This window comes from Physella acuta, unplaced genomic scaffold (genome assembly GCF_028476545.2).
Source record: "Physella acuta isolate Inbredline_101_S28 unplaced genomic scaffold, ASM2847654v3 ptg001396l, whole genome shotgun sequence".
NCBI classification, from domain to species: Eukaryota; Metazoa; Mollusca; class Gastropoda; family Physidae; genus Physella; species Physella acuta.
Window position 1 is genome coordinate 61,385 of NW_026732911.1, and position 72,089 is coordinate 133,473.

The 72,089-nt window shown below is 34.8% G+C and overlaps 3 protein-coding genes across 4 annotated transcripts; 1 reads left to right on the forward strand and 2 right to left on the reverse strand.

The window, feature by feature from the left end:
* The first annotated feature begins 18,409 nt into the window (after nucleotides 1-18,409).
* Nucleotides 18,410-29,182, forward strand: LOC131927391 (uncharacterized). Its single transcript, XM_059283098.1, has 10 exons — nucleotides 18,410-18,610; nucleotides 19,160-19,471; nucleotides 19,764-20,090; nucleotides 21,050-21,208; nucleotides 23,230-23,373; nucleotides 25,313-25,462; nucleotides 25,719-25,746; nucleotides 25,928-25,974; nucleotides 27,417-28,235; nucleotides 28,494-29,182. Exons 1-10 carry the CDS (start codon nucleotides 18,508-18,510, stop codon nucleotides 29,180-29,182), a joined length of 2,778 nt encoding a protein of 925 aa, XP_059139081.1. The 5' UTR covers nucleotides 18,410-18,507.
* A 948-nt stretch (nucleotides 29,183-30,130) lies between these two features.
* LOC131927393 (uncharacterized) lies at nucleotides 30,131-41,725 on the reverse strand. 2 transcript variants are annotated; one of them, XM_059283100.1, is made up of 7 exons: nucleotides 41,680-41,725; nucleotides 36,886-36,995; nucleotides 36,382-36,687; nucleotides 34,898-35,239; nucleotides 33,994-34,131; nucleotides 33,416-33,550; nucleotides 30,131-33,055 (listed from the first exon to the last, which is right to left on the reverse strand). In XM_059283100.1, the coding sequence occupies exons 2-7, from the start codon at nucleotides 36,950-36,952 to the stop codon at nucleotides 32,970-32,972; spliced, it is 1,074 nt and encodes a 357-aa protein (XP_059139083.1). In that variant the 5' UTR covers nucleotides 36,953-36,995; nucleotides 41,680-41,725; the 3' UTR covers nucleotides 30,131-32,969. The 2 variants fall into 2 exon arrangements, with proteins under 2 accessions (XP_059139083.1, XP_059139084.1); XM_059283101.1 differs by lacking the exon at nucleotides 41,680-41,725 and adding an exon at nucleotides 37,186-37,344.
* Nucleotides 41,726-48,338: 6,613 nt separating this feature from the next.
* LOC131927396 (uncharacterized) lies at nucleotides 48,339-53,085 on the reverse strand. Its single transcript, XM_059283106.1, has 6 exons — nucleotides 52,990-53,085; nucleotides 52,491-52,796; nucleotides 51,789-52,130; nucleotides 50,115-50,252; nucleotides 48,822-48,956; nucleotides 48,339-48,456 (listed from the first exon to the last, which is right to left on the reverse strand). The coding sequence occupies exons 1-6, from the start codon at nucleotides 53,054-53,056 to the stop codon at nucleotides 48,371-48,373; spliced, it is 1,074 nt and encodes a 357-aa protein (XP_059139089.1). The 5' UTR covers nucleotides 53,057-53,085; the 3' UTR covers nucleotides 48,339-48,370.
* Nucleotides 53,086-72,089: the final 19,004 nt, after the last annotated feature.

Below are 72,089 nucleotides of genomic sequence, written 5' to 3' on the forward strand. Positions count from 1 at the left end.
CTGTTGCAAGTAGATAAGACCTGTTGTTGTTACCTGGCACCTGGTAAGACTATGAGGTCATTAATTCATTGACCGATCTATGACCTCTAGCCCAGTATCGGATTCGTTATGAAAAATAAAATGCGAAGGTGTGGCCTAGCAATAGAGTGCTAGACTGCTAACCCGAAAGTCTCGAGTTCAAATGTTGGTACAATTCTATAGGACGTCCCTATGTCAACCCAGCTCAAATGGGTACCTAACCCACGTTTGGGATAACAAAAAAACTAGAAATAGTGCTGACAACACTACGCTGAGTTATCTGAGAACACATAAGCACTTCTTCATTTGCCCCCTGTGTCCTGGGCGTGATCAGGAAAAAATGATGATGCAAAATATCTACCAAACTAAGGAGTAAATTACTCACGATCTAAATTCAGTTGTAAAGTATATGGAGTGATATTATAAAGCGATGAGGTCGATACAATTGATAAGATTGCTTTTTGGTCCGGCAGAATCCTGGCAATGAAAACTCGCACAATGTAATGGATCTCGGACTGGGGGAACTTTTCCACGGTGTAGCTGATTCTGTTGGCTTTATCTTGACTGATCTCTTCTCCATTCAGATGCAACTTTAATCCATTGAAGGCATCTGAGTGTGTTATTACACAGATAGGAATGGTCAGATTCCCTCCAATTCGTTCGTTTAACTGCTTCGGTGATATCGGTGATAGGCAAACTATAGGATTGCCTAAACAAATATGAATTAAATACAATCAAGTATCAAGTATATTAATATTTAAATCAAAACTGTATGCAGTTAAAGAACATGCACAACAAAGTTAGTTACTCATTCTGACCAACTATAGTTAGGGTTGATACCATACATTGGCGGAACTAGAAAAAAAGGGCCACCCCGCAAAAAAAAAAAAATTGGCCCCCATATATATATATATATATATATATATATATATATATATATATATATATATATATATATATAAAATTAAGGTCGGCTGTGAGCCCCTAAACTGCCAGGGCCTCCCCACATTTGCGGGGTCTGGCGGCACTGTAGTTCCGCCCCTGATACCATATATATCCCATATTTTGCAGTAATATTGTATATGCTGTGCTGTATGGTCAGCATTACGCACATTCAACGTTAGGGTAACAATTCTACCATGAACCTGTTACATGAAAAACATCTGACTCTTCACATAATTCTTCCTGATTGTCTTGGAGACATTGGAACCAAGGTTAAATTATGCTAACTGTTAATGTTGAATTAAATAACTTCATCAAAGACTACACCATGCTTTTTACCCCTACGCTGTCATATCGCTTAACACAACTCCCACACGTTACAATCTTCGTCAAACTAGCTAACGACATAAAAAAAACCTCTCACAATCCTTCACATCGTTTTTTTATACACACGTTCGACCTTGCGGTAATAATACGCAATCACACGGGGTTAAACTCAACTCACAAACGCACTCCCCTAAATTCTGGACTATTCAAACCTGACCTAAAAATGACCCGTAACACTCTTCAATATTTTGAAGAATTCAGGTACTTATCCGGTAATTAATATCTCATGGAAAACTTTAAAATACAGGTCGGTAAAAATCAAACTAAAAAAAAAGTTTTAAAGACAAGTGTTGCACTAACTTTCATGACCTCCAACACATGTATGCAAGTACTTACATTTTACCACCAGCAGGTACACATTTATCTCAGAGACAACTTCTTCATTTCTGGAGACTTCACAAGAGTAATTCCCCGAGTCTTTGCATTCCGCGGACTGACGTTCCAATGTTAACATTGTCGTATTTGTTGCTTGTACTAGCACTTCCCTTGACTCGTCTCTAATACGAATTACAGCGTCCGTGCTTTCATGGCTAACGTTACAATAAAATGTCACAGGCTCACCTATCTTGATGTACACTGTTTGGTTTATTGACTGGTTTATTGTGAAAGAGTTGATTTTCGCTTCACCTGAATTGTATAGTGTTTGATAAATTATACATATGTGTACATATTTATAGATACATATAATTTTTCTTGAAATAACGGTTTGCTTTTATATGTTTTACACATGAAAAAATGTTTAACATAAAATATAATTATATTAATAATATTCACTTTGTATTGTGAGCTGTAAGCTTAAAGGTAAGCTTTTTGATTTATACAGTTAGGAATCTATTAACCAAAAAAAATGTTCTAATTATAACTTACCTATATGGAACATAACTAATGTTATTAGAGTAATGTAATGCAGATATGCAAAACCAAGCATTTTTGTTCTAATATTGTATGCATATAAAGTTGAAGCAATAGTCACCACATATTAGACTGTTAACGGCTATGTATTTGTTTCACTTTTCAAAGAGAACTTATGTTTGTAAGTCAGTACCATAACTAGCTATATCTGGCCATTTGGTCAGGACCAACAGACTGCCCTCGTATTTATAATGAAATCTACGTGTCATTCCACATGAGCACCCTAAAATAAAGCTTAAAGCTGACGCAGTCATATGACCTTAACCCTGAACATGAGCCCCCTATACTCTACTCAGCAACTTTTTAGTACTAATTTTAGAAAGCTACTTATGTTGAGATCGTGAGATAATAATACTTTTTGTACATCTTGTTCTAACATGTATCTAAATGTACTTTTAATGTTGCCTTTGTTGAAAATAATATAACAATTATACATTTTCTGGTAATATTACATTAAGTGAATACTGCTCCCTTTTCCGTGAAATTGAATGCTATTTTTTTTTAAGAAAGGGCTTTCTGACTAATTGACAACATGCGAGTCTAATAACCGAAATCGTGACAGTAATTAATAATAGCAGCTTAATGTTCTGGTAATTAGAATACTTTGTTTCCGTTGCATTGCTAACAAGGACTCGGTGAAAAAAGTTCTGAAGTGGAATAACAGTAATTTTATACTTTTGAGAAAAACGAGTTGAAAGTTTTTTAAATTATATAGGGCCTATAAATATGTAATATTTTAAAACTGTTTAGTGAAAGCAAACCACTATGTCCCAAAGGTATAGGGGTGGTTCAGTGGATATAATCGAATAGTTTTTATGTCTTGATTCTTTAAAAAAATTAACTTTCTCACGGAGTCCCTAATTTGGTCTCTTCTATTAGGTTTTCATTATGTTTTGCTTTTTACCTTCTCAACACTTTTTTCTGAACCATGAATTAATTTTAAAATGAATGTAACAATAATACTATGGCACATTAATGTTGAAAATTGCTAAGTATTGGTTGAATACTAAGGGGAAAAAGTAAACGTTTAAAATCAAATGCAAAAATAATGGCATTGAATTAAAAATGCATGTTAAAATCATGATTTAGGGTTAAAATTAAATGTTTAAATATAAAACATTACTATGGATATATAAACAACATAAAATGAGGATAAAATATGATTTTAGAAATTTTATATTTGGTAAAAAATTGAATTTTAAAGAAAATTTAATTACATTTGGTAAAAAAAAATCGTATAAAATAATTTTGTGTTAGTCAAAATAAAATGACATTAAAAAATAAGAAGTGATAATCCACAAGATTATGTTAAAATATGATTTTTTAATTAATTTGTAACATTAACGTTTCAATGGGATGGAAAACAATCACTTTCTGTCAAAAAAAATGTAAAGGCAATGACAAATAGTCATAAAATATGATATTGGTTAACATGTAATGAATTGAAAACCAAATGTAGCCACATTACCAAAGCATTTCATAAGTAGGGCCTACAACTTCTCTATTTCCGTTTTCGTAATTGTGGTATCCGCAGTCAAAATAGTGTGCGCTGAAGATTACACTAAATGTGCTTAATATGAGTTGTTTTTACTTTCTTGTATACGGAGTATAGTGGAAGTATTGTAATAGTGTAAAAAAAATCGAAATCGACATTTTCATAAATCTCGACGTTATACACCTCCCAGAGTCGAAAAAAAACTTAATTTTGCAATCTTGTCTGTATGTATGTGTGTGTTTGTGCCTGTGTGTGTCTGTCTGTCTGTGAACACACTAACTTGAGTACCGTTACAGCTAGGATGACGAAATTTCATATATAAGTATGATAGCGAATTTGTAGTTCTGAATCAACTTGTCGGCGATTTCAATAACCGGGAGTGGAACTCATTCTACTTTTGGTTTTGTACTTTTTCAGTTAGATAGAAGAAATTTCATATATATTATGTGGAAGATCTAATTCTCTATTTCCTGACACATTTTAATAATTTCCGGTGACCAGAAGTAGTACTTTACCCTCTTTTCGATTTCTCAAAAAAAGTATATGATTTTATTTTTAACTTGATTCCTCTGTCTTTCTTTATAAAGTACTAATGTTCCCTACTGTTATACACAGATTAATAGCTGTTGATTTGATGCTCAGTTCTTTTTCGAGATTCTATTCTATTTAAAAGTAAGTAAGACTTCACTAAAGTTGCTTAAAGTGTTATCTAAAAAGTTTAGGGGAGATCACTCCCGTTTTATTTTATAGAGAGAACACAATAATAATCATAGATATAGATGTTTGAAAGGGAAACATGTTTGATCTGAAGTGTCTCATTGTACTCAACATACATTCCGGTTGCTTATAATATTTATAATATTTTTTTTAATCCGAAATTAATTTTGCTCTACTTAAAAGTCCAAACCCTCTCAATCCACCAAGCCGATGGGGAAAATGTTGTAGTAAACCAATACCTTTCCGAGGTAAATGCCATATTTTACTAATTGTTTTATAAATAGTTCCGGTTCAATATGTTTTGAAATTATCGTGTCTGCCACCTAAAATATTAGTGTTCTAGTAATATTATTTAACTGCGCATGTGAGTTATTTATAATGTATGCTAACGAATCGGTCTGCATGATTTCTTTCTTTTTTCTCCACTACAGCTAGAAGACGATGTTAATTATTCTCTTTTTTTTTTTTTTAAATAAAGAATTGGTTTAATTACCGAACATAATTTTAAATAAAATGGGAGTGATCTCCCCTAAACTTTCTCGAATATAGTTAGATCTATATAACACTAAAGGGGGGGGGGGGGTGGCAACTCGGGATATAAACATTATTACTTTCTCGTATATACGAAAAATAGGGAAAGTCTTGTAATCGTGAAAAAAAAATCGAGATTTTTACAAATCTCGACGTTTTACACCTCACTGATACGGAAAAACATAATTTTGCAATCTTGTCCGTATGTCTGTGTGTGTCTGTGTGTCTGTCTGTGTGTGTGTAAACACGATAACGTGAGTACCGTTACAGCTAGGTTGAAATTTCATATATAAGTATTTTATCAAAATCGTAGATCCGTATAAACTTTTGAGCGACTTCCGATAACCGGAAGTGGTACTTTTTCTACTTTGAAATTTTCAAAAGAATTCGACAGAAGGCAGAGAATTATATCTTTATCATATATGTAAAATTTTGTTTATTTATCTGAAATAGAATTCAAGTTACAGGCTCTTGAAAAACCAAAAATAAAGTGTAAAACGTCGACATTTGTTAAAATCTCGATTTTGATTTTTTGCACTATTACAATACTTTCTCTATAAATACGAGAAAGTAGAAACCCAATGCATTAAATGTTTAAGTCCAAAAATGGTTTTATTACCACGTTTATCCTAATAACATAATACCTAATTTTTTTAAATATTTAATAAACATTCTATACTTTTTACGGTTGACTTATATTATAAACGTATAAAATATTCTATTCGCGAGACAGTGGCTATAGCGAATTTTAAGTGCTTGCTGCGTCAGAAATTCCCTGGAAAAAAAACAAAGCTCTGTCTTAGATAGATTAATGATAAACCACTCCTTACACGCTCTTACTAAGTGAAATTTTAGGAGAGAGATTATTTTTACAATTATTTTGTACTTGATGAATAATACCACATTGTGTTTGATTAATGATTGTAATGTATCATTAAAAGGGAGAGGTTTTTTTATAGGGTAGATGTTGGGAGAATAAGATTGACGAGGCTTCGTCTAGATTGCCAACCAGGAAGTATGAATGTATGATAGTGTCATGGTAATGTAATGTATGATGAATATTTTTTGTGTATGGCTGCTATTGAGACAGCCTGTTGAGTACTTTTCGTCTAGACCGTTCAGCAGGAATTATGAATGTAAAGTAGTGTCGTGGTAATATCGTACCTATTGACCTGTTCTTTGTATAATCTTGGGAGAGGAGTCTTGTTGTGTCTGTAGAGTTGGGAGTTTCAACGTGTGGCTCGGGAGTCAGAGGCGTATCCAGGTTTTCGTTGTAGGGGGAGCGAAATGAGCAAAAAAAGGCGCCGAATTTTTAACACGTTCTATAAACGTGTACTATATAGTAACTATATATATATATATATATATATATATATATATATATATATATAATTACTAGCTGCATGTCATTACTTCGCTATGATGTAAAATAAATTGTAAGTAGCACTTGAAGAAATAAGAAAAAACACACAATGTATGCCGACAAAACAAAAATGTATCTATCTAAACAATATATATATATATATATATATATATATATATATATATATATATATATATATATATATATATATATATATATATATATATATATATATATATATATATATATATATATATATATACACTACAACCAAAACAATACATGCAACACAATCTGTTTTGTAATTCTTGTAAAAAAAATTTAACATAATAATTCCTGGGACATTAATTAAGACATACGAAATAGGGGAAATAATCACTCTCTTAGTATAAATATGAATATATATCTACAAATTTAATTACAAATGTCAAAACAAATCAATAATTACTTTAGAATGTAATAAAGTTGTTTGACAGTATTCGTGTTTACAAAAATGTTTTGTCTACAATCAGAATTAAATATATCGTCATCGTAAATGCTAAATTATTACAGCATAATGAACGTTTTTTAATTGAGAGTTGGTATAAAAACACGCTTTAAAATAATATATAGAATAACATTCGGAATAATAGCTTACATTAATCTACAATATCGGTCATATAGTTCAGCTCATACATCTTTTAATTAACTACTGCTTTTTGTGTACTTTAAAGATCATTTTTTAACATAGTGATCAGGTATGGGTTAGATCATTGTATTGATCACACACCTTTTTACGGGTAATTGCAAAAACAATATTCACAGAGTTTTACCTGTTTCCAAAGCTATGATTCTGGCGGCATGGTAATTTGGTACATCGTTACGCGTTTTCCCGAATGTATTTAACAGATCAGTTCGGGGTGGGTTGGGGGGGGGAGGGGGGTTCAACTTCATTCATCACTGTCCGGTCACTTTAGGTCAATTATCCAACCCAGTGTATACCTAGGTGTGACATTAATGTCGCTCTACACAATTGTGGCGGTGAGGTGTGTGGGGTGGGGTGGGTGGGATAACCAACTCAGAGTGAACATAGCGTCAGTTTTTAGATGACTGTTCTAAACATACATATTCAGTTACACATATATACTGATTCAGAAATAGATTTAAATAAGTAGCAGTGGTATTATGACAATATTTTTTTTACAGAGGGGTCCATGTGGGGTAGAGGGGGTTGTAACTGTTTCATATAATTTGTAATCGTAATCACTATCGCCCAAACTGTCATAATACTACTACTTCATTGTGATGACGTTGTTGACCTTGTCAAAATTTCCCCACCACTACGCAGTTTGCCCATAAATAAATTTAAATAGAGGTGCCACATCAGTTGTATTTGTGTTTGTATTGTAATTTTTTAAAACTAATTACACTATTAAAACTGTATATATAAAGTAATTATGTGTGAAGATTTATGTATAATATTTTCTAGATCAATTATTCTTAAGCAAATACATTATACAGTTGCCTTAAACTAAACACCCAACTTGCCAAGTGGTACTACCTGTAGAGGTTTTTAAAAATTGCAATGCATCGTAATGGTTATTTTTAGAATGACTAACTTCATACAGCTGTTAATACGTGTTGTAAACGTAGACGCTACAGACTAGTACAATTCTGCTTTATTGCTGCATGAAAAGAAATCTTGTGATTTACATAGATGTGCCGACCAAAAATAATTTTTTAACAAAAATCATTGTTTAAAACTTTGAGTTTAAAAAGTTTCCAAAAAGGCGCCACTTTGCTGAAAATGGCCAGAGGGGGAGCGGCCGCTCCCCCTGCTCCCCACCTGCGTACGCTACTGTCGGGAGTGTTCGCATGCTCTCTAAACTGTAAGAAATGTATGCATTGAGCTTCGGTCGTTTACTGCATTGTGGAGACATATGAATTAAATTACCTGCATCAAGTCAACATTGTTTTGTCGATTGATTAAACGTCCTCATGTTTGTATATGTTGAAACATGTGAGTGTTAGCATGGTAGGTTACATGAAAGGTGAGAACATTACTTCACAAGGTCCAATTGTCAATCTACGTTCAATTAACTTAAAAGTCGTAATGGCACTCCTCTATCACTACGGTCTTACAAACATTGCACGATCCATCACACACTTACGCTCACACATGCAATAATGTAGACAAGCAATGAAACACGGACATACACGCTTACAACATGATAAACAACATTAATTTATTTATATTTATAATTTACACATTGGTTTGGTAGCGTTACATTGTACAGTAATGTACATATTCTATCATGTAGAGTTTCTTCCAACGTGTTGTTTTTTAATATTACTAAATGGGAGATAATTCACGACTTTTTTATCAGGCTAAAACAAAGTAACTGTACCTTAATTTCTTTTAACTATTAAGCATTATGTATGCAGTGTTCTGCCAAGAAGCTATGAATTTTCTAACCAGGCTAAAAATGGAACAAAGCATATCAAAAGTCGTATTTGTATTTATTTGATCTCAAATGTACTGCTATAATCAAATTGTTTTGTTAATATAAATAGCAATTGCAGAATCAATGTGCCGGTTTAGCAATAATAGTACCACTTTTTTTTAAATTTAATGTTTAAAATCAATAAGCTAGGCATTTTGATACGTTCTGAAACTATGGACAAAAATAGAAGACAACTGTGACAGCGAATTCGAGAGTGGATGCGTCTAACACAGTCAGAGGCACTGAAAATGGTAGAGAGATAGACAAAGAGAGGAATGGAGAACGATAATCAAAAGAACACTTTAGACGCACAAACAGTACTAGACAACAAACAAAACACACACACAGACACACAAACACACAAACACACACACACGCGCATATTTATATGTATATATATATATATATATATATATATATATATATATATATATATATATATATATATATATATAAGAAACTATAAGTAGTTTATTTTCAGCGTGTATGTGCCAGATGTCTTTCTTAGGCGTAGAGATACGAGCGGGGTGGAAATTTATGATAGTAATTCAATTTCTTTACGTTAAAGTTCTGCTTAAAAAACAACTGGCTAAAGACAACTTAACACAACTTTCTAAAGACAACAGCTAAAGACAACATTTTCAAGACAAATGCCTAATGACAACATCCTAAAAACAACTGACTAAAGACTAATTCCTAAAGAAACTAATTAAAAAATGACGTCATCCATTGTTCACGACCCTATCCTCCCCATTGTCACACAAAGTCACAACCTCTACCACAAACAAAAAATTATCTTAAAGAAACTGGAATGTTTAATTACAACCCCCGCCTCCAACAGAGGCGTAGCGAGGGGGGGGGGGGGCCGGGGGACATATGTCCCCGGGCGCCGACCTTAGTGGGGGGCGCCAAATTGAAAGTTTGAGGGGGGTGGGTGCAAATGAAAAGTTCGAGGGGGGGGGGGTGGAAATCGAAAGTTTGAAGGGGGGTGCAAATGAGAAGTTCGAGGGGGGGGGGATGAAAATCGAATTTTGAGGGGGGTGCAAATGAAAAGTTCGAAGGGGGGGGGGGACGCAAATCGAAAGTTTGTCCCCGGGCGCCGGGAAGGGTCGCTACGCCTCTGGCCTCCCACCATCACCCACACGAGAAAACGTAAACTTTATCACACAAAGACCTCAGTGAACAGCTTTACGGAACATAAGTCAAGGTCCCACACGCCCATCAAATTAAAACATCTAATTTGCAATACAAAATAAACAAAAACCACGCCCCTTCCCTCTTTGTTAACAATGATGAATAGATATAAGGTTTATTAAAACATCCTCTTTAAGATAAATATCACATTACATTTTTCAGAGCCTAGTATTATTTGAGATAGCGGACATAAGGCCTACGCTAAGGAAATAAGCACTAAGAAAGAGGGCGGTATATTCCCCCACCCTTGCATGAACCTCGCAAGGCTACTGTGATATTGTACAACACAGTTCATATGCAGGATGTATCTGTGTGAGTGGCACGCCTAGCTCACTTAAGCATATTTTGTTTAACATTAATTCAACAGTTGGATCACAAAAGCATATTTTATTTATCATTAATTCAACGTCTGTATCACAAAAGCAGATTTTATTTAACATTAATTCAATGTATGGATCACAAAAGTAGATTTTATTTGATTAATTTAACGTCTGCATGACAAAAACAGATTTTATTTAGTGGCAGATAACTTTTGCTAATTGACAATCGCTCCAGATCTATTTAGCTTTGAAAGTTCACAACGAAAGAGGAATGTTAGGGACTTTCAACATGTCGAACACTACGACAGTTTCGTTGAATGAAAGTAAGTTATCATATTTACATCCTTTAAACCTTTATTTTATTTTATTTGCTCTACAATATCTACCTAAATTTTACGCACATAAATAGCCATACACACTTTGTTGTAATTAGTTTAACAAAGATTTTAACCTAAAGGGTTAGAAAGTATTACCTTATTGTAACAAAACTGTCTATATATTATAATTAAAAGAAGGATGATTTGTAATGTATTTTTTAAATATTCCGTGTTACCTCCCTTTTAACTTTTAACATTCTATTTATTATTCCTTAATATGAAACTTTTTTTTTCATTTTTTTAAGATTAAATAATTAGTATGCTACGCGATTTTAAAGCACTTTAAAAGCCTTTCTCGACACCCCCCTCCCCCACACTTTGCTCTGTAAAAGTGAATAAATCTAATTATATGTTGTAAGTTTGCACTATTAATGCACCTAAGTGCAGCCTACATAACAGCCTTCGTAAAGGAGAGGTAACAGAATGTGATACTGTGATACAGGGGATTGTATGAAATTTATGAATTGTTGTAAATGACAATGTGTTGCCACTCTGAACTATAACGTGTGTGAATTATGTGATTCCAATGTATTACAGTACTAGCATTAAAGATTATATGTGTGAAATGTTTGTGATCGTCGTGTATTAATGTTGGCTGCGTGGTTTTGTCGTGTTATATTTATGTCATTGACGTGTATAGTTGCAAAACTGGACGTGATGTATTTACATGTAATGCTGTTGGCTGTATACTTGTACGTGTGCATAAATCTTAAATAAAACATTCTTTCAGCAACTGTGAATAGCAATATTAAAGAAACTGAAAGACTTATTTTGGGGAAGAATAATGTTATTAATGCGTGTATACTAGCTGCTGTAGCTATTATTCCAGTGATGATAATCATAATGGCCGCTTACTTTCACCATAGTAGTAAGTAATCTTTTTTATATAAATATAAAAATAAGTACATGCGGATATGCGTCTCTCTCTCTTTCTCTCTCTCTCTCTCCATCTCTCTCTCTCTCTCTATATATATATATATAAGTATATATATATATATATATATATATATATATATATATATATATATAATTTAGGATTACATTAAGAGCATTACTTATACAATTACAGTTTTGAAGCCTAGTAGTCTATTATCACATGTAATTGATGATCGTTTAACCTACACACACTGTGTACACTGCCATTGAACTAGTTAATGCTATGTAAATAAAAAAATGTTCTAACCACAAATTTATGCATTAGCTATATATAGCTATATCAATCTTCGTCACGAAATTCCAAAGGGTCAATTTAAAGATTTGTTTTAGAATTTCGAATCTCTTGCTATGTTTTACCATTAATATATCCATTCGTAACTTGTATATTTGATTTTTTGTTTCACTGGAGTATCTAATGCCTAATCTTTCTCTCATATTTAGTCAAACGTTTGAAAGTCCAGTACACGTTACTGTAAGTTATTTTTTTTCATTTAATTTTTTTTTTAAATATGCATTAGTTGCTGATGTATTTTTATAACACTTCGCACCCCAGTAAATTCGGAGGATCGTTTTTGTAAGGGTGAGGACCCAGATAACGTTTTAGTTTTGTGACACGTTTTATTAATTTTTGGAATAAATTTTAGCAATTTTAACTCATCTAACTTATTTTTTAGTTACGACGGAAATTGATAATTGTTGCTAATCATTTCGTGGACTATTCGAACATATAAAATTTTAAAATAATACTAAATTTTAATGTATTCGGCAGTCTTTGAAACAGTTGGAAAAAGACTGAATTACTAAGTTTAGAAATCAATATATAGAAATTTAAAGAGGTTATGGAAGTGTTGGAATGAAGTATAACATCAAACTATAGGGAGGTTCTGACAATTTTTGACGATTTGTGACAATGGGGTTGGCTGGTGAAGTAACTTAGGGAAGAGTTATAAAAATTCAAGACTCTTCGGGGAGGAATGACAGAAACACAATGTTCTTTTGAAAGAATGACAAAATACAAGGTTCTTTGGGAGAATTTACACAGAGTCAAGTTTTTTTTTAGAAGAGTGACACAACGTAATGGTACTTTGAGAAGAATGATACGAAAAATGTAACTTAGAACTAAATAAGAATAATACTGTGAGCGGCTCCATAGGTTGACTATCTACCTACTCACTCAAGGTATTGGTGAAAAAATAGGATTCTCGATTTTTATACTTTAACAATTTTTAAGACCTATAGAAATAAAAAAAACATTATACGCATCATCTTGTATTCAAAAATAAATGAAAGAAAATTATAAATATTTAAAATTGAATGTTAACATGCTTAGTTTCGTGTTCTGACGTTTTCCCGTAATATTTTTAAACAACCAGGGGAAGCTACTCATCCGTATGTCTTAAAAACTAAGAAATATGTTTAAAAGAAATAGACAAATATTTTCTATATTTAAAATACAATTAAATAACTTGTTAGCTAATACATAACTAAGATCGCACAACTATTCTCCTACCATTATAAACGCACCAACCGATATTTTCTGCACTATTTTTTTGGTTATGCTTTTTTAAAATTCTTGTTTTATTAGCCTTTGTTTATACCTTGTTACGAACGTTGACCCTCGTTTATGTAAAAATGTTCAACACTAGCCTCTGTGGAAATTGTTGAACCATAATGCTTTAACCCCAACCCTTCCCCACCTTTTGATAGGAATCCCTCCCAACCCCTCAACAATTTCCACTAACTTTTTTCTTTTTCCTTCCCCTTGTTATATATATATATATATATATATATATATATATATATATATATATATATATATATATATATATATATATATATATATATATATATATATATATATATATATATACCCCTCTCGCTGTTGAGTTCTTTCCCTCTCCCCACCCAGCAGTGTTTCTTCCAGACTTTTTTCTCCGGGGGGGGGGGGGGCGGACACTTGAAATTTTTTATTGGGGAGGGGGACGAAATTTCCCGGGGGCGAGAACTGTTAAAAGTATTTATATTTTCTATATAAATTCCATTTCGTTTAGGGGGGCAGTAGACTCTCTTCGAAGAGATGCTTGGAAGAAACACTGCCACCAGGATTCCAACACTTTCATTTTACCTTTACCCCTTCTTCGGGTTATTCCTTTGAATTTAGTATTACATATGTGACATACATGTAAATACTCATCATGTACATTTGTAAAATCCTTCGTTTTCATTCGATGTTTGAAAGTATGTAAAATATGTTGATATTGATGAATTTGTTTTAAATGGCAAATAAAAGAATTTAAAATAAAATTTAAAATATAAAAATAAAATAAATCAGTTTACCTGAATATAGTCCCCCGTACAGTTATGTTTTTATATTTTTTTTCTATAGCAAAATGGACGCAGAACAGTGGGTTAGGGAAAAGGATACACAACTACAATGTAAGTAGCAACACAATTTACGTTGCTTATAACTTAGACCATCACCATTTTTACTCCATTTCATTCCTTAAGGAACATAGGACCTCTATTAAAGCATGCCCCCTCCATGGTTTCCTGCATCTGTTTATAACATTGCTATAATTACTCGAAAAACTGGTTAAAATGCTTCTGTTCTTTATCAAACCATATCAAATGAGTATTTTAGTATTGTTAAGTAAAATAAACCCGTTGGCCATTATGTTGACCACGATATCCCTTTATATCCCACGTTCAAGGAAACTCGTGGTGTCTACTGAAGTAAATATCATACTATTAGTTCCTTGCAGAACATGGGGGTCTCTAGTGTCAAAGCTTTCCACTCCTGCCTCTCTTTTCATCGGTTCCCAATCCCTTCCTATTATTTCGTTCTCTCCATCACGCTACGTCGCCAAGTGTTCCTGGGTCGACCACTGGTGTCTTGCCTTTGGGGTTCTACTCAACAGCGTGTCTAAGTCAATAGCCAGAGTCTTCCCAAGCATGTGCCTTCTCCATGACCTGCCTTTCTATTATTTCCATACGTATTCCACAGTTTCTCGTTTTCTACCTACTCTTGATATATATATTTTTATATACTCCTTAGTCCTCAATTAAAGTCTGAATTATTTTTCTTGTTGCATCTGATGTTTTTCATGTATAGGATTCATATAGCATGACAGCTTTTACATTGATATTAAAGATTCTTCTTATAGTTTTTTAGAGATGTTTGACGAAGTAATATAATTCCCGTTTGATATAAACAGTAAAGTGTGTTTTTAGAAACGTTATTCGTGTTTAAATATTTCATGTAACATTTTCCCCCAGCGCCCGAAAGTTGCAGAACACCAAGAAACGATGACGACCCATCACATGACCCATCTTCAGTGGAGGATTCAGAACAGATCTATGAAGTCCTATCAGAGTTTACCTTCGATAAAGACATCTCCCCTCTGATTGAAATAGATAAATGCAGTCCACAATTCAGGGGCTTGTTGGCAGTAAACACTACACATGATAAGGACAAAGATACAAAGAAACATTCCAATGAAACCGGAGACAATGAAACCTATAAACCTGTTGTGTTACAAAATCAAAGAATTACAATCAATTCTGAAGAAGAAATGCAAGAGTTCTATGAAAAAATCGACAATATAGGCGACCAGCTTTCCATAATATTTTCTGACCCAACAAAACGGAATTTGAAGAAAATGCCTGTTAAAAAATCGAAATATTTAGTTGCCCCTGAAAAAGATTCGCATTTAAGCATTGGAAACGATTTGCACAATTTTAGAGTTTCAGATATTTTGCAATATAAAGTTGAGGTCAAGGTCATTAATGGCCGACTTGCAGAAGTCAAAGTTCCTTCCCTGAAAACCTTTTCAAACCTCCCAGAGGATATGGAAACCCCGAAACAAAACGAGGAAGTTCCGTACTGCGGCTTCAAAGACATCAACAAACTTATCCCCGAGACACCGCTACCAAGTCCAATAGAGGAATCTAAATACAACACCCCCACCCAAGACAATGATAAACACATCTACGAGGCCGTCTTACACAAGCAGAAAATTGACCCCGCATGTTTAGAAGGTGAAACCCGTGAAGATGAGGGAGTAGATTTCAACAGCGATGGGTGTGAATACTATTCAAGAAATAGAACTTATTCAGACCGATCTATGGAAACAGAGTCTGTTGAATATTTCGAAATGGATGGTGCAGTAGGTGTATTGTCCTAATATAATGATACACACACATACACAAACATAAATATGTGTATTTATATATATGTTTATATACATATGCATATAAGTATATACATATATATGCATATAAATATATATAAATATATAAATACATATATATATATATATATATATATATATATATATATATATATAATATGTGTATATGTATATATATATATATATATTATATATATGCATATATATATATATATATATATATATGATTGTATTATTGCTGTAAACTTTTTCTTAGTCGTTGTATATTTTGAGGTTTTTTGTTTCTTTTTGTAAGAGAGCAACTGGTTGTAACAACAGATTAATCGACGGAAGACAACTTTGAGATTAGCCGAGTAAAATACTTGAACTTGGCCCGACTCAAAGTTGACTTCCGTTTACATCGAGCTCTTGTTTCTAATGGAGGTCACTGGCTTGACAATGGTGTGTTATAACACAATGTGTTGGCTCGCTTCGTGTGACAAAATTCTCTCTCCCTTTCTCATCATCCCGTCCTTCTCATTTAAAAAAAATGTTGTCTCCCATATTCCAGCTTTCCCATTATCTATTATTAAATTATTTTTTGTACGATACTTTTTTTATACTTAACTGCTTAGTGGGATGGCTTATCATTTTGTTATACTGTGGTTATGTTTTAGTCATTATCTTCAATCTTATATGTACTAAGTTTTGTTTATTTGAATTCTTACTGAACATTGTTATATAATAGTGTAATAATGAACATACAATTTTTTCAAACCAATGTCAGAACTAATTATAGAAACTGCTGGTGTAAAAACCATATATTGTTTTGGAAATAGGCGTACCGCCTCGCAAAAAAATAGAGTGTATCTGTTAAACTGAACTCGATGAAAAGTCGATCATGTGGTCAAGTAGGATATATATTTGAGTAGGCTTGAGCTAGAAACCTATCAGATTTGATTGAACTCGGTTGCAAACTATTGACTGGTTTTAAGTCAACTACTACTTTTTCCAATTCTACTATGTTCAATAATATAATATAATATTTAATAAAATGAAATTTATTTAATTGTATTGTTTTCTTAGTTTTTCAGTTTTTTAGGCAAACATTTATTTTAAATTAAAAGTTGAACATTGACATTGATTTCGGTCTTTCTTTGTGGCATTATCATATCGACTGCTAAAAAAAACATTAATCGGAAAAATATTGTTCTATATATTTGTAATAATATAATACAATATTAAATTAAATTAATTTTCTTTAATTGTATTGTTTTCTTTCTTCGTTTTTCTTTTTTTTCTTTTACTTGAGGCAAACATTTATTTCAAAAATTAGAACATTTACTTGGTGCATTAGGCTAAAACAACATTACCATCAGTGCATTAGAGTGTTTGTGTTGTGCTTACTGTGTAAAAAACAACACGGCTGAACAGGACAATAAAGTGGAATTTATAGGGCAACTTGTGATTAAAGAATTAGGCGAAGTAGGCCGGAATGTCATGACCTCATTTAGAAAAACATTTGTATTATAGACATGGTTTGTTTAGCCTTGATCCAATATTTACTGAATATAGAAAAAAAAAGTTAGAAAATTATTGTTTAAAAATGTATTCAAACTATAAAATAACCTAGCGTTTGGCGTAGTCGGGTTGGTAAAGCAAATAGCTCCTAAACCGAAAGTAGGCAAGTTCGATAGCTCGGGCAAACAACTTTTGTTTGTTCTTATACGTGCAGACAATGGAAGCGAATCTAAAGAGATAAGCAGGCTGAAATCTGAGTCAACGGCCTTTATGGCGCATAACAAGTCCACACGTTTTACTTAATTGTGCTGGAGGAAACCCCTTCTAGCAATACAATTAAGAAGTAGAAGAACATAAAAAACGCAAAAAAAATGGTGTGTCTTTCTGCAATAGGAAATCCCGTCTAACAATATAATTAAGAAGTAGAAGAACATAATAAACGAAAAAAAAACAAGTGCTTTTTTTCTGCATTATGTTAGTATTTTTGACACTTACTAAAAATATGCAACTGCGTTTTACTAGTGTACTACGGGTAATATATTGTTTACTTTTTAAAGAAGACGTTTCATATCGTTTGCTAAAACCAGCCTCCCACTAGCTGTGTTGTTTAAGTACTGTGTAGTGACGGGACTGTTGGAGGGAACATTGTACTAAACAGTCCTAGTCATAAAGTTGTTTATTCACGGATAGTCGCATCCGGTCCGGGGGTTAAGCGGCTTGTTGTGCTAGGGCACGCGTTGACTTAGATATGAGCAGTTAGTTTAAAGAGGATCATTGTTCTATTTTAGCGGATTAGTGTTTTAATTTAGCATTTTTTAAATTAATGATACACAATGACGAAAGTTTAATAACTCGGTCAATCTTTTTATGTGTGGGTTTAGCAATTTTTGGCGTAGGCGCTTTTGAAATTTGTACACGAAATTTGTATGCATGCTATATAAGGATTGAAATATTGTATTTTTCTTTAAAATGCGTAATGACAAAAGCTCAAAGTAGTAAATAAGTGAAGAATAGCCTTGTGTGAAAATATTTGCGGTTATGTGCTTTTATTTAGTTTTCATGGTGCTTTTATTTAGTTAAAATTCAGACTTGTGTTTGTAATATTATCTAAAAACTGTGTTCAAGTATTTGAAGTATTCAAAATGTTGAAAAATCAATCACCACGTTTAAAACGTTGTAAAGATGTTGCGGTTTTTCTACTGCTGGCGACTATAGCCACATTTGGTCAAGCAACTAAGCATGCAGGTAAGTTATTTTTAACTATTTATCGTCGTGTATATCTTAATCATTTGACAGGGGCGTAGCGAGGGGAGGGGGGTGCGGGGGTGCGGATCGCACCGGATGACACCATTTAGGGGGGTGACACCAAGGCAAAAAATTGCTAAATATATAGAGAAAAATTGAGGGGGGGGGTGTTCAAATCGAAAGTTTGAGGGTGGGGTTGCAAATCGAAAACTTGAAAGTTTGTTTCCGGGAAAGGTCGAAACGCCTCTGGGGGGTGACACCATTAAGTGCCGCACCGGGTAACACCCGACCTCGCTACGCCACTGTCCTTTAATTAAACTTGAGCAGAATTGCATAAAATTATACATATTTCAACTGTCATGCGATTAATGCTTCAGCATTCTCCTTCCTGCATCTCAATGTGCTTAGATTCTCGAAATGGATGTTTTTTTGAAAAAGACTAAAAATAAAATCACACTAAAAATTGAAAATAATTTGTAACCGCGCCTCATTTTATCACTCCTTTACCTCCTACATATAACTAACATTTCACATTATGTGTCACCTCAGATTTAAAGTGGATCACCGCTTTCTCGGCCAATAACCAAACCTCGGTCGAAGGCTACGTTTTTAACGCAATCTATGTTGACAAGGGGAGGTCAGTGACGTTTACCTGTATCATACGTAACAGTACACCCGGACTTACCATTAGCATCAGAAATGAGATGGGCAATGTGCTGGGCAAAGCTCTCAATAGCTCTTTACTGGTGGCTACTCTACCAATCACAGTGTGTAACGATATTGGAAGGTACAGCTGTGAGGTTAGGGACTTGGTTGAGGGAAGGAATGAATCATTTGATCTATACATGATGGTGGATGGCTGTAAGTACAAAAGAGGTTATTGGAGAATAATTAACTATATATATATATATACATATATATATATATATATATATATATATATATATATATATATATATATATATATATATATATATATATATATATATATATATATATATATATATATATATATATATATATATATATATAATCGTATTTACTAACCTAGCTAAATAAATAGAATAAATATCATTTTTTGTTGATATTTTACTGTCCATAAACGTGTACATATCAAAAATGTATAATTTAAACCCTGTTTTTCTGTTCTTAGGCTCTGATAAGCTGTGCTACAACGAGGAACCAATAAAAACAGTTTACGCGGCCGTCAACGATACAGTCGACATCGAAATTTGTTGCATCGCAAACTATAAACACTTCACCGGCATCGACATTGCAATCAACGGCGTGACATTTAAAATGAATGACTCGGGGAAAAAATTCAAGTTTAATGTTGAGCGTAATGAGCCTTCTCCATTTCACTACATTGTCCATGTAATTGTGGTGGACATCCAACGTAAGGACTACGGGATACTGAGATGCGTTGTTCACGCGAACCCAAATTTCCCTGTGAAATATGAACTGCATCTTAAGGGAATAGGTAGGTTCACAGTCCATATCATTGGTGTTGTTTGTATATTATATGACGGAAACAGAATGTCAGCTGCCATATTGCCGTCTAAAAATAGATTATTTTTTAAGTCTATGTTATCGTTTCAATTCATACATGGCTATAAATGGCTGGAGCGAAGCCCAGGCGATATGCTTAGTTTCATGTATAAACAAAAATAGTATATAAAATAGGTATTCCATTTAACATATTTACCCAGGTAATTTATACAAAAGTTGTTTATTCAAATTATTTACAAAAAAATAATCCAAAATGGATCACATTTAAATTATTTACTAATGTAATATATAAAATGTATCTCATGATATTATTTACGAAAGTAGTGTATGTTGCCTTCATGTCATAAAGATTCAGTTAGTGAGAATAAGGCAAATGAAGTACAATTAACCTGTTTCTAAAGTCTTCGGTACGTAGAGACAAAATTGCAGATTAAACACAGCGAATAAAAGACACATATTTTTTATTGTTTTTTAATAATTCTTTTGTTAATCTATTAAAGTAATCCACTTAAAATCGTCAAAACTCGCTAAAATCTTGTGCTGCGTATGAAAATATCCTAAACCCGATTTTATAGATATGGTATATATATGTTGCTGACTGCTAATTTGAAGTGGTCAGTGTTTTTTAGCATTAAGTCTATAGTATACCTCGACGATAAGCCAACACCGTTCAAATTCAGCTATAACAAATAAGCAATAGTTATTGATTATAAAATCAAATCAATAATATAGTTAAAGTTGTATTTTGTTAACACAATGCTTATTTGAAGTGGTCAGTGTTTATTAGCATTAAGTCTATAGTATACTTCGTCGAAAATAGCCAACTCCATTTTAAATCAGCTATAACAAATAAGCAATAGTTATTGATTATAAAATCAAATCAATAATAATATTGTTAAAATTGTATTGTGTTAACACAATAATTTCCAGGAGATGAATGCCAAAGGGGCTGGTGTAAAGGTGCTGAACAATGCCTACAGTTGCAGACTGCACGAGCTACGCATGAACAGGCCAACACGACGTGTGCTTTGTACGGAGCTCAGTTGTTTAATGGGGTCCTCGAGGACCAGGACCAAAGGTGTATCTCAGGTATACCGGTAGACGTAGGACATTTTTAGTATACGGGTTAAGAATTACCTTAAGGACCAGGACCAAAGGTGTATCTCAGGTAAACCGGTAGACGTAGGACATTTTTAGTATACGGGTTAAGAATTACCTTAAGGACCAGGACCAAAGGTGTATCTCAGGTAAACCGGTAGACGTAGGACATTTTTAGTATACGGGTTAAGAATTACCTTAAGGACCAGGACCAAAGGTGTATATCAGGTAAACCGGTAGACGTAGGACATTTTTAGTATAGGGGTTAAGAATTACCTTAAGGACCAGGACCAAAGGTGTATATCAGGTAAACCGGTAGACGTAGGACATTTTTAGTATAGGGGTTAAGAATTACCTTTTTTTTTAAAACGAAGTGACAACGCGTCTTGCAGAGCGTTACGAGTATTGTTTAATTAAATTCCGTATATCGTATTCTAAAAATAGATATTGGGAAAATTATTCAATGCCCTATACGGCCTCCTATACATATATAACTTTTAAAGTGGAATATACAAATTCAGATCCAGTAATGGATAATCTACTACGTACCCATCAATAGGCTACATTATGTTTGGATTAGGATAAATAAATTTATAATTCGACCTGCGGTAAGAAAATGAAGCAGTGTTTATTTCCTTTTTTTTGGGAATATGCATCTTCTCTTCTGATTTAAAATGCTTTATTTTTCTTCTATCACATCGGATGTGGTTGGGTCAAGAGTGTGGCAGCTGAAATTCAAAATCTCGGAGCTCGTGATAGTCTATCTAGTCTATATTATTAAGCCTATGTGAACTTAAAAAACATGACCAGAATTAGGTCTGTTTTTTTCAATTTGCTTGAAAGGGGTGGGGGAGGAGTGTAGACACCGACTTGAGTTCATTCTATGACGTGTGCTACAGGCCTGCTGAACTCACAGTGACCCCGCCGACTGTGGTTGGGATCTTTTCGCCAGTGGGATAGAAAACGTAAGCAAGCAGTCACCGAGTGAAGATGTTTGGAACTTTATTTTAAAAAAAGGGGGGTTGGTAGGGCTTAGGCTAAGGCTAGGGCTATGGCTATGGCTAGGTTACACCACCCACCTCCCCGCCCAAGCGGCCCTCTGTAAAAAAAACTTTTTACAATCATTATACCACTGTTACTTATATAAATCTTTATTTAAATCTATTTCTGAATCAGTATATATGTATCATTATATGTGTATGTTAAAACGGCTACAGTGCTTTACATCAACCCCCCCCCCCAAGTATTTACTCCCCAAAGCAATTTACCCCCTGTCAATAATTACCATCTCTTGTCAACCCCCCTCCCCCAAAGTAAGAATCTTAACTGTAACTCAAATTCTAAACCTATATAATATTACATTAATCCTAACCTTAAGTTAAGAAAAAGACAAAAACCTAAGCATTCACCTCAGACTAAAACTTAACACAAAACCATAACCAACTCAAGACATTTGTTTAAGCATAACCTTGACCATTAGCCCTAATCTTAGCCCTGACCCTAACCCTAACCCCAGCCCTGACTCTAACCCTAACACTGACCCTAACACTTACCCTAATCCTAAACCTAAATAAACATAAATGAGCCCTCAACCTAGCCCTAGCCCTAAACCTATCCCTATCCCTATCCCTATCCCTATCCCTAACCCTAACCCTAACCCTAACCCTAATCCTAACCCTAACCATGGCCCTAAACCTAACACTAACCCTAACCCTAACAAGTTTATTGAAGGAATTTTTCTACTTGTAGTGGATAAATGTATCCCAGCAAGTGTAGACTGACCCGTCGGTCGACCGGGAAAAATCTCGATAGGGCCCTGGGTAATTTATTTTTAAATTGTTGGTATTTTACGATTCCCTCATACCAACGCATACACTGCTGGCTTCGATGACAAAAACATTTTCTATGAAGATTTTAGGGTTCGGATCCATTTACAAAATTCCCCGGGGCTTTCTTATCTCAGCCAGCCCACCACTGTACATAATTAATGTAATTACTGGTTCCATTGACAGATTTGACAAATGGCTCTTTGGTCAGCGTGAAGACATTTTTATTGAACAAAGCATTCTGTCTTTTTCACGACATTGGAAATTCCAACTCCTCACTTGCTAGCTGTGACGACCATACACCGTACTTGTGCCAGATCAAGTATTGGGGTAATAACGTTTTTCTGTCTGTGTCAATGCTTAGGAAATTTGTTATTCCATGTTGTTTTGTTTTTAAAATTCCGATTAGTGGATTAAATAGGTGTAATTATTTCATCATATACTGTCAAAATGAATACTAGTGTAATAAACCGGGAGTGATCTCCCCTAAACTTTCTCGAATATTCTTATATTATAACACTACGGGAGATGGCACACCACAATATGTTTTAAAAATCGATTTTTAATTACTTAAACTTTTTAAAATAGAATAGAATCTCGTAGGAAAAAGAATTGCGCACTAAGTGAATGCAAAACAATATGTGTATAATAGTGCGAAATATTATTAGTTTAATATATAAAGTTCGATTCTAAAGTTCAATTCGGTATGTATGTTTGTAAAATGTTTGTCGTGGATTTTAAAGGAAATAAAAAAAAAACGATACTTCTATGAATTCAAGTGTTTGATGTTTAAAGTGCTTTTTGTCTAAATTTATGAGTACAAAAAATTAATTTTGAAAGTGTTTTAAAGCAATTTTCATTTTGCGTACTTAAAATAATAATTTTCAATATGAACATTACATTTAAAAAAAATTAAAAATGTATCAACGTTTATAAAATTTCTAATTGTGTCTGAAAATTATTTGCATTTAGTTTTTTAGCGCTCATTACGTCCCTTGATTAGGAAACCACAGTTACTTCCCTTTAACAAAACATTACATCGGGGGTAAAAGAATTTACTTTTTATTACTTTGTGTTGGTGTTAAAAAAATAAATAATTACATAATTAGCGGGATTGATCAAGTGCAATGTTGTAGATATTTTTAATACTGCCTTTTATTTATTCTATACACTGAACGTACTGTTTTCTTCTTCTTATTTTTAATCAAAGACAGTTAAAGTAACAAAAGGCATCTTTATTCGGGAACGAGAATTCCCGCAGGTTATTATTTATGTCTTTTTTTTTTGGCGTTTTCGTTTTTGTCTGTCCTTTTTTGCGCACGAAGGGGAATTCGTTTTTGTCGGTCGCACCAGAAAGCTCTTTTATAGACACCAGCACCAAACTACAAGAAGATATACCATTTGAATTAATACTAGCTGTCCCGGATTGTGTTATGTTTGTCTTTTGTTTGTGTTGTGTTTGTGTTTGTGTTGTAATTGTGATGTGTTTGTGTTTGTGTTGCGTTTGAGTTGTGTTTGTGTTGCGTTTGTGTTGTGTTTGTGTTGTGTTTGTGTTGTGTTTGTGTTGTGTTTGTATTGTGTTTGTGTTTTGTTTGTGTTGTGTTTGTGTTGTGTTTATGTTGTGTTGTGGTTGGGTTTGCGTTTGGATTTGGTTTGTTTTCGTTTGCTTTTTCTTTGTTTTTGAGTTTGTGTTATTGGTTGGGTTTGTTTTTAGGTTTTGGTTTTTGTTTGTATTTGTAATTGATTTGCGTTATGTTTGCGTTTTTTGTTTTGTTTTAGTTTTGGTTGGTTATGGTTAGGGTGGGAAATACCGAGTATATGATGATTACTAAACACACAGGTAATGGTCCTTAACAGATAGTTTTTTCACAGAGGCCAGAGCAGGGCCTGGCCGGCTAGTACTTTATAAATTCACAATTTCGTAACATAAACAGGTTACGTAATTATAGTGTCGATACAAACTATAATAAAAGTTGATAACATAACAATCTAGGCCACATCTTAGTTGAATTTAAGTATCACCAGAGAAAACGGTCTACACTGCATGTTTGTATTTTTTGTTGTTGTTTTTGTTTTTTGTTGTTAACAATGTACACATTTTATTACTACCCACTATACAAGTTTGGCTGATAACCCGAAGGACTCCAGTTTGGATCTCAATCTATCCAGCTATGATAGGTAGCTGATTTATGCTGGGGAAAGTAAATGCTGCTGGGAATACTGCTGATATATAAAATATATGGATAATATGTTTTGTATATTATTACAGGAATGCCTGAAGAAGTTCACTTTCAGCCTATAACTGTTGAAGAAGATGTCGAGCCGAAACAAAACTACCTGGTTATTGGTGTTGTGGCTGCCGTGTCTATCATATGTCTACCTGCCTTGTCCATTTGCTACCTGCGGTACCGGCAGAGAGGTGTGTAAAAAGAACTCGCCTGGTTCCAGTGTTGCATCATGTTTCTAATTAACCTTCTAATTCTTTTCATTTTAGCAATGTTAGAAAAGTAGGCTACAAATCCCTTACACAGATGGAAAAAAGGCTATTATGTTGTACATACTTATTACTTTAAAATTTCATCAAGCATATATATATATATATATATATATATATATATATATATATATATATATATATATACAGTATGTAACTATAATGTATTGTACTTTCACAGAAAGCCAGAAACTACAGATTTCTGAAAAGTAAGCGAATTATTTAAAGAACCTGGAACGTTTTAATTTGAACGACGATATCATTATGTTATCACTTTAGTATAATTTATTCTTCTTTTTATTCGACTTTTTTATTAGCATGCTATAAAACATGAGGGTATAAACGTGTGTGACAGAAATAACAATATAAAATATAAATTCTTTATTTCAGAAAATTGCTGTCTGAATCCGAAAACGTTGACCGATTTAAATGCGAAGGTAAGTGTAATAAAGTAAAACAATTTATTATGAAAAGTGAATACCGAAGATACGTTTATAATATGTTCTAATCACGTGGTACAATGGTTTCACTTTTATCTTCATTTAGTTTTCACTATTTAAATATTACTTTCTTTTTTTTTGTACCCAATAAATACTAATACGTGAATTAAATATTATTTTTTTTATTGTTATCTCAGTTTTAAACATAAACAGATTAAAAATTATGTTTTATTCATTTAACATGGTTGATAAAAGCAGCATAAAATAGTCTAATTTGTGTATATTCAGACCAATCAGTAGCAAGGATTATGTTTGTAAATACAGTGTCGCTAAACACAGAAGTTACTGTTTACATTTTAAACGCATTATTCATATCTACCTACATCAGTGGTTCATAACCTTTTATTGGTGGTACCTCACTCCACCAGTTTCATGTGTGCTTTCACCGGAATCTTATTAATAGTTCGATCGTCCACACTGTAAAAAAAATCCGACCGCAAACCATATAAGCCGGGTGTTTTTCTTGACTTTCGTCGAACACCTGTGATTAACTCCCCGAACCCCTGGGGTTCGATCAAACCCATTTTAAGAACCACTGACCTATATTGAATATGTTTGTTAGTTTATTCCTACTTTTATATATTTCTCGAGGCCTAATTCCAAATAAACCGGGAGTGATCTCCCCTAAACTTTCTCGAATATTCTTATATAACTCTGAATATAGACATGATTTTTAATTACTTAAACTTTTAAAAATAGAATAGAATCTCGTAGAAAAAAGAATTGCGCACCAAGCGAACGCCAAAACAAAATGTGCATAATAGTGCTCAATATTATTAGTACTTTTTAAATTTACATGCGTTTTTTGAGAAATCGGAAATAGCGTAAATTATTACTTCCGTTCAACAGAAATTACTCAAAATTTGACAGAAGGTAAAGAATTAGATCTTTTACTTACATGTGAAATTTCATTTATCTATCTGAAATAGTACTCAAGTTATAGGCTTTTGAAAAATTCAAAGTAGAAAAAGTACCACTTCCGGTTATCGGAAATCGCTCAAAAGTTGATACGGATCTACGATTTTGATAAAATACTTATATATGAAATTTCATCAACCTAGCTGTAACGGTACTCAAGTAATCGTGTTTACACACAGACACACACACAGACACAGACACACACAGTCACACAGACATACGGAAAAGATTGCAGAATTATGTTTTTCCGTAGCAGTGAGGTGTAAAACGTCGAGATTTGTAAAAATCTCGATTTTTTTTTTGCACGATTACAATACTTTCTCTATACTTCGTATATACGAGAAAGTAAAAAAGGTTTAAATTGTAATATATATGTCCCACAAATAATGCTGAGTGTTACGTCTAAATGATCAGTATCATAACAGTATTGTTAAACTACCTAATTAAATAGCATTCCGCAGATGAAGACCAATATCACACGCTTGATGACGTCGAGCATCACATGTACAAAGACCTTGACCACGGCCACGAGTATGACGTCACCGATGACTCCCTTCTCCAGGCTAGCCCTGATCACCGAGACAGCCTCGCCTCGCCACCTCCTATGCCACCAAGACCACAGCAGCAACAGTACATTGAGTTGGGACTGGTCTCCATCAACAAAATCTCTGAAAATATTTCTACAAAAAGTCTGGATCTCTCAAAGAAAGACCCTATTGATACAACATCTGATAGTAATGACAACAATATATGTAATACTGGAAAGTCCATTGAAAAACACGCTGTAAAAATAACCAATCTTAAAATTAGTAGTAATGATAATGAGCATAATACTACACGTATTGATACAGCTAATCAAGAGCAACCATACTCCCCTTTTGTATTTCCTTCACTTAGTATCGATAGTGGTCAGAATGGAAGTCAAACAGAAACATCTATGGATGAGAATCAAGACCTAACACTCATCAACACGGACCAAGATCTTGCGGGACATTTCAATTTCGTTGACGTTCTTAATGTTAAGGTACAGAGTAAAGATGATATAACTTATAATGAGTATGATTCAACAGGCCTTGATACATTGAGGGAAGAACATCAGTATTTCAAATTTCAGAACACCCAAACAGATAACTGTGAGAGCCAAACACAAAATTTGATTAACCAAACTAATACATTAAAAAGCCAAACGCAAAATTTGAATGAACAAACTGATAAATTAGAAAGCCAAACTCATAATTCTAATGACCAAACTGATAAATTAGAAAGCCAAACTCAAAATTGTAATGACCAGACTGATAAATTAGAAAGCCAAACTCAAAATTTGAAGAGCCAAATTATTAAATTAGAAAACCAAACAAAAAATTCTAATGACCAAACTGATACATTAGAAAGCCAAACAGCTAACCTCGAGCAAAAGAATAAATTACTATCTACAAGCGAATCAGATTATTTTGAGTGGGAGGGTTCGGAGGTCAAAACAACTACTGATATGAACTTTGAACCCGACAACCCAAATGACTACCATGTTCTAAATCTAGGTATGAGAGACAGTGTTGTAGATGTTTACATCACCCCAACTGTATCTAACACAGACAGTTCAGAGGTCAAAGGCAAAAACAATCTCTCGCAATCTATAGCCAATGATGAAATGAGAACAGACTGTAAAGATAAGTATAACGATAACCAGAACGAATATATTACGCCGGTTGAAGATTTTCAGGAAAATGAAACAAATTCGGGCTATGGATATTCGGTATGGGATGGTGCCAATATAGCTGATCAGTGTAGTGGCGATGATAATTTGAAAACTACAAGCCAAAACAGCAATTGTGACGAGAGTTATATAGACCCTTTGTTTCACGACTATTACCCGGAAGCAACAAATAATAAATATCTCTATTTAGATGGATCAACTGGTAGGCCTATTATGGAAAGTGCTAATACATCAAGTAAGTCAAAAATTTTACAAGCAGAAGCAAACAACGAAGGCTCACGTCATGTGCAAGATGGCGCCCATAAACCAAACTCATCTCATGTGAGTGGTTATTTTGAATGGGACGGCTCAGAAGCGAAAGGTACACACGATTCACCGATAACTGAGGGTCCAAGCAATGGCGAAAGACCAATATCTGGCTATTCGGAGTGGGATGGCTCTAAACTAGACTATTCGGAGTGGGATGGCTCTAATTTAGGCTATTCGGAATGGGATGGCTCTAAATTAGGCTAATTGGAATGGGATTGCTCTAAATTAGACTATCTGGAGTGGGATGGCTCTAAATTAGGCTATTCGGAATGGGATGGCTCAAAAGTACCAGCTCTTTCTAATAACAATTTAACTCAAAAATGTTCGATTCTGAAAAGTGCAGTGACCCACGACAATTCTTATGAGAACTACATAGACCCAGCATATTACAGCAACAATGAGACACCTCTACACAGGAATAGACTCCTGTACAGTTCCACTCCGATTCAGGGGAGTCGTTACGCATTTGCCTACACTTACGTATTTTCGAAACGACAAACCAGAGGAAAAACAGTAACAACTTTTTTTTATGAAGAAGATAGCGTCATCAACCCACGCCTTTATATTTTAGTGGATTCTTTGAATTGGACGGTCAGATGGTATAGAATGAACCGGTTGAGACTCAAGTTAACAAAAACAACCAATTTGGTAAATATGGGAGATATTTTTCAGAGCTCTCTAAGGAATTCTAATGCTCTAAATAGCATAGATATAATTTCTAGAGGTGCAGAAAGTGTCTTTACTAAATGGGATGGGTCTAATGGACCAAAAGTAGATGGACAAAGAAAGTTGTTGGAGATTTGTCAGAACTCTAGAGAATGACCATAGCAAGGTCATGGAGATTACAGATGGACAAAGTTACGCGGTGCCAGACCGAGCTGATGACCACGTTGTCATGGAATTATTAGGTGTGGTCAAGTGGGCTTAGTGAATTATAAGAAGACATTGCCTTATTAATTACGGCTTTAATTAAAACGCTACTGTGTAATCTTTAAGAAATTAAACAAAATATAACTAAAAGCTTATAGCCTAGCCAAGATTAAGATTAATTTTCGGGCTACTTTCCAATAAAAAGAGGTTAGAGGCTAACTTTTGTAGATGAGAAACAATATCAAAGGGATTGATTTGAAAAAAAAATTCAAAGTGCTTTATGATAAGAAAAACATATAATGGATATTGAAAAATGCTTGTAAATATGTATATACACATCCAATTTATTTTATTTTATTTTCATAATAGGTGAAACACATTAAAATGTACAAAAACACAAGCAAATATATGTTAACTTAATTAACGCAGCAATGTAATGAGAAGCAAAATGTTCACTTTTTAAATCACGCTTACCTGCATAAAAAGAAACGAAAAAAACAAAATAAAAACATGTTAAAAACCCTAGTGTGTCATAAATGGCTAATATTCAACTCTATGCTATAGCTTTCCGTTTACATATTTTAATTTATCAGTGTCTTTAAAAGAATTTTAAATAATTATATTTCAAATATGAATTTGTTTTATAATTGTTACCGTAATGATTGTTATTCTGATTTTGTTATTAAAAATGTAATAAAGCTGTACTTTATATTTTCTAAAAAAAAAAGCTATAATTTCATGTTCTGACAACAATAGACACTTTTATCGCATCTAACGATTATTTACATTGAAGTACTTACCCTTGTATACAATTAATAAATTAATAACTATAAAATAGGAAATAGGTAAAAGAAAATCATGGTCTAGATTATGTAAGCAGATCTAATAGAACAATTCCAATTCAAAATATAACATAATAAAACGTGGGCACAGTTCAGTAAACATAAATTTAGCTTGTAAGTAAGGCAATGTATATTTATTTATCTACAAAATGTACATTTTTTTCTTTTGTTTACAGCGTTAACAAAATATTAAATGCCCAACTTCCAAATATTTTATTTATTAATACATAACTGAAGCGTAAGCAAAAGTAAAAGATACGTGTTTTTATTTTATTATAACTGTAATGCTCATCAATTTGAAATGTTTGGAAAAACTAACATTGTTTGGTCAACTATAATGCTCTGACACAAACATCTTAACATATATGTTTTCTTCATAATGTAAACAATGCAACGCTTTTAAGTGTGCACACATATCAATGGTATAGGCTACTAACTTAACTAGGTAATGACTTGTTTTTCAAGAGTTTAAAAAAATTATTTGTGTTAACATCTTTGTGATTTAATTGATCTAAGAATTAATATTTTCTATTTAATAAAATGAAGCATACCAAATGTTGCATATTAATTATTTCAATACATACATCTTTTGTGAATAGATATATATATATATATATATATATATGTTTTTGTCTGCATAGCAGAAACAATAAATATTTACCACTACATTTAATAAAGGTAAGTTAAATATAAATTTCAAATGAACAATTTAAAAAATACTACTTATAGACTATATACAAATAAATGCCACTTAGTTGGTTTTGTTTTTTAATAAATGTGTAAAGAAAAATATTTAATAGAGTTTATTGTATTTAAGTTGTAGAAAACATTTTATATGTACATTGAATAAAACACTTTGTAAAATACACAATTGTTAATATTTTAAAAATATCAATAAATGCCTTTTCTTTCAAACGTGTGTAATTAATATTTAAAATTAGTAAATAATTTTTTAAATATGTGTATCTATTGCCAAGTGCTTTAAGTTGAGATAGAGAACGCCATTGACTACCTATCTTCCACTATCCCTTTTCCCCGCCTTACTTTAAAATAGCCATGTCATGAGATTAAGTGCTAATTAGCAGCGCAGCTAAGCCACATTTGTAACACATGTATTCGAACTGCCTGATATGGGTTCAGCTATATAAACCATAACAATTCATTTTATTTTATGTTTAATTAAAACAAAATTTCTAACATTTTATTCCTAGAAGCATTTCCATCAATGGATTCGTGTTTCAACCTGCATTTTCACTTTTCAATTCGTTTAGCCGCTCAATCGTTTGTTTTCTATTTGTTTTAATCTTTTTTAATCAAACTCAATTCGTACTGTTTGTATCCTTTTCATCTTCTTCTTCGTTCTTAATTTTAGCGTTGGAAGGGATCCCCTTCCAACACAATTAAGGATACGTGTCAAATGGTTATGCGCCATTGAGGCCATTGACCAAGAACAAACTACAAGGCAGCAGTTGTTTGATTCTGGAGTTATCTCCCCAAAAGAGGATTCGAACTCGAGACTTTTCGGTTTAGCTACCTTGAGCTTTACCGACTCGACCACGCCGACCCCTTTTAAATACCCGCCTTAGGTGAGACATTTCGTAATTCCTAGTTCGTCAAAGTTGTTTATTGAAAACATGTTTTTTTTTTCCTCTGCTTTCAGACACCTGACCTTGTCTCATGTTTATAAGCTATGAAAATGGAAGGTCAGATGGGGTCGGTAAAGCTCATGGTTACTAAACCGTGAAGTCTCGAAGTCGAAAGTTGAGGGGATCCCTTCCAACACTAAAATTAAGAACAAAGAAAAAAGACGGTCAGAAACGGTCTAGTTTTGACGTGCTCAATGCTTCTTATGTTTACACTTCGGACCTAATGAACGGTTTATTTTTATTTTTTTTTAATTGGTCTTTCAGTTGCCAAACTTATCCAAGTCGCATGTGTATGCTATGAAAGTGAACGACAAGAAACGGCTGACTGTTATGCTAGGAGACTATGTGCCATGTCGAGTAGTGGGCTCGGATGGACTCTACCTTCTCTATGACTATTATATTTTTATTTACCAGTACTCACTTTCTGACTTTGAAATATTACCCTATACCAATATTGCTATTTTACGATTTCACGCTAGACTGTCTCTGTAAAAAAAAATGTCAAACAAAAATGTAACAAAGTCACCAAAACACATTACACAGTCACCAAGACACGTTAAGAAGTTTAAGTTAAAAAAAATCTAGCGGTAAATATGTCGTTGAAAATTGTTTTTTTCCCCAAACATGACATAATTACGAGGGCCTGTTGGTGAAGAAAGCGAACAGGACCAATAGATAGAAACTTGTCTGTTGTACTAGATTTGTAGCTTTGTTTTTATCTGGGGATCAATGTATTGATAATCACATTAAGCATTGATTATGTATTAATTTTAATACATTGTAAATTACAAATTTTAAAAGAGAAAACAGATTATATTATTAGCATGAAAAAGGTATTTTTTTTTCACATTATTTATTAAAAACAAACAAGGTTACAATTGAAAATCTGAATGTGAATTTTACGAATATAACTTTTAAATGTGTTTATCTTTCTAGCTTTGCGTTAATGTAAAAACTAAAGTTTAAAAAATCCCATTGTATCGTTTGAAAATGTATTCCTAATATATTTTAAAACTTAATGTTCAATAAATAAAACTCAAAGCAACATTGTTCGCTATCTACAAAACAAACCGACATACCATATATCAGACATCCTGATGGTAAAGTGGTAGAGTTATCGTCCCTGGTGCATTGTCGGACGAACTTAGTCTTGTGATTGTACACGACACATCCAGAGCTCTCAGACAAGAGCACTTCATCAGAGTTCCTTTTTTCTTAATACAATAGATACTAGGAATTAGCATAACTTTTTATTAATATTCCAATAGGCTTTATCTGGGTCTGATTAAAAAACGACCTAATACAAACAATTTATATATTATTAATACAAACAATTTATATCTATAAGCAAAATTTACAAGTTACCGAAAATCACTATACAATCATCAGTCTCTCTTTATATATAAATAAATAAATAAATGTATATATATATATATATATATATATATATATATATATATATATATATATATATATATATATATGTATATGTATATGTATATATATATAATATATATATATACATATATATATATATATATATATATATATATATATATACATATATATATATATATATATATATATATATATATATATATATATATATATATATATATATATATATATCATCTGGAGTCCTGCTCCTGGTACTCACCACTGTTACAGTCTTGCAGTACGTGCCCAGCCAGTTTACCGTCCTGTGCGCCACACACTTCGCTCACTTCACGCGCAGTGCTATTGGTGTACGATAAGCACGTGCTTGTCTTGCAGATATTATTCGGACAAGCCACACCTAAATGATGTCAACAAGTGATAGCAATAAGTTAAAATGTAAAAATTGACAAAGATTAGTGAAAGTGAAACGTTTAGGTAACTCATTTAAAATCAAAATGCTTTTGCAAATGCAACATTATTTAATATATCCTCATGATATTGTATTTGTTCTTACAATTTTATATAATAACTGCATATATTTCTATAAATATTTGTATATGATTTATTACTACAGGCATTTTATTTGTATATGTATGTATATAAATAAATAAATTATATATATATATATATATATATATATATATATATATATATATATATATATATATATATATATATATATATATATTATTGTTGTTTTTGTAGGAGAATATGTAAATATGTCTTTAGGCTTAACTGTTGGTTTCTGTGTGTTTCTGTCCGGATGTATTAACAAGTCAACCTATCATTACACATACACAAACTCAATGTTTATTCTCACTGATACGTTAGATGCTTACATATCACACATGTTTAGAAACAGACTACACGCTTTTTACAAACAAAAATAGTTTCATTATTTATATATATTTTTTGCAGTTCTTTTTAAATTAAACTTTTGAGTTTTAAAATATAATATAGTTAGTTTTTTTAATGTTTTTTCTTTTCTTTTTTTTTTGTTTCGTTTTGTTTTTACTTTAAAAAAAATTACTAGACTCTTTATTAAGACAATTATTTTCAACCAGTATAATTCCGTGAAGAACGCACAAATATTTTATAAGCCAGAATGTGAAAACTATACGTACGAATTTGTTTGAACTCAAAAGAATACGGTATAAGAATGGGGTAGCTTGCTTTGGCTTGAATGCTCTTCAAAGTGTAATCATCAGGCTTGATATCATATATATAAACATTAACACGATAATGAATGGGCGAGTTGTTGGTTGGTTCAATCTCGTAGCTGTATTTGATCTTCTCTGTTTGCATGGTGCTCGCCTTTTTGCTGATGTTTACACCGTTGAGCTGGAGGTGCAGTGGGTTGAAGATGCTTTGATTTGCAATGATACACAAGGAGATGTTTGCATGGCTGCCTATTGGTGCTAGGAATGTCTTGGGGGTGGGGGGATTTTTACACATGATTGGGTAGCCTGTAAGAGAAAAAAACATTATCAGTTGTGGTTATTTTTGGAGAGGAGTGTCAGTGATTAGCGTTATAATCCCTAAGGAAAGAGGAAAGTAGGCCGGCCAAGAAAATCCTGGGGAAGAACAGTAGAAAAAACGGCAAGGACTGTCGGGCTTAATGTTGGCGCATATGAAGAAAGGTGCCTGAAGCCCAGTACACGTGGCTGCAGCCCTTTGCTCCCCAGGGTCAATAAAAGAATATGTCAAAGTCAGTCACGTGTCAGCTATTAATAGATTAAATCAATAGTGTCATGAAACGCAATTCAATAATCAGTGTGGAAGCTATATACATAGATATATCTTGTCGGTTGCTATGAAACTGCGGAGAACCTAGTCTTTCTTATGTTTGTGCAAAAAAAAATGGAGCAAATTTAAGGACTAACAAAGTTTTAAAACATTTTTCTATTTTTTATAAATATTTTTTTTAATTGTATACGCGCAAATGCCCTAAATAGAACTTCGACAAAGTAAAATTGCTTAAATAGACGAGGGAACGATAGCCATAACTAGCTTTAGGCCTAAATAGTAAAAGAAAAAAGATCATGTTTCATACAGCTGAAGCGGCAAAGAACCAATACCTCATCTCGTTAATGATACAGCGGTTATTTCCCTCAGAGAGTTAAAAATACAAGACATTTGAAAGTACTTTTTGAAAAGATATGTTTCATATGCCCAAAATACATGAAAAAATAAAGGTCGTATACCCTGAGACACAAAATGAAACATAAAAACTTCTCGTCTGGTTAAAGAAGATTTTTAAAACTATACATTCAAGTATCATCTTTTATAGAAGATATTTACAATAATTCGTACAAGTATCATCTGTTATTGAATATATTTAAAACTATACGTACAAGTTTCAGCTATTATGGAACATATTTGAAACAATACGTACAATAATCAGCTGTTATAATACATATATATATATATATATATATATATATATATATATATATATATATATATATATATATATATATATATACATATATATATACGTATATATATACATATACATATATATATATATATTTATATATATATATATATATATATTATTTAACGTACAAAGTCAGCTCTTATAGAAGATATGTAAAACTATACGTACATGTATTAGTTACAACATAAGCAATGGAGTCGTCCAATATCTTCTCACCGACCCTAACGAGGCACCTGTAGGCACCTTGTGCCTCACATTTATTAGGTGTCAACGTGTATTCCAGTACTACGGTGTTCTTGGTGCTGTTTAAGACATGCCCGACTTCATCTGTCAGGGTTATGTTCGTGTTTTCACTTGCCGTGTTGATCTCACACCGAAACGTGAAATCTGTCTTCATTGGTATGACAATGGGTTGCCGATTGTCTTTTGAATATTGTATACCGTTGAGTAAGAATTTAGTAATGCGAGGCTCTTCTGAAAGAGAAATCGTAGTAAAACTCAAATAATTGGGGTTGTTTTTTTCAAGTTTTTTTTTCAGTATAAATCAATAACAATCACAAGATATTAAACTACACAATAGCTAATACAGATTACATTTCGTTAATTAATGTGCAGACTTAATTTAAAGATCAAGCTGCAATTAATGCAAACATTTATTTACACAACAGTTACCTGCTAAAACGGTCGCTGTGAATGAAGTAACGAGAAGTTGAAGCATCAGACATAACATCATTTTCATCTTTGATTCTTTACAATTGTATGGATTCAAATATCTTTAGCTCCTAAATATATATATATATATATATATATATATATAAAATAAGTACATATATATATATATATATATATATATTTACATTTATATACATGTATATTCATGTCTATATACATGTGTACTTATATACATGAAGGTCTACAAACATTTTCAAATATAAGGGTTGTATAAATTAATATACAACACAACTAATATACCTCAAGCTTTAGTGGGCTTAAAGCTACAATAGCATTTAGCAGTGAATGGTTAAAACGATTCACTGTCTGCTGGCCTCTGTATTTCAAGTGGATGAGTTGGTTACACGCTTTGAACTAATCAGACCAGCAGCTTGTATTGTGAATAGAAACACGTTTGTTGCCAGCTAATGAGTATTAAATTCCATTTACTTTTCATTTCTACAGTGTCTATGCGATGAGCTTTATATGAAACAAAACCACAATCTTTCGCAATAGCGTAGGTTGAGAAAATACGTAGTCTACTTAATTTTTAAAGTATACATTGGCGTCATCAGAACGCTCTTCATGATTCAGTCGTCATTTTTATCATACAGGAAATCACGTTTATTTTGCAACGTCTTTGCATGTGCGTCGATGGGTTTATGACAAGTCATGCGAGCTCAATTTTGACCGACTTCTTGTACAGCAATTTTATTCAAACTTCCCAGATGCGTTCTTCCTCAATGACAATACAATGATATCTATTTTTTTAAATCTAATTAGACATGAGATTAGTAATTGAAATCTAATTAACATATTACTGATTTCAATAATAAAAGTGGAGATAACTAGCTAAACGCGATCACATATAAGTCTTCTGAGCTGTGGTTTACGCAGAATGTTTACCAACGTAGAGAAAACTCAAGTTTGTAAAGGCTGTGAAAGCAGATAATTTTAAACGCATTTACAAGCTTTATTTTTAGTTCTCAACATCGGTTGTAGGTTTGTGGCAAATCTTATAACTCTGTTTTGACCAATTTCTAATGCAGCGATTATATTCAAACAATACAGATACTTTTGTCTTGAAAGACAATTTATTAATATAAACTTTGTTTTTTGCTTACATGACATGATATATTAGTCATTACAAATTAACTAAACGTTGGGCAGGGGCAGATATTCATCTTTCAGAGATCGCGAGCCAGTGAACTCTGTTTTAAAGCAATTATCTTTAGTGGTGACCTATATAAATTTCTTATACTAGTTATTTTTATCTTATTATTATTATTATTTAAATCATTTTTCTAAAAGACAAATCAATATGGTTATCCAAGATTTTATTAAATCAATTAATGATAATGTCACTTTAAAAAGATGCAGAGCCCTCGTTTTTTATTGTTCTGCTAAAGGAGGTGGATACTCGCGTCTTAAGAGGAAGTGATATTTACTTCAGTTTCCGTGTTGATGCACTATTGTCAACAATCAAACCAAAGTATTAAAAAAGTCCGGTATAAAATAGACTGACCACTTCGAGCAATCCTAGCCATACAATTTACAACATTTACCTAGAAACTGAACTAATATTTTCCCCTTCTCCACACACAAAAATGAAAAAACATAAAAAACGTTTTAATAACAAGCTTTTTTTTATAATAATGCACTAAAAGTAGAAACTAAATGATTTTCTTTAAATATATAACAATATTCTTCTATTTAAAACTATAAAGTAAAGCGTGAGTCACTATAATATTTATTGGATAACTTTACGAATATAAAAGAAGAGACCCACGCTTGTAAAAAAGGAAGAATTTCTCTTTAGAATTTTAATAATTTAAGTCTTAAACCTATATTCTGCAGCGATTTGCATAGAAAATAATTTGTATAAATTTATTCTAATATTCGAGTGCTTTTGTTTTGGTTTGGATGTGGTCGTGGGGACTTTTGGACACATGCTCGATGCACATTTTATGTATGTAGTATAGACAATGATCTCAGTATAATTTATACTCGTCGAAACTTTTAACAATCACAGAGTCATAAAACGTGAATAACGCTAGATATTATTAGAATTCATTGTTTATCCAAAACGACGCAATTTCACTATACAAACTGATTTTTTAATTTTGTCTACTATAGTTCAACTAGTACAGGGGTCTCCAAACTACGGCCCGCGGGCCGCAGCCCGCGAGGTCCTCTCATCCGGCCCGCGGAGATCTTTTTGTCCACGGAAAAAACGTTTGTTGGTGATAGCTGAGGAACTTTGCCCAGAAAAATCAAAGACAGGACTGGAAGAAATTGGCCCCCGAACTGAAATTTGATAGTCAATGCGGCCCTCGGACTGAAAAGTTTGGAGACCCCTGAACTAGTACATTAGGCAGAGTCCCCTCCCCCTACTAGATGAGCAATGAAATGATGATGGCTAAACCAACTAGGGGAAAAGGGCCAGATGTCGCCGGTGCGGCTCCTAATGGTGTCACCCCCCCCCCCCTAACACAAAAAAAATTACAGACTATATATATATATATATATATATATATATATATATATATATATATATATATATATATATATATATATATATATATATATATATATATATATATATATATATATATATAAGGTGTCACTTGCCCCTCCCATTTTGACAATTCGCGTGAATTTGTGAACACATTATTTTAAAATACAAGGAACAAAGTAACATTTCATGGTTTTCTAGATAGTTAGCATGGAATGCACCAACACCCCCCCCCCTCTCCTTTACACCCCCCTCGTTGTCGGTGGGGTGGTCAATTTGTAATTGAAAGAATTTTTAAACTGTAATTAATCATTAATTAAAATGGAAAAAATCTCTTTCTTCTCTAGTTAGAATTTTTTGCCTTGCTGTTACCCCCTTCCCAATTGGTGTCATCCGGTGCGATCCGCACCCTCCTCCCCCGCTTTGCGACGCCTCTGCCTTTCATACTTGATGTACACATATTTTATAAAGGTCATGTGAATGGGTGTTGCAAGAACACCAACACGCCTGTAAGGGTGATCCGGTGCAAAGCAAAAATATACGATGAATATAAACGAGAATAATTCGCCAATTATTGTAGTCTGTCTTCGTCTTTTCAGATAAAATATAATTCAGATTATGTAACTGGGTTCAAACAAGTTATTTCTGCGATTAGCGCAGTTGATATAATCAGCTGTATGAAGTGTTTTATGTTGAAAAACGTAGCACCTATCTGACACCTTAACAATAAAATCTCGTGTGTCATTCGTGGTTGTTGAAGCTATAAGATATTACTCTCTTTTTTAAATTTCTTTGATTAACTTTTTCCTCTTTATCTTCGTGAATTGTTAACGCACGCAACCACTTTTATCGAACATATGTGTTTCTAACGCCAACATGTCAAGGAAGTAAAAAAAATGATGAATTGTACCGACTTACATTTGTATTTCTGAGTGGTCCAGAAAGTGGCATGAAATTTTAGGTATTGAAAACAATGACACTAATAGTTCTTGTATTAAGAAATTTAAATTTAAAAAAATAAATAGAAAGAAAAGCGTAATTTTCAACTTCGACTAGGTTTGGTCTAGACTCTAAATATACAGTGCGTGAACTATGTGAGAGATACACTATGATGGCGTGCGGGGGTGAGGTGGGTCATGTTACTGTCAGTCTACCCTACCCTCGGGGAGGGGGGGGGGATAGGGGAACGCATAAGGCAGGGACGTCCGCCTTATCATGTCGTGAAGAAACAGTTTTCCCTTAGCTCAACCTCAATGTGACGGAGTAGCCTAGTAGTAGAGAGCTAGACTGCTAACCCGTAATTCTCGCGTTTGAATCCGGGTTCCAATCAGTAGAGTCCACTCAGCTCTGATGGGTACCTAACGTACATTAGGGAAAATAAAGGCTGAAGGGGCCTGTGCATAGTGCTAACCACACTATCCCTTTATGTTCTCAACCCAAGGTATCATCACATGTAGACAATACAAAATTACTTGGCTTGAAAATATCTTGCACAATTACACCAAGTGTAGGTTGTTGGAAAAGTAATCACTGGATTAGATAAAAGTATACAGTAGGGCCAAAAAAACAAACAATTGCAAGAAAATGAATAGGAAAACGAAAGTAGCTATGGCTTATACACGTTTGTACGTAAGTACAGTTGCCTTTGGAACCTGACTGTCTATAGAGTAGGTGAAGATGAGTTCATTTATTTGTTTTACTTCAGCACAGGGATAGTGTGGTCAGCACTATGACCCACCCCCTTTCAATAATGTAAGGCACCACAAGGTGGACTGATTTGAACCCGGATTCGAACTCAAAACGTTCGGGTTGTATCCGAATGCTCTACAATTTGACCACATCATCCCATTTACGTACACGTATGTAACTGGAACAAAGTACTTTTTATCTGGGCTAAAACTATTGTTTTAATTTTAGCTTGCAACTGAATATAATAACAAAATTGTTCATACACATTTCTAAACCATACATTTCATTTGTCCTAAAAAAGATACACTAAACTAAATTACTCTTCTCATTAAAAAGGATGTAGGCCTACTTGAAGCGAGTTCGTAGAACACTCAAGTTTTATGTCACGAAAACGTTAGATCCTGTGTAATGAGTAGACTCAAAAATTTCAATAAAGCATGTCTCAATCTATTTTAAACTTTAACTTAATCATCAAATCTTTAAAAATATAAAGAGTTTCCTTATCAGGAATAAAAACTCGCGGTGAAATTTTGCGTCAAAATACAACTCACCAGATAGTGCTTGAAACCTCTAATCTGACAATACAACACAGCCGGTAATTCCCCGTGAGTCATCCCGTGTGTAGAGGGTTGCACCAGACTTACGCAACAATTCGTGAGCGCTTGCACACACCCACGTGTACACTCACGTCTACTCGCACGCGCAACAAAAACGTACACATACACGCACAGATAAACGCATAGACACGCACACATACACGCACTCAAACGAACACAGAGTGTCTTTTTTATCTCCTGATACATACAACATGTATATGTAGCCGCAACAACAAGCGATGTATGCGTCTAGAATACATTTCGTTGGACAAGAGGTCTATTAATATTATTTCTTATTTTAATCACGGTGAATATTCAACTACATAAGTGTAGACATTTCACAATAAGCTTTTTGTATTCAATGGCTACATAAGTACATAATATAAGTGTATACATAATACTGCTATTGAAAATACTGGTGTGAACACTGTCCATTCTTGTTTGTTTTCATACACGGACCTCTGTACAGTGGCGTCGCTAAGTCGGGAGTCACACCCCCCCCCCCCCCGACACCAAGTCTCTCTCTCTCTCTATCTCGCTCTTCAGGGGTAATTGACAGGGTAATTTCCTATATATATATATATATATATATATATATATATATATATATATATATATACATATATATATATATATATATATATATCATTTATCATTAGCTCCACACCTCCAATACATGCCATCCGTCCCTCTTCTTCACTCTCTCACTCTTCCTCTCTCCATCCCTCTCTCCCTCTCCCTCTCCCTCTCTCCCTCACTCCATCTCTCCCTCACTCTCCCTCTTCCCCTTCGCCTACTCCCTCCTTCTCTGTCCCTCTCTCTCCCTCTCTCACTTCCCCTCTCTCCCTCTCTTTCCCTCTCTCTCTCCCTCCCTCCCTCTCTCTCTCTTTTCCCTCTCTCTCTCCCTCCCTCCCTCTCTCCCCCTCTCTCTCCCTCTCTCACTCTCCCTCTCTCACTCCCCTCTCTCCCTCTCTCTCTACCTCTTTCTCCCTCTCTTTCCCTCTGTCTCTCCCTCTCACTACTTCTCCACTCCCTGTCCTAACTGTCTCACCACACCATTCCTAATTTTACCACTCTCTCACCTCCTCTTCCCTCAATCCCCTGGTTCTCTACGTCTCCTGAACCCCTCCTCTACCCCCTCCCTCCTTCCCCTTGCATTTCCTTTCCCCTTCCCATGCTATACATCTCGTCACGCCTACGCCAGACCTAGCCATCCTGTATACAACACAGCGATAACCCTACCTAATTATCCACAGCCTCAACCAGCGCATGTTTCATGGCCAGTCTCCTGTACTCATTAGCAAGTTCATCTGGAACTAAAAGCGAAAGACAATTAGCTTGAAATGTGATTCTCAAATTAAAAAATTAAACTTTTTTTTTAAAATTATTTTTAAAACATATGGCCAGCGATAAAATCATAGTTACATTTTTGAAAATTAAAGCAGTTTGGGCGCCATCGATTTCATTCATCTTCATATTTTTTGTATAGACGATAAGGAGCTTAAAATAATTTTAAATGATGTATTTTATCAAATCAAATATTGAATCAATCGGAGTGGCCAGGAAAATAAAACAATTAAAGTCACAACAATAGTTTCATGTGGTTAAATAACCATTGCGTACGGGTGACTAAAGATAAAGATAGCCTAGGTTGGACTTAATCAGTTTGATTCAAGATCTTTAAAAATGCATCCTTTTTATTCTAATGATATCCCTATTTTAGATAGACCTAAATAGTAAATGTTAAATCAGTAATAAATACTCGTTTGAATATTTCTTGTCATAATAAAACCAGTAGTCATTTTGTACCTATGTTGTTATAATTATGATTGTATTTCTCAAACTATTGCTATAGATTTAGTTATTGAGCAGCTATTAAAGGGAAACAACCGGAAAATTATGACGACTTCCAGCTGATAATTAATTGAGTATGTTTGAACTGGAATTGTATATATATATATATATATATACACACACACACACACTCATATATATATATATATATATATATGTATATATATATATATATATATATATATATATATATATATATATATATATATAGCTTATGTATATAGCCCTTGCCGTGGAGCAGGAGCTTACCGATAGTTTATCCATAAGGGCAGGTTAAAGTAGCAAAAATCATATTTTTCTTGAAAAATTTGACATATGACTTTTTGATTGAAATATAAACTATATTCATTTCTGAATAAGAATAACAAACAATATTTCAAAGATAACAATCAGATATATTTTTAATTAATTTTTTAGAAGGGTCACTTTTGTTTACTTTTGCTCTTTAAAATAGGCCTAAATTTAAAATGCCAACAGTTTCCTCACTAATTATCCGATTTTAAAAAATTTTTCGGTTTTATGATATTTAGCTCTACCACTGTACAAGTTTTTAATACTACTATTTTCGTTGTTAACATGGATTTCATTGGTTGTTACAGGCTAAAATATTTAGTTTATTTGAATTTCAACCAATCAGAGGCTTTCTTACAAAATCGTTTGGCAGCCATTTTGTTTACAAATTTCACATGTGCTTTCCTGTTGACTGGATATCTTCATACAGTTAACACATAATTTTGTGTTGTTTACATCTTGTGTTAGTCTATAATTCTAGATAAGCATTAAAAAAATGGGGAAAAAGGCAAAACAACGTAATGATCGTCCAAAGAAGAGAAAATTTCACGGTAATATGTATTTTAAAAAGTTAAAGTTCGATTGTGATTGTGATAAGGAAAATGAAAGAAGCTCTGTCACAGAGTCTGTGATTGAAGATGTTGTCCAGGATATTGATAATGAAAGTAGCCATGGGGATGCTGAACAGATAAGTACAAATACATCTTTTATGAAATTAAACTCAAGTGTAAATGTTGAAAATTCTTATTCTGATAGCAATACAGGTTACAGGTTATTTGATCTCCAAAATTTAGTTAACTTTATGAGAGTATTTCCATGTCCCTCTTGTGAGGAGCATTGTGGTTTTGATTTAACTGAAAATAATTGTGGATTGTCCTGCAAAGTTTCCTTTTCTTGTATAAAATGTAAGGAAACATTTACTTTAAATAGTTCTAATGAGAATATTAACTTAAGATTTCAGTTATCAATGTACTCAATAGGTTGCCACTATGAGCAAGGTAAGAAATTATTAGGTAATATGAATATGCCCCCTCCTGTTAGTGTAACTCGCAGCAATCATTTTAAAAGTAGGATACATAATGCTACAGCAATAGTTGCTAACACTGTACAAGAAGAAGCAGCATCAGAGCTTAGAAGTTCTCAATTGTCTGAAGATGTCACAGTATCGTGTGACGGCACTTGGCAGAGACGCGGCTTTGTATCTAAAAATGGAGTATCCACTGTCTTGTCTGTCAATCCTAAAGGTCCTCCTAAAGTTATTGATACTTTTACAAGTAGCAACTACTGTGATAAGTGTTCCAAGAGCAAAAAGAAGCTTTCCCCTGAACAGTTCTTGATATGGAAAGAAAAGCATGCAGAAGAGTGTGAGCAAAATCATGTTGGAACCGCAGGAGCGATGGAGCCGCAAGGAATTCTTAAAATATTTCAACGGTCACAGGAAAAGTATGGATTAAATTATGTAGGTTATCTAGGGGATGGTGATTCCAAAAGTTATAAAACTGTTGCAGATGCAAACCCAGAAATTTATACAGGTAAGAGTATCACTAAGTATGAATGTTGCGGACATGTCCAAAAGCGCATGGGGCGCAGATTGATGGACAAGGTAAGTGAATGCAAAGGAAAACTTTATAAAGAGAATGGAAAGCAATATAAAGGTATAGGAGGAGCAGGTAGGCTTACACAATCAGCAATTAAGAGAATACAGGGTCATTATGGTGGTGCTATTAGAAAAAATGCAGGTAATATTGTTGCAATGAAAAAGGCTGTTTGGGCTATTTGGAAACATAGGACAGGTGTACATGATGATTGTGGAAAGTGGTGTATTGGACAAAAGGACTTGGATAAAGCAAATAAGAATAAGCTACCTAAAAACAGATGAAATTAAACCAGTATTTGAGATCCTCTCATCCAATGCTTTATTAGAGAAGTGTTTGCACGGCGGTACACAGAATGCGAATGAATCTTTTCACAATTTAATTTGGAAGAGGTGTCCAAAGACAGTCTTTGTAGGAAAAAAGAGGTTGGAAATAGCTGTACATGATGCTACTATTGTTTATAATCAAGGGGAGTTGGGTCGCAGAGAAGTTTTTAAACTTTTAGGCTTAGATTGTGGTTTTTATGCCGAAGCGTCATTTCGAGCTTCGGATAAAAAGAGAATTATGTCTTCATTAAGTGTCCAACAAAACCAGAATTGTATGTCCAAGAGCTCAAAAACTAGAGTAACTAATGCAGATGATCACATAGATGATATATATTTACCTGGGGGCTTTTAGGTTCAATTTAGTAATCAGAATTTGTAAAATCTTTCAGTTTTTCTTAATTTTCTCAAAATATGAATTTTTGGTATATTTTTGACACGGATGTCAAGATTATTCAAAAATTATTTAAGCTTTAGCTATCAAACTTTCAGACATTGTTCCTCTCCCAAGTGTGCACCAAACATGCTATTTTTATGCAGTTTGCTATTAGAGTTTAAAAGTTATGACTTGTGAACATACCCCTACCCCTACTACTTTTTTGAAAAATTATAGTCACTTGGGTAAAAATTCATAAAAAAAAAAGTTTTTATTGGTTTTAAATAATTATAGTTCAGATTGTGTATTTTAAGTAAAGCTTCAAGGCTTGATAATTTGTTTTTTAATATCTTAAGTAGAACTTAAATAATCTTGACATTACTAACAATAACTTTTTGGGTGATTTTAGCCCATTTTGACCATAAAACATGAATTTTTTTCCAGAATTATACTTTAAGGTGGGTTTATTAATGTTTTTATCAATACAGTACCTATCCAAACATATATAAACACATTTGAATTAATGTATGTGCATTTTTCAATTTGGGGGTTTAACCTGCCCATAAGGCCGATTCATTTACCCAGGTTTATGGAAAAAAAATGAACCAGATGTAGGCCCAACAGAGCTAAAGTTTTGAAAATTGTCATCGCTTTTCACCAAAGTAGCAATGTTTATATAGGGAATTCGGACCGTTTAGTTCTAAAGAGCTTCTGATGTCTTCACGAAAATAACGCCTATTTTATAGTAACCCCCGAGGGTATTTCTACGACCTCAGGAGTTATGAATGGGTTTGTACGTCCAGTTATTTGTATTTATTTTTTTTACAAAAAAGATACTATTTTATATATAGAAATATAGCCTCTGGTCAGTTAAAACATTGCTCCGGGGTTTTCCAGAGGGTAGCACCATTTTTTTCCTGACCTCCTGGGGCCGATGTACATCTCCAAGAGTTTTCAAAGGGTTTCTAAGTGGGAATTTGTTTTCGATATATAGCTCATCTAAGGAGAATTTCACTCGTGGACACTTTTTAGCCAATACACATTTATTTAACACAATACACATTTATCCGATCTGCATTATAATGGTTCGGTTAGATAAATAATACCATTACTTTTATTTTGAGTTTGAAACGAAGTTACTAACATCCTAGGAGCATTTCCATCAATCTCTTTGTATTTAAAGTTGAACTTCCACTGTTCAATTCGTTTAGCCGTTAATCATTTGTTTTCTATTTTGTTTTAATCTGTTTTAATCAAACTTAATTTGTGTTGTTTATGTTTATATCCTTTAAATTACCTGCCTTGGGTGGGATATTTTGTACTTTTTAGTTTGTCGACGTTGTTTATTGAAAACAAGTTGTTGTTTTTTTCATTGGTTTTTCATAAACCTGATCATGCCTCATGTGTTTATAAGCTATAAAAGTGGACGGTCAGAAACAGTCTATTTTTAAAGTGCTGACTGCATTTTGTGTTAACACTTTGGAGCTAATCAATGGTGTTTTTCTTTGCAATTGGTCACTACTGTCCACGTCTCTTGTGTAGGCCCTATGCTATAAAGTGAATGACCAAAAACGGCTGACTGCTATGCTATGGCGCATAACCACTTGACACGTGCACTTTATTGTGTTGGAGGGGATCCCTTCCTTCACTACAATTAAAAACAAAGAAGAAGAAGCAGGACGGTCAGAAAAGGTCTAGTTTTGAAGTGTTGACTGCTTTTTGTGGTTACACTTCGAACCTAATTCACGTTTTGCTTTTTTTTTTTTTTTTATATGCTTTTTTTAAAAATTGGTTTTTCTGTGGCTACACCTGTCCAAGTTTCTTGTGTGGTCTCGGATGGACTCTACCCTTTCTATGACTAAAATATTATGTACCAGTAATTACTTCTGAACTGAAATATTACCCTAAATCAATATAGCTATTTTACGATTTCAAGCTAGACTGTGTCTCAGTGTTTTTTCCAGACTTTATTTCTCCGGGGGAGTGTTAAAAGTTTATATTTTCTATAAAAAATTCCATTTTATTTGGGAGGGGAGTGGTGGTAGACTTTCTTAGGGGGCGCGGAACTTCCCGAATAGATGACTGTAAAAGTAAAGTTCAATCAATTGTAACAAAGTCAACAAAACACATCAAGTAATTGAAGATAAGAATCTTGAGCGGTAAATTTTACGTTAAAATATCTTTTTTTATTCTGATATGACATATAATTACGTAGACCAGTTATTGAAGTAGGCGAACAGAACCAACACATAGAAACTTGTCTGTTGAACTAGATTTGTAGCTTTGTTTTTAGCTGAGGATCAATTAATTGATACATTTATTCAAAGCTTTATTTAGGTATCACTTTTTATAATTTTAAATTACAAATTTAAAAATAGGTAAAATATTATATTATAAGCATGAAAATAATTATCAATTAAATTTAATGGTTGTAAATGCCGCAACAAATCAAGTAAAAACGTAATTCAAATTTGTCATAAATATTACTTTTAAATATGTTGTTCTTTCTAACTTTACGAAAATGCAAAAAAAAAGTAACTTTTAAAAATTCAATTGAGTAGTCTGGAAATGCAATCATTATTACATTTTTAAGCATAGTGTTTAATAAATAAAACTTAAAGAATAGAGTTCTCTGTTAACAAAACGAAATTGGCATACCATATAAGAGACATCCTGTTTGTAAAGTGCTAGAGTTATCGTCCCTGGTGCACTGTCGGACGAACTTAGTTTTGTGATTGTACACGACACATCCAGAGCTCTCAGACAAGAGCACTTCATCAGAGTTCCATTTTTCTTAATACAATAGATACTAGGAATTAACATAACGTTTTATTAATATTCCAATAGGCGTTATCTGGGTCTAATAAATAAAAGGACGTAAATAATACACTCTTATTATTTCTCTATACTAACAATGTTCCAAAGTGTTATTTATTTTTTTATTCTTATAGGCTTTATTTAATTTCTGATAAATAATAAATTTTTGCTAGTATTACTATGCTAATACTGGCACACTAACATTGTTCCAAAGTGTTATTTTTTTTTACAGTAGCGTAGCGAAGGGGGGGCGGGGGGGGGGGGGACTTATGTCCCCGGGCGCCGACCTTAGGGGGCGCCAAAATGGGTTGGAAAAATAAATTGAAAGGTTGAGGGGGTGCAAATTGAAAATTTCAAGGGGGGGGGGGGCAAACCGACATCTTGAGGGGGGGGTGCAATCGAAATCTTGAGGGGGGGGGTGCAAATCCAAAAGTTTGTCCCCGGGCGCCTAAAAGGGTCGCTACGCCTCTGATTTTTTTATTCTTATTGGCTTTATCTAATTTCTGATAAATAATACATTGTTGCTAGTATTACTATGCTAATACTGGCCCAAAGGGTTTCTTTAAGACATTTTTATTCAGGCAGGTGTGGTTCTTGAAATTTCTTGAGGTTGAAAGTGGCATTTAAAACAACCGTCGTGGGATGAGTAGTGTTTAAAGTATAAAAAAAATAATTTCTATATATATTTATTTTTCTGTTTCAACGGGAATATTGGTGTCAGTGAATATGTACGGGTGGGGGTAAGCCATTGCCCCTTTAGAGTTGTCTGAAAGAAACACTAGTAACCGTAACCTAGTCTTGAACTTATGTCGTTATTTTAATCTGTCTCTGACATTAGAGATAACATTTAATTAGATAAAGGAGGAGAGTGGGGTCTCAGCTAACTACTATAACACTTCCAATATATAAGTGAATATATTAGTTCCCAAAGTTCACTCAGCTATTGTCGTTTTCTAATTCTTTACACACACACACACACATATATATATATATATATATATATATATATATATATATATGTATGTATATATATATATATATATATATATATATATATATATATATATATATATATAATCTGGTCGGTTCCGGTGACTTGACCGCACACAGAAAAGATCTGCTCCTCGTACTCACCACTCTTACAGTCATGCAGCACGTGCCCAGCCAGATGACCGTCCTGTGTGCCGCACACATCTCTCACCTCAAGTGCAGCGTTTTCGGTGTACGCAAAGCACGCGATTGTCTTGCAGATATTGTATAGACAAGCCACACCTAAATCACGTCATCAAGGGATATTATTAAGTAAAAATCTAATCGTTGACAAAGATTAATAAAATAGAAATCTGTGGATAACTCGTTAAAACTCAAATTGCTTTTCGCAAATGCAACATAATATTAATATATCCTCACGATATTGTATTTGTTCTTTCATTTTATGTTATTAATAAGGCTTATATAATAACTGCATATGTTTCTATAAATATATGTACGCAATTTATTTGTATACTGTGCTCTCGTCCCATCGACAACGAGAGTGGATAGAAGAAAGTATGACGTAACTTTTTAAGAGGGTTTCATCACTGCATTACTAATATTATATTATTAGACCTTGTTTTCTAAAACTGAGTTATTTAAATATAAACTATGCCTACGTTTGGATCATATTAATCAGGGCATATGTTTACCTACACTACCGCATGAAAGTCTTGAGTGCACGTTAATCACTAACCGAAATAGTGAGGTAGAACAGACTTTAGTGACCGCCCTGGTGTCAGGGACGTAGAGGGGCGCTCTCTGGAGCCAACGTTTGCACTACCGCAGGGGCGCCGCGTACTGCCCCTGGATCCTTAAAACTAACGTAAACGCCATGGTGCTCACAGCATAACTTAAGGCGCAAAATAGCACCATGTCGGGGCGCCGGCGGACACGTCTGATTCAATTCGGTGAGTAACTATAACGCCCCATCTTATCCACAGTCTATTGCACTGTTTAAAACGAATTTATGCGCCATTGGGCTCACGGGATAACTCATGGCGCCAAATTGCACTCTGTAGGAGCTTCGGAAAACGCTCCTGATTTAATGTAGTGAGCAAGTATCAGGCCACATCTACTCCATTGTCTATTGCACTGATAGAACGAACGTAGGCGCCATTGCGCTCACGGAAAAGTCCAGGGCGCCAAATCGAAAACGGCGTTGGTGTTGTAATGCATTAATGGATTAAAGGTGTTGTAATGCATAAAAAACACACACACACTCACACACACAGACACACATATATTTCTTTATTTATATATATTTATATATATATATATATATATATATATATATATATATACATATATATATATATATATGCATGTATATGTATATATACATTTTATTGTTGTTTTTCTAGGCGATTGTCTAAATACGTCTTTAGGCTTAAATGTTAGTCTCTTAGTGTTTGAATGCGTGTGGATGTGTTAACATTTTCAACCTATCATTATACATACACAAACTCAATGTTCATTCTGTCATTTACGTTAGATGATACACATCACACATGTATTTAAAGAGATTGACACACTTCTTACCAAAAAAAACAATCTTTTTTAAGTTATTTTAAATTAAAATTTGAGTTTAAAAATACAATATTGGTTTTTTTTTTTGTTTTTTTCTCATTTTTTCCACTACTTTAAAAAAAAATTACTTATTGAAATTATCCTAGTCTGCTTATCAAGACAATAATTTTCAATTATTTTCAACCAGTATAATTCAGTGAAGAACGGACAATTATTTATAAACCAGATTGTGAAAATTATACGTACGTATTTGTTTGAACTCAAAAGAATACGGTATAGGAAATGGGTAGCTTGTTTTGGCTACAATGGTCTTCATAGAATAATCCTCATGCATAACATCATGTATATAAAGATTAACACGATAATGAATGGGCGAGTTGTTGGTTGGTTCAATCTCGTAGCTGTATTTGATCTTCTCTGTTTGCATGGTGCTCGCCTTGTTGCTGATGTTCACGTCGTTGAGTTTTATGTGCAGTGAGTTGAAGATGCTTTGATTTGCAATGATACACAAGGAGATGTTTGCATGGCTGCCTATTGGTGCTAGAAATGTCTTGGGGGTGGGGGGATTTTTACACATGATTGGGTAGCCTGAAAGAGAATATTTTTAAAAGGGGGTAGGCTCAAGAAAAAAAAAAAAAATTCTTAATTAAAACGTTTTATTTATTTATTTGTGTATATTTAAGTTACGGTATTTAAAGGAAAATATTTGCAAGCATCAGGGACTCTTTTAAAAATATTGTTGCCATGACAACAGCAGCCATCTTGAAAAAAAAATTTTGGGGAGTTCTACAATTTCATTGAAGATATTTGAAACAATACGTGCAAGAATCAGCTATAGGTATATATATATATATATATGTATATATATATATATATATATATATATATATATATATATTTTAACGTACAAAGTCAGGTGTTATAGAAGATATGTAAAACTATACGTACATGTATTAGTTACAACATAAACAATGGAGTCGTCCAATATCTTCTCACCGTCCCTAACCAGGCACCTGTATGTGCCTTGTGCCTCACATTTATAAGGTGTGAACGTGTATTCCAGTACTACGGTGTTCTTGGTGCTGTGTAAAACCGTTCCGATCTCGTCTGTCAGGGTTATGTTCGTGTTTTCACTTGCCGTGTTGATCTCACACCGAAACGTGAAATCTGTCTTCATTGGTATGACAACGGGTTGCTTTTTTTCTTTTGAATATTGCATACCGTTGAGTAAGAATTTAGTAATGCGAGGCTCTTCTGATAGAAAAATTGTAGTTAGATTCAAATGGGTTTTTTTTTCATATTTTTTAAGTATAAATCAATTAAAATCACAACATATTAAACTACACAAAAGCTAATATACGTTACATTTAGCTCATTAATAGGCAGACTTAATTTAAAGATCAAGCTGATCTACCATTAATTCAACATTTATTTACACCATAGTTACCTGCTAGAACGGTCGCTGTGAATGAAGTAACGAGAAGTTGAAGCATCAGACATAACATCATTTTCATTCTTGATTCCTTACAATGGTACTGATTCAAATATCTCTAGTTCTTTTATATATATATATATATAATTATTTGCATTATTTATATAAGCATTTCCTCTATACTATACTATCTAGAACAAGCAAATCTTACTTCAATTATATTATATATATATATATATATATATATATATATATATATATATATATATATATATATATATATATACAAATAACTATATGTCATAAATGATGTAGGCTTATATTTATAAATAATTTATGTATATATACCAGCCGTCCCGGCCAGGCCCTGCACTGGGCTGTTTGAAAAACCTATCTGTGAAGGACTATGACTTGCCTGTTTAGTAAGCAGCATATTCATGGCTTTGCCCAGGCTAAGGTTATACATTACTTTTCGAATTAACCCTAACCACAATAAATCAAATTCAAAACATTAACACAAACCTAAACACTAACGCAAACACAAACCCAAACAAAAACGCATGCACAAAACAAAAACGTAAACACAAACAAAAACACAAACCCAAGCCTAACAACAAACGAAAACTTAAATAAAGAAACATACGCAAACACATAAGCGAACACAAACAAAAACGCAAACAAAAAACACAAACATAAAGGCAAACATAATCTCAAACACAAACGTGAACACAAACATACATGCAAACACTAACGTAATTTTAAACGCAAACATAAGCGCAAACAATAACGCAGAACTTAAACACAAACTTAAATACAAACATAAAAGTATAATGCTTACATTATAGACATATAGTACCCTGCGGGGCGCCGGCGGAACTACCCGATTCAACTTAATAAATTACTATAATACCAAATCTTACTCATACTCTATCACACTGCTTAAAACCAGCGTAGGCGCCATAGCGCTCACGGTAACGCCTGCGACGCCAACTAACACCCTGTCGGTGCGCCGGCGGACGCACTGGTTTTTATTTTGAGATGGACTATAGTAACCCTTTATATCCACAGCTTATCGCTCTATTTAAAACGAAAGAGTGCGCCGTAGCTCTCAAAGGATAGCCTAGGGCAGGGGTCGGCAACCTGCGGCTCGCGAGCCGCATGCGGCTCTTTTGATATCAAGATGCGGCTCTCCAGCTCCTTGAACAAATACTAATAATCTTAATAAAAAAATAAAATATTTGAAATAAAAAAATGTTAGTGGCTCTTTAAAACCAGAAATTTTTTGAAAATTGTAACTTTTGGCTCTTCCGCTTCAAAAGGTTGCCGACCCCTGGCCTAGGGCCCTAAATTGAACCTTGCCTCTGTTCCGGCAGACGCGCCTGATTCAATTTGGTGAGCGACTTTAATACCCCCGCCTTCTCCGCAAACCGAAAGAAAGATGTAAACATATAGGAAATTTTGATGGCGGCTTTTAAACTGTTATTGATTAAAAATAATAATTAGTAAACAGTACGATCAGCTTATACATAAATAAAAGGCAGCATTTAAATATCCTTGTTTTACCTACCACATTGCACTTTATAATTGAACTTTATCACTTAATCACTAATGCTAATTATATATTTCCACCAATATTGCTCTTATGGACGTCCGCGCAATATGCATACACATTATATGTACATATATATACGTAAATATATATATATATATATATAAATATCTATATATATAAAGCAAAGTGGTCGGGTGCCCGATAGGGCACTTCCCGGCGCCGCAGGCGCGTCAAAGTTGGCACGAAGGTGCCTTATGGCGATAGAACACGAGGGCCGGTGACGGTTTGGCAAAATGTCTACGGAGAGGGGGTCAAAACTGACCTCGACTGACCGGCGCCTAATATGGGCTATATTACAAAAAAAAATTCCTCCGACGACCCCCCTTGAAATTTTGTGAGCTGGTAGGAGAACACCTTGGGGTGTCACAAAAAACTCGGCATATCTGGGAAAACTTCGTAAAGGGGTCAAAACTGACCAGTTGTATTTCCCTATATAATCTTTGTATTTTATGGGAAAAACAGAGGGTCATTTCAACGCAGACTTTAGGGCACTTAAGCTCAGTATATCTGGCTAATTTTTTGCATGCTCCTAGGTCAATGGTGACCTTTAGGGAAAACTGTCGGTTACACTCAAAGCCCTCGACGAGGGCTAAAAAGTGACCGCAAGTGAAATTCTCTTTATATGAGCTCTATTACGAAAAAAAATTTCCTCCGACGACCCCCCTTGAAATTTTGTGAGGTGGTAGGAGAACACCTTGGGGTGTCACAAAAAACTCGGCATATCTGGGAAAACTTCGTAAAGGGGTCAAAACTGACCAGTTGTATTTCCCTATATAATCTTTGTATTTTATGGGGAAAACAGAGGGTCATTTCAACGCAGACTTTAAGATACTTAAGCTCAGTATATCTGGCTAATTTTTTGCATGCTCCTAGGTCAATGGATTGACCTTTAGGGAAAACTGTCGGTTACACTCAAAGCCCTCGACGAGGGCTAAAAAGTGACCGCGAGTGAAATTCTCTTTATATGAGCTCTATTACGAAAAAAAAATTCCTCCGACGACCCCCCTTGAAATTTTGTGAGGTGGTAGGAGAACACCTTGGGGTGTCACGAAAAACTCGGCATATCTGGGAAAACTTCGTAAAGGGGTCAAAACTGACCAGTTGTATTTCCCTATATAATCTTTGTATTTTATGGGAAAAACAGAGGGTCATTTCAACGCAGACTTTAGGATACTTAAGCTCAGTATATCTGGCTAATTTTTTGCATGCTCCTAGGTCAATGGCTTGACCTGTAGGGAAAACTGTCGGTTACACTCAAAGCCCTCGACGAGGGCTAAAAAGTGACCGCGAGTGAAATTCTCTTTATATGAGCTCTATTACGAAAAAAAAATTCCTCCGACGACCCCCCTTGATATTTTGTAAGGTGGTAGGAGAACGCCTTGGGGTGTCACAAAAAACTCGCCATGTCCGGGAAAAATCGGGAAATGGGTCAAAACTGACCAGTCGTATTTCCCTATATAATCTTTGTATTTTATGGGGAAAACAGAGGGTCATTTCAAAACGGATTTTATGGCACTTACCCTCTTTACATCTGGCTCAGTTTTGGCATGCTTATAGGTAAATGGCTTGACCTTTGGGGAAAACTGTCGGTTACACTCAAAGCCCTCGACGAGGGCTAAAAAGTGACCGCGAGTGAAATTCTCTTTATATGAGCTCTATTACGAAAAAAAAATTCCTCCGACGACCCCCCTTGATATTTTGTGAGGTGGTAGGAGAACACCTTGGGGTGTCACAAAAAACTCGGCATATCTGGGAAAACTTCGTAAAGGGGTCAAAACTGACCAGTTGTATTTCCCTATATAATCTTTGTATTTTATGGAAAAAACAGAGGGTCATTTCAACGCAGACTTTAGGATACTTAAGCTCAGTATATCTGGCTAATTTTTTGCATGCTCCTAGGTCAATGGCTTGACCTTTAGGGAAAACTGTCGGTTACACTCAAAGCCCTCGACGAGGGCTAAAAAGTGACCGCAAGTGAAATTCTCTTTATATGAGCTCTATTACGAAAAAAAAATTCCTCCGACGACCCCCCTTGATATTTTGTGAGGTGGTAGGAGAACACCTTGGGGTGTCACAAAAAACTCGGCATATCTGGGAAAACTTCGTAAAGGGGTCAAAACTGACCAGTTATATTTCCCTATATAATCTTTGTATTTTAATGGGAAAAACAGAGGGTCATTTCAACGCAGACTTTAGGGTACTTAAGCTCAGTATATCTGACTAATTTTTTGCATGCTCCTAGGTCAATGGATTGACCTTTAGGGAAAACTGTCGGTTACACTCAAAGCCCTCGACGAGGACTAAAAAGTGACCGCGAGTGAAATTCTCTTTATATGAGCTCTATTACGAAAAAAAAATTCCTCCGACGACCCCCCTTGATATTTTGTGAGGTGGTAGAAGAACACCTAGGGGTGTCACAAAAAACTCGGCATATCTGGGAAAACTTCGTAAAGCGGTCAAAACTGACCAGTCGTATTTCCCTATATAATCTTTGTATTTTATGGGAAAAACAGGGTAATTTCAACACAATTTTTACGTTACTTAACCTCTGTACATCATGCTAATATTTTGCAAACACTTCTATAGATGACTAGGCCGTATGGAAAAACTGTTGGACAGACTCAAAGCCCTCGACCAGTGCTGAAAGATGACCGCGAGTGAAATTCTCCTTATATGAGATATATATAAATAAATTGATCCCCTTAATATTATTTGAGGTCGTAGACCGACCCTGGAGGGTAACAAAAAAACTTTATTCCCGTCGGAAAAAGCCATTGTAGATGTTAAATATGTTTATATATCGTATTTTCTTATATAAGCATAGTAACTGTTTAAAAAAAAAAGTAAACAGACATACGTCATTCGGTTAATTTTCAAGGGAGGTAACCTTTTTAAATAATTATTTTTCAAATAATTGTATACTTTTTTAAACAGAAACAGAAAACGACAAAGTATAGCATTTGTTTTAGAATAAAATACGTTGCTAATTAAGCTACGTATCATAATTAAATAAAAAATTAATTTTAAAAGTCAATGTAATATAAATTGTGAGATATACTGTTCATGGAACCTCTGTAGTTCTATTTCCATTTTAATTATAAATTGCGTACTTTCGAATGCTTTCTCTGAAAGCGAATATTACACAACATACAACAACATCTTCTCTAAAATTAGCATTGCTGTTTAGATTTAAGAACTCCACGCCTCATCCATCACCAAACAATTAGTATTCAAATTCTCAAATGTTTTTGAAAACCTAAGCGAAGCTAGGCAGAATGCCTAGTATATATATATATATATATATATATATATATATATATATATATATATATATATATATATATATACTTGTAAATACATATTTAAATATAGAGCTTGTATTAATAAATATAAAACAACTCTTATACCTCACGCTTTAATTTGCTTGAAGCTACAATAACAGCATTAAACTGTTAAAACTCTACACTGTTTTCTGCCCGGTATATTTCAAGTGGATAAGTTGGTTTACCTGTCTTGAACTAATACGACCAGCAGCTTATATTGTAAATACAAACAAAGAACTGAACACGTTTCTTGCCAGCCAATGAGTATTAAATTCCATTTACTTTTCAGTTTTACTGTGTCTATGCGATTAGCGTTATATACATAGTCGAACTCTCAAAATAGCCGTGGGTTTAGACAATGTACTTAATTTTTTAAGTACTCATTCTCAAGATTAGTGTCACTAGAGCGCACTTCAGAACTCATTGGTCATTTTTATCATCCAGGAAATCACATTTAGTTTGCAATGTATGTTTGTTAATGGGTGTATGACAAAACGTGTAATTCAGTTTTGACACACTTCTTATACTGTAATTTTAGTCTAACTTGCCAGATACGCTCTACTTCAATTACAATAAAATGTTATCTATTCTTTTTAAATCTAGTTATACAGGTTATTAACTGAAATCAAATGAACAGATCACTAAATCCAATAATAGAAGTAGAGATAACCTTGCTAGACGCGATCACCGATCAGTCTTATAACACGTGGTTTACGCCAAATGTTTACTAACGTAAAGACAAGTCAAGTTTGTAAAGGCTATGAAGGCAGATAATTTACAAGCTTTTTATTTTTAGTTTACAACGTCGGTTTGTGGGCTGATGGCAAATCTTATAATGCAGTTTTGACCGACTTTTAATGCAGCGATATGTTGAAACACTACAGATAAATTTGCTTTTAATGGCGATTAATGAATATTATCTTCTTATTTGCTTCTATGATACATTAGTCATTAAAAATTAACTAAATGCTGGGAAGGGGCAGATAATTATCTTTCAGACATCGCAAACCATTGATCCTGTTTTAAAGCAAATTTTTTTGGGTGACCTGTACGGAAGGTCGCTCGTAAGGCTACGAAGGTGAAAGATTAAAAGAATGGGTTATACAAATGGAACAAGAAGAAACACAACGGGAACAGGACGAAAAAAGAAAGCAAAAAGAAAAGGAAGATGAGGAGAGAGAAGTAAAGAAACTCGAAAACAAAAAATACTGAAAATAGAAGAAACAAAACAAAAGGAGATTTTACTTGAACTAGCGCGTATAGAATTAAAGAAATTGGAGTTAATGCATGAGACAAACGGGTCCACAGCTAATACCGCCACTCTCAACATCGTGGGTGTGTTAGAGTGCTGGTCAAAAGTAGCACTGCCTAAATTTGATGGCGACGGTAATCACCTTGATTTTTTACTGCTTCGATTTGAGGAGGAGGCAAAACAACATAAATGGCAACCTAACACATGGACCAATGAACTGCGCAAGTTGATGCCCGCCGATCTGTTGCCAGTTTGCTTCTTAGGAAATAAGTCAGGAACCAGTGCCACATACGAGGGGGTAAAGACGGCTCTCTCTCGACATTTCAACTTAACCGCATAAAAGTACCGCCACAAATTTTATGCACTAACACCCGAACCCAACGAGACGAGTCGGTAAAGCTCATGGTTGCTAAACCGGAAAGTCTCGAGTTTTAACCCTCGGGCAGATGAGGCTCGTTGGCTGGGGACAGCCACTCTTCTAGGAGAGACAACTCCAAAATCAAACAACTGCTGCCTTGTAGTTTGTTCTTGTTTGGACAAAGGCTATGGAAGCAAATCCAAAAAGAAAAGCAAGCTGAAATCGGAGTGAATGGCCTCAATGGCGCATAACCAGTTGACACGTAATCCTTAATTGTGATGGAAGCGTGGTTGAGTCGGCTAAACCTCGGGGTTGATAAATTCAAAAAAGTCTCGAGTTCGAACCCTCTGGCAGATAAGGCTCGATCCCTTCCAACACTAAAAATTAGGAACGAAGAAGAAGAATAAGAATCATAGCCTACAGCAACAGAGCCAAGCATTATATTACCAGATGGGCCGACTTAGCCAAGATAGAAAAAAACCTTTGACGCACTGCGCGACTTGATGATTGTCGATAAGTTGCTCCATACCATTAACACAGACGCTGTCAACTTCGTCACAGAAAGGAATGACATGTCTCTAGACACAGTTTTAGACCAGGCAGATAATTATCTCATTGCTCACCCGGACAAAGGTTTAATCCGACACAAATCTGCTCAACCACCTATCGTAATCCGGAGTGATAACTCAAGGCCAGTGGTTCCAATATGTAACTTTTGTTCAAGGCGTGGTCACGGGACAGATGAATGCTACCTGTTACGTGAAACTAGGCCCAGCGCGCAGACCACCGCTCAGAACACTACTGCTTCAAACGGCCAAAGTGCCAACCATTCGGGTCATAACCAAGGTCGTCGTTACAGAAACTTTGCCACCTTTCCCAACCCAGACAGGGGCAGTGCTCGTCAAGAATGACAATCTACAGGCCCAGGGTATTTCCACAATCAAAGTCAATAATGACTAGCCAAGAACATCAAAACAGTTAAACCAACAAATAACTATACTAACTCAGACAAACTTTCACACTTTAGCTTAGGCTGCCAAGATAGCAATCATCGAGAACGAGGTGTGAATGTGGTTGCTGGTCAGGTGAACTACATAGATGTAAAAGTTTTGAGAGATACGGGCTGCGATATAATTGGCTGTAGAGAGTGCCTATCATACGGCCAAAGCAATAGTCACTTGTGTTTTATTTGATAGCAGAAAGGTCACGTACAAGGTAGGTTGGATTAGAGTTAATTCACCATTTTTTACAGGCTGGACCAAAGCAGCTTTACTTAAAGACCCGCCTGTAGACTTAGTTATTGGAGAACATACATGGGGCAACAATGGGGAATGACTCGCAGCTAGCTGCGGTCGTTACTAGAGCTAAGAAATCCCTAGTGACAGAGCAAACTAGCAGGCTTTTTACTGAGTTAGACACCACACTTGATAATTTTAAACAGATGCAAGCGGATGACGAAACCCTTAATGATGTGAGACGGCTGGCTAACCAGTCCCCTCACCAACACTCTCCCTCACATGTCTATTGGTCAGACGGTCTATTGGTAAGAAGTTACACAGCGCCGGACGGCCTAGGCGATGAGGTGGAGCAACTTGTAGTACCTACACAGTTACGTCAAGCTGTACTCGAGGTAGCGCATGATAACAACTGGTCAGCTCACATGGGCGTGGCTAGAACCAGGTCCAGAATAATGAAACAGTTTTGGTGGCAAGGTATAAGGAAGACGATAACCCATTACTGTAAGACTTGTGATGTCAAAAGCTCAAGAAACCTAGTGCAGGGGCCGGGCTCCTTTAGGTATGATGGAGGAAGTAGGCGAAATCTGGGGCAATTATATACGGTACTAATACCCTTTTACTATTGACACTCTTTTCTTTAAAAAAGGATATAATTGAAGCGAGTTCAGGGGCGTAGCGAGGGGGGGGGGGGGTGCGGACCGCACCGGTTGACACCATTTAGGGGGGTGACACCAAGGTAAAAAATAGCAAGTATATATAGAGAAAAACTTGAGGGGTCACAAGGGTTGAAACGCCTCTGAGGGGGGGGGGGGGGTTACACCATTAAGTGTCGCACCGGGTGACACCCGACCTCGCTACGCCACTGAGCGAGTTCATAGAACACTCAAGTTTTATCTCACAAAAACGTTATCGTTTAATGAGTAGACTCAAAAACTAAAATAAAGTATGTCTCAATCTATATTTATTATCAACTTAGTCATCAAATCTTTACAATATAAAGAGTTTTCTTTTCACGAATAAAAACTCGCAGTAAAATTTTGCTACAACTCACAAGATTGTGCTTGAAGCCTCTAACCAGGCTACAAAACACAGCCGGTCACTCCCCGAGTTGTGAGTCAACAAGTGTGTAGGTGTTGCCCAGACTAACGCAACAATCCGTGAGCGCTTGCACACACACATACACACTTACGTCTACTCATACGTGCAACCCCAAACGTACACATAAACCCACTTAGACGTACACATACACGCACTCACACGAACACAGAGTGCTTTTTCTCAAAAAGTACACTCACACACTAAATATTCTCTCCTGATACATAAAACATACATATGTAGCCGCAACAACAATGTATGCGTCTAGAATATATCTCGTTGGACAAGAGGTCTGTTAATATTAATTCCTATTTTAGTGACGGTCAATATTCAGCTACATAAATGCAGAAATTTCAGAATAAGGTTTTTACTTATTTAATGGCTACATTAGTACAGAATGTAAAAATATAGGCATACATGATACTATGATTGAAAATACTCGTATGAACACTGTTCGTTACTGCTTGTTTTATTAAACGGATCTCTCCACACAGTGGCCGGTGCGGCTCTTCATGGTGTCATTTCCCCCCCCCCCCCCCTCCCCTCCCCCCTCCGCATCCCCCGATTTATTTATTTTAAAATATGGCCAGCGATAAAATCAGGGTTACATCTATATATATATTAAAAAGGTGCGATTTATTTTTCTCTCTATACGGTAATATTTTTTAAAAAGTCGATTGCAGTTTGACACCGCTCATCCCATCGCCATTAAACTTTGGGGAGTTGATTAGAAAACTCCTGGTGAGGTTTCTGTACAAAAATCTTTTTTAATTTCGCAAGTGCAACGCCCCGGGAGTGTGAGATTTTTCTCTATTTAAAAATCGATTGCGGTTTGACACCGTTCATCCGATCGCCATCAAACTTTGTGGAGCTGATTAGAACACTCCAGGTGAGGTTTCTGTGAAAAAGTCATTTTTAATTTTGCAAGGGCGGTGCCCCGGATGATGCCCTTCGTCTCAATATACGATATATTTAAAAAATGAAATTCGGATGTGGTTCGACACAGTTTACCCGAGTGCCATAAAATATTAGGGAGTTGATAAATACTCCCGAGAAGGTTTCTGGGGGTGGGGGGTAAATTTAGCACTGGAGGCCCCCGGCAGGATGCGATTTGGCGCCCTGGTCTTTCGCGTGAGCACTATGGCGACTACGTTAGTTTTAAACAGTGTGATAGACAATGGATAAGATGGGACGTTACAGTCGCTCAATTAATTGAAACAGGCCTGTCTGCCGGCGCCCTGGTAGGGTGGGATTTGGCTGCGAACAAAAATGTCTCATTCGGCCCCCAAAGGCTCACAAGGGCCGCTGTGGGTCCTGTAATGCCTATTTTTAAATAATAAGAAAAATTAACTAAGGTTAGATTATTAACTGGATTGTTTCCTTTTGTTCGTAAAAAAATCCAAACAGTTTCGTCACTTTGCGAACGATGCAATTAGCATATATTTTTAGACGATCCAATCAGAAATTGAGATCGAACTTCTAATAATACACCATTAGTAACGCTAGCAAATTGCAGCAGTCACACTGATGTTTAAAACACGTCAATTTTTTTTTTACAACCTTTTATTTAACTCACTTCCTCGTCAGTTGTCAGTCTGTCTAGATCGAAACGCAGGAGTGAAAATTCGGAAACTTCTACTTGACCGATACTATTCACATTTGACACGTGGGTCAAGACATGAAGACAATGCAATCTGAAATTAAATTTGACTTAATTGGATGCCTAATTAATTTTTTATGAATTAATTAAAATTTGGACCGAATTAGTAGGCATGTCTTGCCAACCACACCACACGCGTCATCACGTTCAATAGCTGCGCCATCACGGTACGTTCAATAGCTGCGCCATCACGTTCAGTAGGCGCGCAATGGTTTTTAGTCATGTAACTCTATTGTAAATAAAACATGTAAAAAACTGAAAAAAAAATTCATAAAAAAAAGCGTGGGTCTCTTCTCAAATATTAGTAAAGGTATCCAATCGGTACTAAAGCGACCCACGCTTTTCTTTATAGTAATTTAAATAGTAGTCAATAATTTATTTTCTACTTTTTAGTGCATTATTACATAAAAGCTTGTTATTAAAACGTTTTTTATGAAAAAATTTTATGTGTTAAAGAAAAAACCCTGTTAATTTGTGTAACTTTAGCGAATGAAGCTGTTGTTTTTTTATAAGTTAAAGCCGATTCCATTAATTTTCATATTTTTGTATAGACGATAAGACGTTTAAAATAATTTTAAATGATGTATTTTATCAAATCAAATATTGAATCATCTAGAGTGGCCAGGAAAATAAAACAATGAAAGTCTCAACTAGTTTTATGTGGTAAAATAACCATAGCGTACGGAAGACTAAAGATAAATAAAATAGCCTAGGTTGGACTTTATCAGTTCGATTCAAGATATTAAAATGCATCTTTATAATTCTAATGATCTCCCTTCTTTTAGACTGTTAACTTAAATGTTACATCAGTAGTTATAACGTATTTGAATATTTCTTGCCTTGATAAAATAGGAAAATCATATTGTACCTTTTCATAAAAAAAAATAATAAAAGAAATATTATAACTATTAATGTGTAAATGTTGTACTATTTATAATAAAAGACAATATATATATATATATATATATATATATATTTATATATATATATATATATATAACGTGGGATAAGATAGTGGAAGAAGACTAACCTATGGAAGACATTCCCCTTTAAATTTCTTATATGTTTAAATTTCTAAGATATGTTTTATGTTCAAATAAATAATACTTACAATTATTTAGATCAGCTTTAAAAATAAAATTAAAAGTAGTATGAAATAAGACCTTTTTATTCCTCTTTTCTTTGTCAACAAATAAGGAACAATAACTCAAACTTTTATACTTCATTTCTTAATATGAGTTACACACCCTTGTTACCACTACATTCTTGAATTTGTTCTGGCTGAAAAACACTTCTCACTAGAAGACAAAATTATTATTGTGGAAAGTGGAAACAAATATTCTTAGTTATATATATATATATATATATATATATATATATATATATATATAAATTTTTTTTTTTTTTTAATTGAGATCAATTAATTCTAGCAGTGTAAAAACAATTGTTACAATCAATATGAAAAAATAATTATTTTGACACTAGAAACTCATATAATAGATTTTCACTTTTGTTTTCGTGTTTCACTAAGTCTAAAGAAAAAATATTTTCACAAGAAAGGTAAACAGATGTACTACTAGCAGCTTCCTAACAATGACACATAAGAATTTTTTCTTGACATCTAAATAGTGACTTAACACAATGTGTTACATATAAAAGTGTCACTAACGATTTGTCACTGTAGTACTCACTTAAAAATATAAAGACGTCAAATATAGTTCTGAGCTTAAGACGTCAGTGTAGCACGTGATATAGACATCAGTGTAACACCTGATATAGAGGTCAGTGTTGCACCTGATATAGACGTCAGTGTAGCACCTGATCTAGACGTCAGTGTAGCACCATACCTAGACGTCAGTGTTGCACCTGATATAGACGTCACTGTAGCACCTGATATAGACGTCAGTGTAGCACCATACCTAGAAGTCAGTGTTGCACCTGATATAGACGTCAGTGTAGCACCTGATATAGACGTCAGTGTAGCACCATACCTAGACGTCAGTGTAGCACCATACCTAGACGTCAGTGTTGCACCTGATATAGACGTCAGTGTAGCACCTGATATAGACGTCAGTGTTGCACCTGATCTAGACGTCAGTGTAGCACCATATCTAGACGTCAGTGTAGCACCTTACCTAGACGTCAGTGTAGCACCTTATCTAGACGTCAGTGTTGCACCTTATCTAGACGTCAGTGTAGCACCTGATATAGACGTCACTTTAGCACCTGATAAAGACGTCAGTGTAGCACTTGATATAGACGTCACTTTAGCACCTGATAAAGACGTCAGTGTAGCACTTAATATAGACGTCAGTGTAGCACCATACCTAGACGTCAGTGTAGCACCTTATCTAGACGTCAGTGTTGCACCTTATCTAGACGTCAGTGTAGCACCTTACCTAGACGTCAGTGTAGCACCTTATCTAGACGTCAGTGTTGCACCTGATATAGACGTATGTGTAGCACCTGATCTAGACGTCAGTGTTGCACCTGATATAGACGTCAGTGTAGCACCTGATCTAGACGACAGAGTAGCACCTGATCTAGACGTCAGTGTAGCACCTAATATAGACGTCAGTGTAGCACCATACCTAGACGTCAGTGTAGCACCTTATCTAGACGTCAGTGTAGCACCTTACCTAGACGTCAGTGTAGCACCTTATCTAGACGTCCGTGTAGCACCTGATATAGACGTCAGTGTTGCACCTGATCTAGACGTCAGTGTAGCACCATACCTAGACGTCAGTGTAGCACCTTACCTAGACGTCAGTGTAGCACCTTATCTAGACGTCAGTGTTGCACCTTATCTAGACGTCAGTGTAGCACCTGATATAGACGTCACTTTAGCACCTGATAAAGACGTCAGTGTAGCACTTGATATAGACGTCACTTTAGCACCTGATAAAGACGTCAGTGTAGCACCTAATATAGACGTCAGTGTAGCACCATACCTAGACGTCAGTGTAGCAGCTTATCTAGACGTCAGTGTTGCACCTTATCTAGACGTCAGTGTAGCACCTTACCTAGACGTCAGTGTAGCACCTTATCTAGACGTCAGTGTTGCACCTGATATAGACGTATGTGTAGCACCTGATCTAGACGTCAGTGTTGCACCTGATATAGACGTCAGTGTAGCACCTGATCTAGACGACAGAGTAGCACCTGATCTAGACGTCAGTGTAGCACCTAATATAGACGTCAGTGTAGCACCATACCTAGACGTCAGTGTAGCACCTTATCTAGACGTCAGTGTAGCACCTTACCTAGACGTCAGTGTAGCACCTTATCTAGACGTCCGTGTAGCACCTGATATAGACGTCAGTGTAGCACCTAATATAGACGTCAGTGTAGCACCTGATCTAGACGTCAGTGTAGCACCTGAACAGGTGTCAAGACATTTGTTTAGTACCTGATCTAGACGTCAGTGTAGCACCTGATATAGACGTCAGTGTAGCACCTGATATCGACGTCAGTGTAGCACCTGATCTAGACGTCAGTGTAGCACCTGATCTAGACGTCAGTGTAGCACCTGATATAGACGTCAGAGTAGCACCTGATCTAGACGTCAGTGTAGCACCTAATATAGACGTCAGTGTAGCACCTGATCTAGACGTCAGTGTGGCACCTTACCTAGACGTCAATGTAGCACCTGATGTAGACGTCAGTGTAGCACCTTCCCCGGTGTCGTTTCCCTTGGAGCTATAAAATTGTCGAACACAGAATTTCTTCCAGGCATCTCTTCGGGGGGGGGGGGGGAGGCGGAGCCCGCCCGAATTTTTTTTACCCCCTCCCCCCCCCCCCCCCCCCCGAACGAAATACAATTGATATAATTTATAATATAAACCTTTTAAAATATAAACCTTTTAACAGTGTCCGCCCCCCCCCCCCCCCGAAGAAAGTTTACCGCCCCCCCCCCCCCTCCGAAAATTTCAAGTGCCCCCCCCCCCCCAGAGAAAAATGTCTGGAAGAAACACTGGTCGAACACTCCTGAAGCACTTAAAGCAGCGTATTTTATCCAGACAGAAAGTATCAGATTACAAAGAAAACAAGAGTTTTCGCATAATCACATTTTGAATGACAGCCAGACTTATAAACAAAGTTTTGCATTTCAGTTGGGGTAAATGCAATAGTCCTAGTTTACGCTTTACCGTCATTTTAGGAATATGTTTTAAAAAAAATATGTTTTATTATTTTAACGATCTGTTTTTTGTGTTTTATAAAATTGTTTACTTTTCAAAATTCGTTTTCGTATGTTATGTATCTATTTTAGTATATTCTGGATTTCTTTTGATATAATCTTATGGATCAGTCATGTTTTATTTTTCTACTACAATGACGTATTTTAGAATTATATCAAGCATATTTAATAGTAGTTGTATGGAACGAATTTTTAATAGCTGTTAAGTTTTTTTTATGGTCTATCCCCATAAGTCAGCCACATTTCGTTTTGTACCGCGGAAAAAATAATAATCATTAAAAAAGTTTTTAAAAACCCACGTTTTCTGATTGAACTAAAAAGTAGAAAATAAATGCTATACATCACAATAATGCAAGCGATCACTCTACTATAAGCGATGAAAAACGTGGGGCGCCGAAGTAAAAGTTATATTACTATTGATTAGATAATACTATTGACTTTTATTAGGGAGCTTGTAGAGAGTCAACAGTATTAGAAACTGTAAGAAAATCACGGCGCCCCACGTTTTTCATCGCTTATAGTAGAGTGATCGCTTGCATTATTGTGATGTATAGCATTTATTTTCTACTTTTTAGTTCAATCAGAAAACGTGGGTTTTTTAAAACTTTTTTAATGATTATTATTTTCTACTTTTTAGTCTTTGTCTGTTTGTTTGCATTAAAATCTTGCTATCGATTTTATCTTTTCACTTTTTTTTTGGGTAAACGAAGACAACTCGTAAAAAGACAACTCGTAAAAAGACAACTCGTAAAAAACACGTTGTGTGAATACGTTACTGACTAGAACACATAGATTTGAACCCGTGTCGAGTGGGATAGCAATCGTGTGCCCAACCACTCGACCATATCGTCTCCCCCATACTGGCCACCAGTTGTTACGGTTGTTTGTACACAAACACCGCGTGAACACTTCTCAGTAAGCAAAGAGAGAGAGTACCGAACCTTGTTTTCATCAAATTACAGTTACTGGGTTATGTCCCTTTTTCCCCACGTTTTTTGTACAATTATATAGCGGTCTAAAATGATCAATAAAATGTTTCCATAGATCAATTTAGTAATAATAACAATTGAATAATCTATTGTCATCCAAAACAAAGCTTCCCTGAAAATTTCAGCGCGCTAGCTAACTGGGAAGTGCCAGAAATTTCGATCGCAAGATTTGATTGGAATGACAAACAAACAGAGACGAAAGCAAGTTAAAGAAAAGGTGGGAATAACAATTGCATATTCTATGGTCATCCAAAAGAAAGCTTCCCTGAAAATTTCAGCGCGCTAGCTAACTGGGAAGTGCCAGAAATTTCGATCGCAAGATTTGATTGGAAAGACAAACAAACAAACAGAGAAAGCAAGTTAAAGAAAACGTGGGAAAAAATAGACCGCGATGGTTCTCTAATAAAGAAAAAGGAACTTAACCCCACTCCAACCCCACCCCCGTTTAAAAGACATAATATCTCTCTTTCAGTCATATTCCGTTTTCTAAAACATGAAACGTTAACCCTATACTTTCTGTACTACATGAGTCGGTCACATTTTGATTCTATCCCACTAAAAGTAGACCATAAGACTAATAAGAGCCTCTGAGAAACTTGTATTATTCTCTTGTAAAGAAAAATAAAAAAGTTGACACTTCTAGAAAGAAGTATGGAGTTCGTATGTTAATGATGGGATAGTGTGATCAGAACTTTTCCAGCCCGAACGTGAGTTATGTCATCAGATCTGGGTGGATTTAGTGACGTTCCACTAACTTAAACTCGGATTCGAACTCGAGAGTTCCGGATTAGCAGCCTAGCGCTCTAGCGCTAGACCACGCCGTCCCATAGTAAACATCAAGCGCTAAGAAAGAAATCCGCGAGAATTTACTCCGGTGTAACGTTCAAAATGTTGCCCTTAGATTTCGCGCAAGCTCTTCTCTTACATTACAAAGGTTGGTCGAATAAAACCGTTAGAATTGTCGCATGCAGAGGCGTAGCGGCCCCGGGGACTTTCAATTTAGCGCCCAACTCGGGATCAACCTTTCAATTTTCGATTTGCACCTCTCCCCCCTCAAAATTTCGATTTCCACCCCCTCCCCCTCAAACTTTCAATTTGCACCAACCCCCCCCCCCCCCCCCGCCCCCCCTCAAACTTTCGATTTCCACACCACCCCCCCCCCCCCCCCTCATATATTTTTTATATTTATAAAGCAAAAATGCAGCTAAAATGATATTTTAATTTCTTTTTTCAAACCCGTTTTGGCGCCCCCTAAGGTCGGCGTCCGGGGACATATGTACTCCTCCCCCCCCTCTCTACGCCTCTGGTCGCATACTCTTCTTTAACATTACAAATGACGGTCGTATAAAACCCTTAGAAAATTGCGCATGCTCTAGTTTAACATTACTGATGGGATAGGATAGTTACACTTTAGTGAACACACTGAATATGAATCAAAGGTCATATATTATTTAAGACGGCGGTTGATTCTAGATTGATAAGACGCATACAATCAACGTGCAGGCTGATTATATCTCTGCTTCAAGGCGATCGCATACAATAAAGACAGACAATTGATCGCTTTCTCCTGCATATCAATCTGTTTATTGGAGGACTTGTTTTCCCATGTAAAGTATTTTTGTTGTTTATTATATGGCATTTGTAATGCATTTTTTTGTTTTATTTTGCTTTTCCTTATTCCATTTTAGATTTTTTTATAAATGTAAGCGTATTATATTTTTATTCTTCCTATAGAAAAATGAATTTAAACACTCTGTTGTATTACCTGCCTTTAATTTAACTTGTTGGTATGCAAGAATCCATTCCAATGTAGTTGATTTTTACTAATATTGTATTCGCCATTCAAGTAACATAAGATATCGTAATCTAAAATATAGCAAGAAAGCAAAACAAATAGATTACAAACAGTCCACGTAGCCTGTTACATTAAAAATAAAACCAAATTATAAACTCTATCGACTGAATAACGATCAGTCATTTTAAAAGCAGGTAACAAATAACTCCGAGATAAGACACATTTCTTGAACCGTACGCCTTAATATTTTTTCCTAAATATGTGTGTTTGTATGTGTATATATTTATATATTTGTAAATACATATATTTATATACATGTCTATACATGTATATATGACTAGAGCAGACATGTTTGTTTTGTTTCTTGTAAAATGATCTCTGTGTTTTAATCTACCCGGCAGTAATTAAAATTCTCATGCATTGTTCATGTCGTTTGATTAATTTTTATTAAGTAATATGCGGAACATGCAGAATTCAATACGGCAATTAAAACGTGGCTTGTATAGCAGGTAGCTACCTTCAACAAGGCTAGAGCACCGTTAAGCCGGGGGGTAGATGAGGGGGGGGGCGCGTAAGCTTAATTCTAATCCCACAAAATGGTTTCCCGACGTACTGAATACACTGGGCATGTCTTACAGTCCTAGCCTAGTACGCCTGATGTACAAAAGGCAACTTATTTTACCGAGGTAGTTTAACCAGGGACGTAGCGACCTTTTTCTTCTTCTTCTTCGTTCTTAATTGAGAATATGGTGGAGGATTCAGACAACAAGTCCAACTTCGTGAACAAACCGAACTGTGGTCTCCAGTTTGGCAGGTGCCCCATATAATTTTTCCCTGAGTGGGGTGAGCAGGGGCCAGTGTCTGACTCGTGCCTGGCTATACAAACAACATTCCTGAAGGACGTGCTCCGTATTTTCCGGGGCCTTGCCACAAGGGCACATTTCGCCACACCCAGCCTTTAGTTTTTTATGCATGTGTTTTAGTCTGTTATGGCCTGTTCTAAGTCGAAAGATTATGTAGCGACCCATTCGGCGCCCAGGAGCGAACTATAAGTTTTACGCCCCCCCCCCCCCAGTCCCATTTATATATAAGCTATAGTTATAGTTATTCATGATGATGAATATGTGCAACCAGCTCCCACTAGTTGGAAAGGTTGGTTGCGCTTTTTACCAGTCACTATCTCAAACCTTTTTTATTTTGGTGTCATACAATTAATGTAGAAAACAGTTAAATCAGTGTGTAAAGCTTTGTGGCCGTTTTTTTTTTCTTAATTTTGACTATTTTTAATTCAATACTTCCGATTAAAATAAGCTTTTTTATTTGTTTCTACCCATTTTGGCGCCAGTGTTTCTTTCAGGAATCTTTCTGCACCCCCCCCCCCCCTCAAGCGAGTCTACCGCTCCCCCCCCCCCCCTCTTCTCCAACGAAATGGAATTTATATAGAAAATATATACTTTTAACAGTGTCCGCCCCCCTTCCCCCCCCCCTCCCCCCCCCCGTAAATTTAAAGTGCCATTCTGGAGAAAAAAAAGTCTGAAAAAAAATACTGTTTACCGCCCCCTTAAATTCGGCGCCCATGGCTTGACTCAATTACA

What these genes read in the sequence shown, in the direction of transcription:
- LOC131927391 (XM_059283098.1), top strand. Translation starts at nt 18,508, where the DNA reads ATGTTGAAAAATCAATCACCACGTTTAAAACGTTGTAAAGATGTTGCG. An exon ending in TCAAGCAACTAAGCATGCAG is followed by an intron (nt 18,611 to 19,159) that starts GTAAGTTATTTT and finishes GTGTCACCTCAG; the next exon opens with ATTTAAAGTGGATCACCGCT. An exon ending in AGAAAGCCAAACTCAAAATT is followed by an intron (nt 28,236 to 28,493) that starts GTAATGACCAGA and finishes TTCTAAATCTAG; the next exon opens with GTATGAGAGACAGTGTTGTA.
- LOC131927393 (XM_059283100.1), bottom strand. Translation starts at nt 36,952, where the DNA reads ATGAAAATGATGTTATGTCTGATGCTTCAACTTCTCGTTACTTCATTC. An exon ending in CACAGCGACCGTTTTAGCAG is followed by an intron (nt 36,688 to 36,885) that starts GTAACTGTTGTG and finishes TTTCTCTTTCAG; the next exon opens with AAGAGCCTCGCATTACTAAA. An exon ending in ATCAGGATGTCTGATATATG is followed by an intron (nt 33,056 to 33,415) that starts GTATGTCGGTTT and finishes ATTGATCCCCAG; the next exon opens with ATAAAAACAAAGCTACAAAT.
- LOC131927396 (XM_059283106.1), bottom strand. Translation starts at nt 53,056, where the DNA reads ATGAAAATGATGTTATGTCTGATGCTTCAACTTCTCGTTACTTCATTC. An exon ending in TTATGTTGTAACTAATACAT is followed by an intron (nt 52,131 to 52,490) that starts GTACGTATAGTT and finishes ATTCTCTTTCAG; the next exon opens with GCTACCCAATCATGTGTAAA. An exon ending in TTTTGAGTTCAAACAAATAC is followed by an intron (nt 50,253 to 51,788) that starts GTACGTATAATT and finishes GACGTGATTTAG; the next exon opens with GTGTGGCTTGTCTATACAAT.